We start from the raw sequence: 72089 nt of genomic DNA, 5'->3' as shown, positions 1-72089 counted from the left end.
AAAGCTTCTGCTAGCTTCGGCGAAAAAGTTTAAAAATTCAACAGTATCGGAGGAACCGTCAACGGTATTTGCATACATAACACCGTCCAGACCACCAAGAAAGTTTAATGTAATATTTTGGGACTTACGAAATCCACCAACTTCGATGCACGGCGTGTTCTTTAGGGAATGGCCGTACCGTTTGTTGCAGTCGGACAGATTGACGCCCATTTCATCAAAAAATTTGAGCCTGTACGGATCAATTTGACTGATAAAATTCAAGTAGTCTTGAGAATAGTCTATATTCTCAGGATTAAATTTGTTCTTTACAGTTCGACACATTCGTCTCCACGTCCAAACACCTTCACTCATAGAACCTCGAACAGCTCGCCCAATGGCTGAGATTGAGGTTCCGCCAGGTAAATTTCCGTGTTCTAACAAGTCGTTTTTAATGATCTTGTAAGAAGTGGAAGGCTTTTGCGTTTTAATAGCTTCAACGAGCATCAACTCACCCGCTCCTAATTTAGCAGGGTTGCCCGAGATTCGTTTCCTTGGACTAACAGAATGACTGGCGACAAATTTTTCCCAAATGTCTTTGACAGTTTTCCCATGAACTCTGTACTTCGCACCAATTGTAGTCCACTGCCCGGGAAAATGTCCTGTATCACTACAACCCCCACCTTTCAAAATATCATCAATAATACTGCCTCGTATAGATTCCTCGACACATTTCCCTCTTGTAAAGAACCGTCCCTTCGAGTTAAATGCCATGTCGAAATTGTTCGATGCCGCTTGCAAAAATTCTTATCACGTGGTACATAAATTCTTATCGCGAAGGCGCTAAAAACATGATCACGTGGTACATAATATCTATCCCGCGCGTTCAAATCTCGAGAGATCAATTTACCACTCTAATGGTTTCGATAATAACAAGCTCAATGCATACACAAAATGTGTGTACATCGTTCAATATAGATGTATACATGTACGAAAAGAGCTTTTTCGGGTATTCAAGCGTTATGAGAGATCAATTTATGATAGATCAATTTTACGTATATTCAAAAGCAAGATTCATTTGGAAAATATTACAAATATAAATTAAGTGGGGACATAGAAAAAAATCCTGGGCCTTTAGTGTATGTCGACCCAAACAAAACAATAGCAGCTCCATATAGTCAAGGCAATCAGCTGCTTTTTGGGCAGAATGCAGGGCAGCAATGTGTTGCAATGAGTTTGTGCTCATTGATTTACAGTTACACAATTAAATGGTATCAGTTCTGCGAATGACCTTGTAGAAATAATGAATATTGGAAACAAGTTGTATTCAAGATTGTCACAATTAGTCGGACAGGCATTTTTAATGCAATCAGAATTACCAACAATATTAAATATGTTTGATACTGATTACCAGTTAGGGTACAGTGAAAGCTACTCAGGTACTGTTAAGCAAGAAAGTTCTACAGAGGGGTATCAATACTGTACCTCATTGCAAGAAGCTTTTGAGTGCCTTATATCTGATAACTACACCTATTTCATATTAATGGTGGGGTGTATTGGAGTTGCAATTTATTGTAATCATGGTGATATTGGGTTCAAAATATTTCATTCTCATGCATGAGATTTGTATGGTAGAGGTCATCCTGAAGGTACATGTGTACTTCTTGAAGTGCCGTCTCTTCAATTTTTAATACATTACTTTCAGAGTATATTTAACAATTATATATTTGAGTTGAAAGGTGTACAGATTGAGAGAGTTCAAAATAGCATGCTTCCACCCAATAGCATGCTGACCCACAAAAAGTCAAAATATATATACTCTGCCTTGCTTTATATTTTATAATGACAGAGATGACCCTCCTATTGCATATTCTAAAAGCATAAATGGAACAGATTTACTTAATTGTCACTACTACTAGAAATATTCAGAAGAGATATAACTCTTCAGGACATTACACAATTCAGTTTTTGTCATGTTCATGTAACATTGTTGACAAAGATGAAAGAGAAAGATTAATGAATAAATCTAGACAGAAGCAAAACTATTATGCGATGGAACCAGCAAAGAAAAAAATACTTTTAGAGAAAAGAAAAAATAGACATACAAATATATCACCTCATGATACCTAATTGTCTTATTAATGTATTCGGCATATGTAAAATACGGCGTATAAAATGGGCCTAAAACATTTATATTTTTAGGTCATTGGTAAAGATACTGATGACAAAGAGTTGACTATAAAAATGGGAGATGAAGTCCTTTCGAGCTTGTTAAACATTTCCGAGGTTTTAGCACTGGATGAAGATGCCTTGGCGGAACATTTGCTATTTGTCAATAATGTCACGTTAACGTACGAAAAGAGCAGTTCATTGGCAATAGCTTTTTGTTAATTTCTGCTTTTATAGTTGTGTGTATTTAATTTACAATTTTGTTGTGTGTATTAAAATTTCTATATCATACTTTCATGGGTTTTATTACTCGCGCTACCTGTGGTAGCCGAGTCTAGGTTTCGCGATTGTTAATTTTTTTTTCGTGTCGCAGGCTTAGTCTTCCGCGCGGACAGTCGCGTATTTAGAGTGTATTCAGTGTATCAATATAGCTCAGTTTCAGTTCAGTGTATTTATTGAATACATAGGCCGAGTTAACGCCTACCCGGCGTCTTGTTAAACAATTATTGGATGAGGTTTTTGTGATATGCAAAGTTATCAAGGTCGAGGTAAGCGTTATCAGCCGAGCCGAATCTGCATATCACAAAAACCGAATTCAATAATTGTTTTATTATACATTTGAAGAATAGTAAACATAGTATTAACGAATGAAAAACCTTGTTTAATAGCAACATCCAAAAATACATCAAATTATTAATACATAAATACATTCAAATGAATACCGCTTGTTAACTACCGCAGGCTCACTTGCAGATAACTCAGTTATCTGCTAGCAGATAACTGAGTTATCTGAATTTTGCGTGATTGCGCGATTTATCTGTAAACTATTAGCCAATCAAATTGTTTTTGCTACTATAATGTATAATAAAACGTATTATGATGCATTACAAATGCGAACTCGATTATGATTGCAGGTATTAAAAGCAAACATGGCGGACAGACCAACGCGCGATTCGCGTCCGCCAAAGCGTTTAATATATGAGTTTGGCGTTTCCTCGAGTGCTGAAGTTGTAAAAAAGGTTAAAAAGGATAAAAGTTTGTATTAGGTGGAAGTAACAGAAGTCGATAAGGCATGGAATTTGGTGCGAATTCACAATAAAGGCTACAGTGTAAAGTATGACGAGTGGAGGCCATTCGGTGTTGAGCAAGAATCATATTTCCCTTTAATGCGACAAGAGAGAATGCCATGCAATACTTGACGCAGACTCCCTCGACCAAAAGCCGGAATTATTTAAACAAACTGTATACCGAAGTTAAAAGGAAGCTTTATTCCGGTTGACTTACTTGCTTATACAATACACAAACTGGGACGATTTGTCCGTCGAAATTTCTGCGCCGTTTTCGTTTGTAGCCGCCGCTATCTGCACAGCGATAGCGAGAATAAGGACAAAATACATCCCAAACTTCCAGGCCATTTTGACGAGCCTAAACTCGATATTTTATTGACCAATTTACTATCAGAATGTTGCCAATTTCACGCTCTATTCAAATTTGGCGGAAACTATATAGTCATAGACCTGCGCAGTTCGTGCTCACGTCCAATCCCCGAGTCTACGCAGCGCGCATGATAGTAAACGTTAGTAAAATATTGCGCAATTGATCCAAAACAACTAGAAAATGACGAGCTTTAATTAACTCCTATTGCCGTAAAAATATATTCAAAACACGACCCATAACCTATATTTTAATATTCTAATGGAAACGTATGAATAGTTGGAATGCAGAAACGGCAAGAAGCAAAAAACTACAAAATTTCCTTTGCGGCAAATCTAGAGAAATATGACCCCGCGTAGTACGAGTAGACTTTTTGTTCAGCAATAACGGCAAATACTGACGCAAACTTCGGTTTGATAATTCTCGATATCACACTCCATCTCATCCAATAATTGTTAAATACTCCTCTCCAAGGGTCGCGCGAGCGACATACCAAACTTCGACAAGTGGTATATATAATTAGTTTGTGGTTATCTATAAACTGAGGCTTGATAATTCTTCATATCATGTGAAACCTGAATTCAATAATAGTTTTATTATTTATTTAAAAGAATGAACATTACAACTTTGTTCGCTAAAATTTGTGTCGATTTCACATCCCCGAACGGGATTCATATTGGCCAATTCTGTCCTTAACTACAGTTAAAAGTTAGCTCGTCTTTTATACAACGGACCCCTGATATAGGCTGATACGGCTTGAAGTTTTGAACCATTTCACAGCAATTTCAGATAATCCTATATATTAAGCTTTTTAACTTTAATTTATGATTTACTAAATTAAAGGCTTTAGATATATCAACAAATAAAAGGAAGTAAGCATGATCTGCCAAATGAAAGATTAAACTGATGTCGTAATAATGTGAATCCCGTATAGGGTTAACGTATGGCTTGTCTAAGACCCCGTTGGAGACATGAAGCAGGAAGAATTTAAAAACGGTCACATGTTCCGTTTGTGTTCCGTTGACACGTATCCCAGCGTTTTCGCCCACAGAGAGCGGAAGACGTTTAAAGTTTCACGTGAATTCACAGCCGCGATGAACGTCCAGTGACAATAATAATAGTGTGTTATCAGTTATTTGATCAATTGATATGGCGCCGGCCTTTGCGCCACGTTGCAGAAAACTTATCAACGAATATTTCTTACACGCTTGAAAATATTCACACAACTTTTACCAAGTGGCTTTGTCGCCTGAAATATTCGTGTGTTATCCTTTGAATCAATTTTGACCGCACACACACACAATTTGTGCCTGTGGTGGCTGCGTGGGCGAGTAGACTTCCTTTCCTGAAATGAAATTTCTCAAATCCCGCAAGTCATGACATTTTTGTTATTTACCTGACATAAGATCTTATATTCTTTCAGTGGTATAGCGCACCAAAAATTGTTGAATTTTTCGTATGGTGCGTGATATTTTATAGATTATAACAATTAAAAATTTAAAGTGGAAGTCAAGCTGGTCCGTATGTAAACAAACGGTTTAAATTTTAAACTGATGATGAACTGCTATACATTTGAAAGACGTTGTGTTGTCATTTAAATGAATATGAATTAATGATTTTGATTAGAAAATTCGAGACATGCGAGGACTCTATCTGAGGACCTCACATTGTTATCAAGAGGACCGATGTGCAGACTTGATTTTGACTATAGTTTTTAACGTTTGTTTACATTGTGAACTGTACTGTACCCCACCTAAAACACTACCGAGTTTTGGTTTCGATATCAGGTATTTTTTTGGCTTTGTCTCACCAACCTGACGTCGCTTATTTCTCTCAATTCAGGGTAAGGCCGGCCCTTAGCTTCGCTCAGTGCTTAGCTATATGATTAGCTTTATACGGATTCATACTGCGCGATGAGAGGACTATTTTTGAATGCAGGCGTAGGAAGAATCCTGTTTTATTTTGACCCAACGAGCATCCTGTTTCACACAACTGAAAAATAGTTTGAATAGTTCGCAGACATATGCATTAATTAGATAAATACAAATACTTGAGTTACTACTTGAGCTTGTACGCACCTATCCTTGTCAATGATCCAAAGAGTTGTAAAGTAATATAGGAACCGCATTAACGAGCATTAGGGAGTTCAGATGCACAAGGAACAACGGGTACGGAACTAAGTTAAGTGTTTTCAAAATTTCTGAAAACAAACAGTTGGGTAAAAAAAATTAACATATTCCTAATAGTGGACATACACCAGTGATTTTGACCACGACATAAACCTTATTATTTGGTTGTATCAGCAGAATAAAGAACGTAGAAACAAAATTGACTACGCGCCGTCACTTGTGGAGGATTTTTTATACAAAGGTGTGACAGAAAGGTTTAAAACTTACGAAACACGATATTTCCGCGTGTAGAATAATCTGAGATGAATTGTAAATGACAAGTATCTAATATTTGCAAGCAGTGGACAAAAACGAACTCGACCGCATTCAGTAGTCCGTTGCCAACATGTTAAGTTTGACAGCACGGTCAAAAGTTCAATTAGTGTATATATAGGGCACTCATGAAAGCGACACCCGGAATGTTGCTAAAAGTGGGGATAGAATTCGATTTGCACCTGTTGAATGATTTGAAAGGCATTTCATAAAGATGAAAAGCATCTTACCTTGATTTGTGATTCCGCGAGCCTCGAGTACGGTGGCCTGTTAGACAGACGCGCGTTCCGTGGATGAAAGACAGAAAGTGAAGCACTTCAGTGGAAAACCACAGCTTTTCAGTAGCGGTGCATAAGCTTCCGTGTATACGATTGTTTGGTCCCGGAATTTCTCAAAAAGCGCAATAATGAATAAATTCCTAGTCGCGTCCCTGCTGGTAGGGCGCGGAGCGTCGACCAGACCGGTAAAGCAACATACTTAAACCGGTTAGTATAAATATTTTATTCGGTAACCAGTCGGAAAAACTAAAAAGGCAATTAAAGATAGCTATACAGAGTGTCTCAATACAGCTCACGAAATCAATACAGCTCTAAAGCACAATAGATAAGCACCTCTGGGAATTGAAAATGCCTCTTAATCCTTCATTTAAAATGCTAAAGTCATTTTAGCTGAACTGTGGTGCAAACCTGAAAAATGTTAATATTCTTGCATATTTAAGTGGTTGCGTTTTTTTTGAGACACCCTGTAGTATTTACATATATAAGATTATACAAAAACAAGACAAATGATTGAACATATAAACAAATACGTGGTGACTTACATCTTTGCTACGACTAATAAATGTTCTCCGACTTTGTATGTGAAAAAATATTCTCCGACTTTATATGTGATAAATGTTCTCCCGGTGTGCCCGAAGGCGATGAAGTTTAGCTAACGTTTTACCGGTAAAGAAAAAATTAGTTGTAGCCCGTTGTTTGGGCGATTTTCAAACTGCGGCCCCCACGCTATTAGTATTGTAATGGACGATTTGCGCTTTCGACTAAATTTTGATGGAAGTAACTAGAAGGAAATAAATCACCACAGCTAGAAAGATCTTACTTAAATTAGTGCAAACGCCAAGTTTGGCTGTGAGATTTTGTAAAATACGGAAAATATAGCCATCCGAAGTTGGTATATTTTGTATACTTTTGTATTACGTGCGGAAATGTGTAACTAAATTAGTTACAAACTTCCAGCCGTAATACAAAAGTATACAAAATTCGTCTACTTCGCATGGCTATATTTTTCGTAATTTACAACAACTCCCAGCCAAACTTGGCAGTTTTACTAATTTTAAAAAGCTCTTTTAGAAAATGTCCTTTTTATCGCCGTGCATGGTAAGAAATTAGTCTAAAGCGCAAGTCGCCATTAGCAAGCATAAAATTAGTTAGTCGTCACATCTAGAAAAATCTAGTTCGTCAAATCTAGTTCGCAGATTTTTGTAATCTGCTGCGATCAAGAACGAAAGGAGTAATTATGCCATAATGATGCAATAATTAATTGTAATGATGCAATAGAAAGTATCAATCGTTTTCATGCATCCGCATAGACGAACTATGCGGGTAATTCGTGTTGCATGACAGATGATCCGTCTGTCTGGCCGCGTTTACACACAGACGAACTATCTTTTCCTTGTCCATTACCAGAAATTTGCGACATGATAATTTGCATGTATACTAATTTGCATTTAACTTTCAGTATAATGGCCTTCAACTTTTACTATAAAATACATATAGTAAATAGACAAAACTTAAAAATGCCCTTGCCCTAGACCTTGCCCACTGTTTGCCGACCTCTAGATCGGTATATAGAGCAGCTGTTTAGAAACGTTTTGGTGACAGGATTTTTTAGCTTGGGCATTTCTGCATTCGGCCAAATTTAAAAATATATTGCTCAAAGTTTTGTCCGTGTGCTGTCCACGAACTTATAAAATCGCTCACATTGATTCGAATATTTCGATTCAGGTAGTTGATGAATTGACGTATAATGTACCCAAAAAAATTGTTTAAGATATTCTCTTTCGTATTTGTGTATAAACTTTTCTATACGGCTCGGATTTTTACTGCAATCACTTTAAAAAATATTATCAGTCTTGTCTGGAACTTGAACAATACGAAGGCTATATACACATTTGTTCACAATCATTTGGCCGAACGTAGAAATACCTAAGGAAAGTAATTCGATCATTAAAACGTTGGGAAACGGCTGTTCTATTGATCCAGAGGTCGGCAAACAGTGGGCAAGATCTAGGTCAACGGCATTTTTAGGTTTTGTATATTTACTATATGTATTTTATAGTGAAAGTTGAAGGCCATTATGCTGAAAGTTAAATGCAAATTAGTATACATGCAAATTATCATGTCGCAAATTTCTGGTAATGCCAAGTTCGTCCAGACAGATGATTTGTCTCTACTATAAATCAGGCCACTGTTTGCGATTACAACCAGAAAATCTATTTATCACACACATTAGATATTCATGATATTCATTAGACCATAGAATTTCGGCTAATGACACAGTCTAATTTACGTCACGTGTATCTATCCCGATACTTCGTTTAATTACTTTAAATCGGACGGGCTTTGGACAACAGGGAAATTGAGGGGTAAAAAAAATGCAAAATATATTCAATTGCTATGATTCTAAATAGCGTAAGGGCCTAGCTGACATGGAGCGAGTTATCCCGGCTAGTTCATCAATATGGCTCTGACAATGTTGGACTAATTCAAGATAAGTAGATGATTGACAATGAGATAATTCTTGAACATACAAAAAATTTTGCATATATATTTTCAGTATTTTAACAAAACCACTATACTAGTACACAATGGGACACAATTGAATCTAATTCATCTCAGCCAAAGGCATGGGGCCGGTTGTACGAAGGCTGGATGGCGCGAAAAGTTGTAAAACCGAAGATTTTAGCTAAGAATTAATAAAGAGAATTTCCAATATATGAATACTATGATTTAATAAAAGTTTTTACCGAACAACAGGGATTTTGGAACGTTAAAAATCACTATCCGGTGAATAGCACTATCCAGCTTTCGTACGACTGGCCTCTGGGCGTTCTGAGTGAGTTAAGAATCGCGTTCACATGATTGGCTAATTGAAGGTTAGTTCGTTCGATATTTGATTGCTACATACGCAATTTCTAGCAAACTACAGCATATAAAATTAAGCTGGTTTATCGTCAATTTTAAAAGGCTTGAATCAGTATCATTGATATGGTGATATAACATTGATATAACGGTGATAATTCTTGATTATTTTCATAAAAAACAAGGTAGCTACTGAATACATTAGTTGTCATTTTGTTACACAGGCTGACAGCGCTCTCCACAATATGCGATATCGATTGCTAGTGAACAGGGTTGTATTGAGACTCCACTTTCTTCATTGTCGATGTTAATCAATTTAAAAACGATCATGTTTTCTTTGATTCCACAAACTCTCAATGTATGACCAAGTCGCTCTTTCATTGCCATACTACCGGAGTATTTCTGAGCCGAATGGTGATCAGCATAAATCATGTCAAAAACAAAGGGTACCAGGATAGCAACAATGGTGCTGATTGCTTGGAGACTTCCGGAAAGTCCAGTTTCTTGAACCAGAATCATGACAATGAACATGATCCATGCGTAAATACCAACGATGACGACTCTTCTGAAGAAACAAAACAGGAGATGGTCCAAAGAAAGGACAATTTTGCTAACTTCTTTAAAAAATTCTCTCGAGATAATTGCTTCGCCAGTTGTGTCAAATTTGATAGCGAGTGATTTTTCCGCGGCATTGTTGTTTACATCGTGTGAACTGCTTCCACATTCTTGATAGCCGTTACCATCTGCAAAACGATAATAGTTACTTTAGGAATTATGAAGACCATAGGACCCCTCCCCATACACTGGTAAAATTTTGGTCTCCTCCTGAGAAAATGAAATGAAGCATTGTTATGACGTCAATAATGCAAACAATCTGTATGCATGTAATCTCATCGAAATTTCCATCAATAATGCCAGAAAATCCTGCACAGAATGTTTAGCACAAACCTTGTCTCAAGTCTGGAACATACCAGGTTGTTCTTCTGCCCCCTTCGTTGTTGGGTTCACCAGTACTCTCATCTGGTCGATCATCTTCTCTACGATTGTCCCCGCCGACTGCATTTGAAGTTGCTGTCCGATTGGAACGGGTTTCCGAGGCACCAATATCTCCACTATGATTGACCTCATTTGAAACAGGACTGGTTGTCAACGATGCGTCGTTGTTAAAACTGGTTTCTCCAATGTTTTCGGTGGGGACATTACTGCTATCTTTTTCGTCAGCACCAAGCGACGTAATTTTTTGCTTCCCAACCTCAATGATTAATGTTTTGAGCTGCAGACATTGCGCTTCAACCGAGAACTTCCAGTTTTTCCAAAAAAAGACAATCAGAGTCACAACGGGAGCGATAAAAGGACTAAAGAACTCACCATTCAGAATCACACCAACGATAATGGAAAGAACGAATATGAGCGACGAAACCATTAAGAATACGATGGCGACTAAAGTAAATAATCTTAAAACAATCGTGTAACAATTTTTTAATTTTTCGAAGAGACTTTGTCTATAACAGCGATAAGGAAAGACAAACCCCCCAAAAAAATCAAATATGAAACAAAGTAAATTCTTTGCGACGAGGAATGGAAAAACCAGCGTAAAATAGATAAGGGTCAAAATGCAAACAAGAGAACTTTTAAGAAAATCGATCAAGTTCTGAATAATGGGCGCACAGTTTTGATGCCAAGTAGCGGTGTTTTTGCTGAGCGAACGTATGAAATTAAAAGGAAGAAAGAAAGGTCCTGAAAAACAAGATATGAGTTTTCCTCCAAAACGTGGCTCCAATTCATTGTCCGTCATATCAAACGTCATGTCGAAACAGAAAAGAATAGCCCATATACCGAAGAGAATTTTCAACTCCCAAATCCCCAAAAAATCAGTTAAGAACAATACTACCCACGTAACCCCTACGAAAGCATATCGCCTGAACAAAGACTTGGTTGTTCCCTGACCTTCAAAAAATATCATCGACACGATGGAAATAAGAGACATATGACTGAATGACGTTTCGTAAAAGTCTTTGTATTTGTAGGTTATTATGTACTCCAGTAAGAAAGGTAACGTCATTGAAGAGAATATTACCACTCCAACTATTAAACCTGGGAGAGCCCATCGAAGTACAATAGAAGAATAATCTCCGCAGATTGACAACTTCCCATCACCTAATTTTCCACAACACTTGAACTGAACGGGTCCTTTGTTGTCGTCGTACGGACGACAAAGTTTGTAGTACCTGTCTTTGTCTTTATCTTCCATGTGTAAAAACAGCTTATCCAAAAGAGAGTCAAAAACAAGGTCTAACCCTTCTTTGCCGGAAGTTAAACAACCAGTAGGTTCTTCCGTCACTTCCATAGAGACTTTCTCCATTCCGACTTCTAATGGAAAAGTATAAATCGCCGAAGCGAACATAGATTCAGCGCGAGAGATCAACGAGATTAAGGTCCGACCAATTTCGTTCGCCCACACCCACTTCATTTCTGGAAAAACTCGAGTTCTGTTCGCAGACGAAACGGTCACTGTTATTTTAATCGTGTTTATGGCAGGTTTCCGCATCAAATGTAGCACGTCGGCCAATTTTGTTTCATCAAACTGAACATTCTTGCAAGAAGTTGAGCTGACATTCCTTTTACTCATTTTACCGTTTACCGAATTTCTAGAAGCCACTATCGCCGTTAATAGTTGCAAAAACACGAGACAAACCAAGAGGTTTGATAAAGGCATCTTGAAACAGGATTCGAATCTACACGTGTTAAAATAATGAGTCAGTCAAAACTTCCACATGTCGAAATTTTCTACTCAGAACGAAATTTTTCTTTCATTTTGTGAGCTCCAAAAGGCGGTTTTCCACGAGGCAGAATTTTTCGTTCTAACGAAATGTATCGCTTAGCTTGATTTTATTTTTGATTGTGGCTGGTCAATGGTCGAATTCGCACAATTTATAAGACAATCAGACGAAAAATTTAGTTCAATCGAAAAATTGGGCCTAGTGGAAAACCGTCTTAATATGCAAAATTAATTTGAAAAAAGCAAAGGTTACATGAAACTCGGTTGAGAAATACCTTAACAATCATGGAAGTGATACCATTGTCCATTAATATGAAGGTAATAAGTGTCACGCAATTATTGGATAAGCTTGAGCATGATATGATAAAGAATTGTCAAAGAATATGCTGGTGAAATCTGTCTATAAACCGTAGGCTGATGAAAATAAAACCAACTGAGGTGTTTATAAGTTTACGATAACACGAAAACCGAATGGTAACAAGTAAACAGCGAAATATCTATATGCTATGATTTCAAAAGAGAGAAACAGCGTTGCACGTGATAATAACGTAATATCTCCTCTCCAAGGGGCCGCGGGAGCGACATACCAAACTTTCACAAGTGGTATATAATAATTAGTTTGTGGTTATCTATAAACTGAGGCTAAAAGAAAAAACTGTCTGTAATATAACTCCCAAATTCCTCTAAGAGCTACGCTGCTTTGGTGTGCGGTTAACACCATAAATTGAACTCAACTAAATTCGCTAACCCACGTTGGTAGAATAACACGTGCGCGGATAATAGTTATAAAATGTAGCATTTAATGATGAAGTTTATAATATGGCGCGGTTGAAGATATGCTAACTGATCGTTGGGTAACGTAATGTTTGGTGTAGAGTGATCGCGGAATAGAATGCGCGTCATGCAATTTAAACAAATCACATACTGTATGCAGGCATGCATTAAATATAGAACAAATCAACTAACGTAGTTATGTTTATAAGCTATAATAATACAAGGAAGGAGTCTTACTTTAGTTGGCGCACACACCAAACTGCTGGTAAATACCGTCGATAGAGTTCTAACGTAGATCTAAATATCCAATTGTAGCCGGAATAGAGTGACCTCACTCTGGTCGACAATGATACACAATGAAACACTAAACTGGGTGCAGCTGCGCGTGTAGTCGCAGGAAGTACCAAAACGGAAATAAACGTCATGCGATAACAATAATAACCATAAAGTTAGGGTTTCAAACCTACATTGTCGTACGGACACCAGGAGGAACAAAACGAAAAGGTTTATTGATATAATTGATATAGTATATATAGTATATATAGTTGTCATAACTTTATAAACACGAGTGGCATTTGCATGCAATTGAGTTGGAGAGCACATAAATTAGGAACAAATCCCTCATATTATCCCTCATTCAGTTAGGTTCAGTTGGGTAATATAAAAACTAGGCAAGCCACCACTTTCAGTAAAAAATATTTATCTGACTTTTAATTAATATTTAATCCATCATGCACTCAAAACAAGGATGACAGAGACAATAAAAAGGGCAATAGTTTATTTTGAAGGAAAAGAGCTTCCAAGTGACCCAGTAATAATAAAAACACATATTACCTACACTGTAGTTTATCATTATGGGTTGTAAAATTGCAATTTTGTCATTTTTTTCTAAAATTAGCATGCGCGAGCTGGTATGCGCAGTGCAACTTGCTGTGTCGATTTATGGCAGGCATCTCTCCGACTTTTTTCCTCGCCTTCCATGACATAGCTATATAACCCATGCCTAATAGCCTAATGTAATTTAATACGTAAGAGATGCTTGAGAAGGAGGCTAGACAGGAAGACTCATATTGACTAATTCTGTCCTTAAATAACTACAGTTAAAAGTTAGCTGGTCTTTTATACAACTGCATGGCCCCTGTCCCCTGATATAGGTTGATACGACTTGAAGTTTCGAACCATTTCACAGCACTTTCAGATAATCCTATATAAGCTTTTTAAACATTAATTTATGATTTACTAAATTAAAGGCTTTAGATATATCAACAAATAAAAGGAAGTAAGCATGATCTGCCAAATGAAAGATTAAACTGATGTCGGAAACACGTGAGTCACGTAAGACCCCGTTCGAGACACGATGCAGGAAGTTAGCTACTAACGACGAAATTAGCTCACGACGACGAAATTAGCTCATTTTAATTTGCGATTCCTGCGCGAATACTTGACCGATTTCGATAAAAATTGAACTATTTTAAAGAGAAAATTGTGCTAAGTAGATACATGTTCTTTTTAGATCGACATGTTGCCAATTCGCTATGATATTCACTTTAAAATTCATGCAATTTATTTATTATTCACTATTACACATCAAAGCGGCCTAATCTATAAAATATTGCCCAAAATGCAAACTAAAAGGCCCCTTGGTCTAATTTTAGGTCAGGAATCGATATTTGGGGCCAAATTTGCCTAGGGGGAGGGCGTCGACCATAGAGTTTTGTCTTCTTTTCTAACCGCATGACAGTCCGAGCCCGCAGTAAGCACGCGCTATGCACGCGCTCAGCAACGATTATTTGTTAGAACTTGCATGCGAAACGCTATTTCTCCGATTCTTTTGCACATGCTACCCCCAAAATTACTCGGAATTATAACAGAATGATAAGATGTAAAATTCAGAAATTTAGAAGACAACAGAGCACAAAAAACCCCGAAAAAATACGGAATTTCTAAAGTACATGGTTGCTATGGGTGAGTAATTTGAGCTAACAAAGCACTTTTGACTTATGTTTTTGACTTATAATACAAAAACAGCTTATAACTATCTGCTGGTTTGAATATACTGTTTAAATAATCCTTTCAAGTGCTATCGTTTGTTCGTATTCCAGGGTCTTTAGCCCAAATACTTGCAGAGATATTTAAGTTTTGCTTCAGAGTGACATGGGGTTCAATTAGTGTATATAGGGCACTCATGAAAGCGACACCCGGAATGCTGCTAAAAGTGGGGATAGAATTCGAATTTGCACCTGTTGAATGATTTGAAAGTCATTTCATGAAGATGAAAATTTTCTTACCTTGATTTGTGACTCCGCGACAGCCTCAAGTACGGTGGCCTGTTAGACAGACGCGCGTTCCGTGGATGAAAGACAGAAAGTGACGCACTTCACTGGAAAACCCCAGCTTTTCAGGGTACATAAGCTTCCGGGTATACGATTGTTTGTTCCCAAATTTCTCAAAAAGCGAAATAATGAATCAATTCCTAGAAAGCGGTGCGAGTTCGTAGATTTGTGTAATATGCTGCGATCAAGAACGAAAGGAGTAATTTTGCCATAATGATGCAATAAAAAATATCAATCGTTTTCATGCATTTTCACCACGGGTAGCTAATAAGCCATTTCCTAATCGAGCCGGCAGCGTACTATGTCTAGTCGCGAACCGCAAAGCATCTATGGACTGTTTGGAAGGAACAAATAATTTCAGACTTATATTTCTTGTCCCTCCAAACAGTCCATAGATGCTTTGCGGTTCCCGACTCGACCCAGTGCCCCGCTCGATTGGGAAATGGCTAATTGGTACTGATAACCTTCTGGATTAATCGCAAAGTTAAAACCAACAATTTAAAGATGTTTTGTTTATATTGAATTGTGAACAACATGTAGCACTTGTTTATAGAACTCAAATATCGTTCGCAACACAAATAACCCCAAATGTGAAAATGGGCATGGAGGCTTGAAGCGAATGCCTAAACGCCCGCTCAAATTCAAATTCAAAGCCTATGCCTTGAAATTGAGTACAGATGAGATTTCTCACGTGCCAGCGATGCAGCAAAATGAGAGAATACTTTTTATCAAGTGTTGAAGATGAAACAGTCAAAAAGATAAACATCGCGTGTTTAGTAACTACACGGGAATCATGGGGAATTGGTAAAAAGAATGCATAAGAGCCGTTTATTATGAATTTTTCGTTATTACCCAACCCTGTATTTATATTAACAGACGAATGCATGATGCGTTAAGACGAACCACCCATTGAAATTCGTCTAAATAGACGAACTATGCGGATAATTCGTGTTGACAGATGATCCGTTTGTTTGCCCGCGTTACACACACAGAGAGCGGAAGACGTTTAAAGTTTCACGTGAATTCACAGCCGCGATGAACGTCCGGTGACAATAATAATGTGTTATCAGTTATTTGATATGGCGCCGGCCTTTGCGCCACGTTGCAGAAAACTTATCGACGAATATCGCGCTTGAAAATATTTATCAAATGGCTTTGTCGCCTGAAATATTCGTGTGTTATCTTTTGAATTTTGACCGCGCACACACACAATTTGTGCCTGTGGTGGCTGCGTGGGTGAGTAGACTTCCTTTCCAGCAATAAAATTTCTCAAATGCCACATACCGTTACATTTATGTTGTTTACCTGACATAAGATTTTATATTCTTTCAGGGGTATGCCGAACCAAAAAGTGTTAAATTTTTTGTGTGGCACGTCATATTTTAAAGATTATAACAATAAAAAATTTAAAGTGGAATTCAAGCTAGTCCGTATGTAAACAAACGGTTTACATTTTAAAATAATGAACTTCTAGAAATACATTTGAAAGACGTTGTGTTAGAACTTATAAAACGATATTTCTCCGATTCTTTTGCACATCCTGCCGCAACAATTACTCAGAATTATAACAGAATGATAATATGTAAAATTCAGACATTTTAAAAACAACAGAAAACAAAAAAGTGAGAAAATACGGAATACGAAGTATACGGTTGCTATGGGTGAGTAATTTGAGATCACAAAGCAACCTATAATTCTGACTTACAAATGCAGCTTATCACTATATGCTGGTTTGAATGTACTATTTAAATTGTCTTTTCATCGTTTGGTGGTATTCCGGGGGTCTTTAGCCCAGATACTTGCATAGATATTTAGTTTTCCTTCTTCCCGACAATATATTAATGTTTTTGATTAGAAAATTCGAGACATGCGAAATTTGGGCAAATTTTTTATCTGCATGAGTACCTCACATTGTTATCAAGAGGACCGATGAGCAGACTTGATTTTGACTATAGTTTTTAACGTTTGTTAACATTGTGAACTGTACTGTACCCCACCTAAAACACTACCGAGTTTTGGTTTCGATATCAAGTATATTTTTTGGCAACTGTCTCGCCAACCTGTCCTCGCTTATTTCCCTCAATTCAGGGTAGGGCCGGCCCTCGGCTGAGACAGACAGGTTTAAAACTTACGAAATACGAGATTTGTTAAAAAAAATGCAAATTATATTCAATTGCTATGATTCTAAATAGCATAAGGGCCTGACATGGAGCGAGTTATCCCAGCTAGGCGAGGTAAACCGGATAATTATGTAACCTGATTAATTAATCTTTCATTATACAGGGTGTATAAAAAAAAACGCAACCACTTGATATTCATGAATATCCTCTTTGTTCTACAACACAAAAGACGTTTGGCCCCTGGAATGCGAGAAAGCTTGTAATCATATTCTAGCGGCACAATCGTCGGGAAACAAAGTCGGGTGCGTAAACCAACGTGCTAAAATTTTATTTACAATTTATTTTACAAGGTCGACAGTTAGCATTCAAGTTATCATGCACGACAATAAAAACTCGTTGTTCGGTTGTTAACTGCACCATTATTAGTTTAGCTGATTTGACCATTAGCAGTTGAACTGTACGATTAGAAGCCATTTTAAAATCCCAGGGGCATAAAATCTATTGAGCTTATGAACAATATGAATTTTAGAATATTGCGTTTTTTTTTATACACCCTGTATGTAGTTTTCACTTTTCACCTCGTCTAGCCGGGATAGCTCGCCCCATATAAACAGGCTCTGAGCATCAAGGGGAATTTCGTTTTTGACCAATCAGATAGTTTCTTCACATTTTCAGTAACCAATCAAAATGCAGATTTTGACTACTTCCGGTAAGAAGGCACGTTATTTACCATTTTTCACTAAGGATTACAAATTTAGATATTCTGATTGGCTTTGAATAAAAAATGTAAACAAATATGCCGATTAGATAACTTTCACCGTAGGACGAGAACGAACGAATATGCAGGAATTTTAATTACTTGTGCATAGAATTTTATGCTCGTTATGCACATATGAACGAGATAAGACAAATACGAACGAGAATACCGACAACAGGAGACAATAGAATGGGCCATTGCATGTGTACCGAATAAATCTGAGTAATATATGCATTATTTAACTTTGAATGCCTTTGGCATATTGAATTACTATCTTCATAGTTCTTCTTGTTGTCAAACCACGTACACGCTATTTTTGACGTTACCACGTATCTATGGTTAACCCTACTAACTACACAGAAGCTTATTTACAACTGCCTTATAGAAGTATTTATCGCTGTATAACACATTAACACTATTTATAATTGAATGCCAGGCTGATTTGTCATGCAATTGTTGAAAATTGGCTATGTATACTGATGTCCATGCTTTAACAGCTGTGCTTATTTTCATTTGATCACATAACAAAACATTCACTCTGGGGAATGAGGATTTCACAATTCTTTCGTACCGTTAATGATATTAATGATATTAATGAAGCTATTCGTTCGTTCTCGTGCTACGGTGAAAGTTATCTATTAGTTTAAAACGAAGTTCCACCTTGTTGCTCACTTGTTCTGAGGCCTAAGAATACGTATTTAGAAATAACTTTGAACTACAGAAACATTCAGTCACACTTCAAGCAACAAAATATGATCACACCTACGTTTAACTAAAGCGATTACTTAAACATGAAATATTTGACTTACCAGAGATTGTTAGCATTTAACATGTTTGCTTCACCCCGTTCACGGGCATTTTTTTCTTTAATGTCGCTTGAACGAGCACGCATATACTGACCGCCCAGGAATATGGCTTGCTGTCTTTGTCGTAAGCTGGCGTTTTGAACAAATTTGATAAGCCGGAGGTTTGATGTTTCTATCGTCATTATTCTTCAGATCTTAAGGCAAATCATTGTCGTGACTCACACACGACTGGTTTATTTTCTCGCCCATTTTGCCAATCTTCAAATCGATTTCTACAGTATAACGCGTTGTTTGTAGAATAAGATTCATCATGACCTCAATCGTAGTTTCCACGCTTTGAGGATCTCGAGCTCGAAATTCTTTCTTTTGCTACTAGAAGCCACGCTCCCTTCTGAGCCGAACAAATATAAAACTACAGGGTGTCCCAAAAAAAACGAAAACTATTGAAATCACGCATAACAATGCAATTGTTAGAGTTTGAATGCCTAAGCACTCTGTTGGGACCCACAGGTGTATAAATGTTTACCATACTGATTTTTATGCATGCATATGATGCAGTAAAATTTGCTTGTTCGCAAAAATGATATTTATTAACAATATTTACAATTTACAAATATGGATAACAATATTTAAATGTGCATCTCAAGGACCATGACCTTCGAGATGTCCCCTTTCTTTAGCAACACAAAGCATTTAGCATTTTATAAGTTGCATTAAATCCCCCACGGGCTGAAATTCGTGAACACGGCATTCGAATTTTAACAATGAGTGATTTCAATAGTTTTCGTTTTTTTTGGGACGCCCTGTAGTTTGAACTCTACCTAATCTTATGACTGAACAGCAACTCCTTACTTCGTTACGCATTCATCTGATTGAACAGCTTAATCCCTATTTTCATCGCCTAGCTATATGAATATGTAATAAGTCCTTTTGCCTAGTAGAAAACAGCCTTGAGGCCCTAGGTTAAGGCAATCTTTTCAATTGTGACCGGTGAAGGGAATCCACTACGGTCGAATTCTCACGATTAAAAAGAAAATCGAGCGAAAAATTTCGTTCGAAAAATATCGCGTAGTGGAAAACCTGCTTAAGGTCTTGCCTGTTTTAAACGTCATGCTTCTTATGGGTGTCGATCGCATGAACAACAATAAATAATAAAAAGAGAACCAGTGCTAAAGACTCAAACATTTTTTCGAAAGGGAACATAACACAGTTAAACAGCTAACAAAATAGAAGGCTTTCTTACAACATCACGAATGTTCATTAAAAACCTTGAATGATTGAATTTGTTTAATTCTCGCGTTCTTCGTATATCAGTTTTGGGAGAAAAAATATTCAGGGTCGCTTAAGTTTGCACCCTTGAAATTTGTAAAACAGAATAAATCAAGATTTTTCCTTAAATAAAGGAAATTTAAACGAATTTAAATTCGTTCGATACTTAAGTGCTAGGATGCTTTTAATGATTGTTTGGTATTGGTTTTGATTTCATATTGCCTATATATTTTCGCGTTTGCTTAACTTATATTTTATCAATTAATGGGTAAGTTTTGTTTCAAATTTCATATTCAGATTTTGCGTCATATGTATATGCGCAGAAGTATTGGTATATATATATATATGTATCATATGCGCAGAAGTATTGGTATATATATTTATATATATATATATATATATATATATATATATATATATATATATATATATATATATATATATATGTATCATATGCGCAGAAGTTTTTCCTTTTTTGTGTTAAGGCTAGTTTCCACTCAGAAAAATTCTCCTTTGGATCGGACAGGACAGGAATGTTTCCTTTGTATAAACGCCGCCTGAGAACTCATCGACAAAGGAAATTTTCCTGTCCTGTCTGGTCCAAAGGAGAATTTTCCTGAGTAGAGACTAGCCGTTAGTCGATTTTGGGCCCACGGTAATTGGCCACCGCTGTTGTGGTGACCCTGCCATTTTATTAATTGAGTAGTTATTTGTATATGTAATGTACGTCTTTTTCAGTGGCAAATTTAATAAAATCAAAATCAAAAATGTATTATTTTGATTCGCCACTGAATTCTTGCCAAAGAATGAAGAATCTTTGTCTTTCTTCTATTCTATGAGAGACTCGTATATTGGGTCACATTTGTCATAAGAATAAAATAATACCATGGATCCCCGATTCTTAAATTGTAATAAATGGAGTTAGAATATTGTTTATAATTGACTCAGTTTGTAATTTAGCATCAAATGTGGTATAACTAGTTTGTTACTCTCCTGACGGCTGACGAAGGCCCTCAGGCTCAGGTCGAAACGTCGAGATGTGTTTTGTCTATTTTTATGCAGTTGTTATACGCAGTGGCGAAGCCAGCCTGACGATTTTGTCTCGCTACGTAAATTTCGAGTTATTACAATTATTCATTTCCTTAGAAATTAATTTTTTTCACAGTCAATGAACACCAAAATATTAACATAGTTGGACAAATCGTCAGGCTGATTACGCTGCTGGTCAGTATATAACATTTGATGCTAAGTTGTTTGAAGACGCTGCCACGCTGCTCCCTGGTTATATCAGTTTGTAATTGTTTAAATACCCTTCGAAAAACCAAAACGATGAACTGGCCAATGCTAAAGACTAGAACATGTATTTGGAAAAAATAAGACATAATACAGTTTTTAATACAGGCTACAATTGAACAGCTAACACAATAAAAGGCATTCATAAAGCATCATGAAAAATCTTTGAACAATGATAATTAAAGTAAGGCACACTGTACGAAACTAGACACTAATAAAAACTCATCAGCATCCCTTCGTTCTTTAAACCTCCACAGGCCTATATGAAATAGTGAATAAGGTAAAGGTGATCAATATTTTATTGCACCGAAACTGAAAGCGAAAGTGCATGGCTGCATAGATGGTATTGGCAGGTATTGACTGGGTTACAATGCTAAGATAACTTGTATTTGAAATTTGTTGGGCGTTTACAATAAGCCGAATTTACACCGACGTTTGCTCGAATAGATTGAACAAACTTCTCGATAATTTGCCATGATTTGAATAACACAATATTTTATGCGAAATAAAATTGGCCACCCGTTGTAGGACGTAGCTTTTTTACCACCGAATAATTTCAAGCCATTTTTTGTTTATGTTGTTTTAGATATAGAGCAATCTCTTTTTTGCAAAAATTACCGATTTCTTCTTCTGTTCCTCACTAATAAAAAAACAACTCAGCTCGCCCCAATTTTGAAAATTCCGCTAATACTTGATTATCGCGTAATGTCAAAGGTTGCTCGACCAATCAGAGACCGATATTTTCATTGATATCCAAATTAGGAGAGTGACTTACACTTTGCATTCTCCATGATGGGCCAATCGAATCTTCCCGTCACTTTCACATTGAGCTTGTTTAAAGGTACACGGGTTTGAGTATGTCCTGCCATCTGTACCACATTGAGGATTGTATTCCTCGGTGCAAATCGCTGAACACTTTGGTTCTACAATGGATTGAGAATTGAACATTATATTCATCTGACCACATGAATAATGACGCAACAAATATCTGCGTGCAGAAAGCCATTGCGGGAGACGGGGAAAGACTACTCATTTCCATCCGACGTTAAATTCTCTTGGTTTTTCACAGCAGTATATTTAACGGCAAATTTTTCGTCAAATTCATACGGCGAAAGAGGTGGATTAGAAGATACGGCTGGCTCAATTCCATTATACATATGAAGGTAGTTGTAAATAGGCTACCATGCATGTTTCACAAATTTTTTATACTAAATTTTTCATTTTATAGGAACAGAAAAGACTTAAACTACATAAGATCATCATGATCAGTAAAAAAAACTTCTTCATCGAAGCACAATTATTACAATAACCAATACTTTTACTCAAATTCCATGCAGCCGTAAAAACTATAAACAAAAAACTTTAGTTATTATGAATTCGACTTACTGCAAGGTTCTTTGCCTACAACCGTGATGTTCTGTTTGAATTGACAAGCAGTCTCTTCCAATATGCAGTAATTGGGATATGTATTGCCATCTGATCCACATACTGGAGGAAGTATTATTCTGGGACAAGCAACGAGACACTTCTTTGGTTTAGTTTCTAAGGTGGGAGATTAAGCGATCATAAAAATGAATCTTGGGATATCATATTACATGACATCATACTGTCCATGCAGAGGATTGTTTGGAATACCGTTTGAAATAATTGAATATATAGGAGAGACTAAAATTTGAGGAGTAATGTACATACTGCACTCTCCATGATGATCCAGTCTCACTTCTCCATCACTCTCACACCAGGCGACTTTCAGTTGACACGGGTTACCATATGTTTTACCATCTGTACCACATTGAGGATTGTATTCCAGTGTGCAGTAATTACGACACTTTGGTTCTACAGTAAAGATATTTACAATTCAGCTAACTTTGCGATAGGAAGTTCTCCAGGGATTTTTTTGCTGCCAATGTACGAGCCGTAGTTAGTACAAATAAAGAAAGCTATGTTTGATGCAAAATATCTTAATTCGTATTTCTTTGCTATACTTGCCACTTAGTTGGTAAGTGCATACTGAAAAAATTGAATTAAGTTTACCAAATCCTTTGTAGCCGTAAAAACTATAATAAAAAAACTTTATTGGTGATAAATTTGACTTACCGCAAGGTTCTTTGCCTACAACCGTGATGTTCTGTTTGAATTGACAAGCAGTCTCTTCCAATATGCAGTAATTGGGATACGTATTGCCATCTGATCCACATACTGGAGGAAGCATTATTCTGGGACAAGCAACGAGACACTTCTTTGGTTTAGTTTCTAAGGTGGGAGATTAAGCGATCATAAAAATGAATCTTGGGATATCATATTACATGACATCATACAGTCCATGCAGAGGATTGTTTGGAATACCGTATGGAATAACTGAATATATAGGAGAATCTAGCATTTGAGTTGTAATGTACATACTGCACTCTCCATGATGATCCAGTCTCACTTTTCCATCACTCTCACACAAGGTGGCTTTCAGTTGACACGGGTTACCATATGTTTTACCATCTGTACCACATTGAGGATTGTATTCTTTTGTGCATGCAATTTGGCACCTTGGTTCTACAGTAAAGAGATTTACAATTCGACCCGTAGTTAGTACACATAAAGAAAGCAATAAGTGTTTCATGAAAATTATCTTAATTCCTATTTCTTTGCTATACTTGCCACTTATGTGATAATTACATACGAAAAAAGTGAATTAAGTTTACCAAATCATTTGTAGCCGTTAAACTATAGTAAAAAAACTTTATTGGTGATAAATTTGACTTACCGCAAGGTTCTTTGCCTACAACCGTGATGTTCTGTTTGAATTGACAAGCAGTCTCTTCCAATATGCAGTAATTGGGATATGTATTGCCATCTGATCCACATACTGAAGGAAGCATTATTTTGGGACAAGCAACGAGACACTTCTTTGGTTTAGTTTCTAAGGTGGGAGATTAAGCGATCATAAAAATGAATCTTGGGATATCATATTACATGACATCATACAGTCCATGCAGAGGATTGTTTGGAATACCGTATGGAATAACTGAATATATAGGAGAATCTAGCATTTGAGTTGTAATGTACATACTGCACTCTCCATGATGATCCAGTCTCACTTTTCCATCACTCTCACACAAGGTGGCTTTCAGTTGACACGGGTTACCATATGTTTTACCATCTGTACCACATTGAGGATTGTATTCTTTTGTGCATGCAATTTGGCACCTTGGTTCTACAGTAAAGAGATTTACAATTCGACCCGTAGTTAGTACACATAAAGAAAGCAATAAGTGTTTCATGAAAATTATCTTAATTCCTATTTCTTTGCTATACTTGCCACTTATGTGATAATTACATACGAAAAAAGTGAATTAAGTTTACCAAATCATTTGTAGCCGTTAAACTATAGTAAAAAAACTTTATTGGTGATAAATTTGACTTACCGCAAGGTTCTTTGCCTACAACCGTGATGTTCTGTTTGAATTGACAAGCAGTCTCTTCCAATATGCAGTAATTGGGATATGTATTGCCATCTGATCCACATACTGAAGGAAGCATTATTTTGGGACAAGCAACGAGACACTTCTTTGGTTTAGTTTCTAAGGTGGGAGATTAAGCGATCATAAAAATGAATCTTGGGATATCATATTACATGACATCATACAGTCCATGCAGAGGATTGTTTGGAATACCGTTTGGAATAACTGAATATATAGGAGAAACTAGAATTTGAGTTGTAATGTACATACTGCACTCTCCATGATGATCCAGTCTCACTTCTCCATCACTCTCACACAAGGCGACTTTCAGTAGACACGGGTTACCATATGTTTTACCATCTGTACCACATTGAGGATTGTATTCCAGTGTGCATTTAGTTTGGCACTTTGGTTCTACAGTAAAAAGATTTACAATTCAACAAACTTTGCGAAGATAGGAAGTTCTCAAGGATTTTTTTTGCAGCCAATGTACGAGCCGTAGTTGGTACATATGAAGAAAGCAATGTTTGATGCAAATTATCTTAATTCCTATTTCTTTGCCATACATGCCACTTATGTGATAATTACATACGAAAAAAGTGAATTAAGTTTACCAAATCATTTGTAGCCGTTAAATTATAGTAAAAAAACTTTATTGGTGATAAATTTGACTTACCGCAAGGTTCTTTGCCTACAACCGTGATGTTCTGTTTGAATTGACAAGCAGTCTCTTCCAATATGCAGTAATTGGGATATGTGTTGCCATCTGATCCACAAACTGGAGGGAGTATTATTCTGGGACAACCAACGAGACACTTCTTTGGCTTAATTTCTAAGTTGGGATACGAAGGGATTAAACAAATCTTGGTATATCATATAACATGACATCATACAATCCAGAGTATCTTGCAATATGTTCTTTTAGTGCCGATTGGAGAAGTTAAAGTTAAAGAGTAATGTACATACCACACTTCCCATGATGTGCCAGTTTAACTCCCCCATCACTCTCACACAATGCAAATTTCAATTGACACGGGTTACCATATGTTCTACTATCTGTACCACATTGAGGATTGTATTCCAGTGTGCATGCTAATCGACACTTTGGTTCTACAGTAAATTGATTTATAATTCAGCTTACTTTTTAACAGAATTATTTTATGATATTTTTTTGCCTGTCAAGGTACGATCTGTAGTTACTATTGGTGAAGAAAACAATGTTGCAGAGTGCGAATTCTGGTATGTCTGGCATTATTTGCCACTTATTTATGTAATAATTATCCACTGACAACAGTGTATTAAGTTTATATTAAAATTCATTGGAGCCGAATTTGACTTACTGCAAGGTCTATTGCCTACAGCCGTGATGTTCTGTTTGAAATAACAAGCAGTCTCTTCCATTATACAGTAATTGGGATATGTATTGCCATCTGATCCACACACTGGAGGAAGCAGTATATTGGGAGAAACCACGGCACACGTCTTCTTCTTAGTTTCTAAGATGAGAGATTAATAGGCATGCAATAGACCTTTTTCATAATGAAGTCAAACACCGAAAGTTTGATGTTACACGAAGTTTGATTCGCTCGATAATTTTGTGGAGCCAATTAAATTTCGTGTAACATCAGACTTTCCACGTTTGACGTCATTATAGGAAAGGCCTATTAAACGAATTTTGGGATATTATATTTTAGTGTATAATATAACATTTATATATAGTACGCGCGTGCTGATTGGTCGAGAAGCGTGTTTCTATAACTGTATGGAAACACGGGAATTTTCCCGGAGAACTTGACAGGCGAAGCGATGTAATGAGAATTTGTAATTGAATCGAATTATAATATTGGTTCAAAATCGTTTTATTGAGATATATTATAAAAGAAGTAGAAAACATTTTTTCCTGTGTTTCTATACAGTTATAAAAACACTTGTGGAAACATTAATTCTCGTTCTCCCAAACTCCCACGCGTATGGAAACACGGAAAATGTTTTCTATTTCTTAAATAAATTTCGAGGAAGTAGAATCGCACTGCAAGTTGCAAGAGAAATTGCACCGTACGTGTAACCCTTGGAGCCTTTAGATTCTAAGATGAGAGATTAACATTTAAGTAAAGGAATCTTGCGATATCACGGTATATGACATCATACAATCTAAATGTCTATTTTAATACCGATTGGAGAAATTAAAGTTGAAGAGTAACTGAATATATAGGAGAAACTAGAATTTGAGGAGTAATGTACATACTGCACTCTCCATGATGATCCAGTCTCACTTTTCCATCACTCTCACACAAAGCGAGTTTCAGCTGACACGGGTTACCATATGTTTTACCATCTGTACCACATTGAGGATTGTATTCCAGTGTGCATGCAGTTTGGCACTTTGGTTCTACAGTAAAGATATTTAAAATTCAACAAACTTTGCGATAGGAAGTTCTCCAGGGATTTTTTTGCTGCCAATGTACGAGCCGTAGTTAGTACATATAAAGAAAGCAATGTTTAATTGATGCAAAATATCCTAATTCGTATTTCTTTGTGCTATACTTGCCACTTATGTGATAATTACATACTGAAAAAAATGAATTAAGTTCACCAAATCCTTTGTAGCCGTAAAAACGATAGTAAAATTTTTTTTGATTAAATTCGACTTACTGCAAGGTCCTTTGTCTACAACCGTGATGTTCTGTTTGAATTGACAAGCAGTCTCTTCCAATACGCAGTAATTGGGATATGTATTGCCATCTGATCCACATACTGAAGGAAGTAATATTGCGGGACAAGCAACGAGACACGTTGGCTTCGTCTTTGGTTCTAAGATAGAAGATTAAGCGTTTAAAATCTAGTATACGGCTATCATGTTATATGACATCGTAATTTTTGTCCGATTAGAATAACAGAATATATAAAACAAACTAAAATTCTGTGTAATGTACATACTGCACTCTCCATGATGAGCCAGTCTCACTTTTCCATCACTCTCACACAAAGTGGCTTTCAGTTGACACGGGTTACCATATGTTTTACCATCTGTACCACATTGAGGATTGTATTCCATTGTGCATTTAGTTTGGCACTTTGGTTCTACAGTAAAACGATTTACAATTCAGCAAACTTTGTGATAGGAAGTTTTCCAAGGATTTTTTTCGCTGCCAATGTACGACCCGTAGTTAGTACATATGAAGAAAGCAATGTTTGATGCAAATTATCTATATTCCAAGTAAATAAATTTAAAATTTAGCTGTCAAGGTATGATATGTTGTAAGTACTCATGATGAAAGCAATGTGTTAGGTAATTTTGCAACTTTCCTTACTGTAAAGTAATCAATATATATAAGGCTAGTCAAAGTCAAAATTGGTAAAATAATGTGAACTATATGACGGACGGATGGATATTTCGACGGATCAAGACGCTCATATACGCCTGTATAATAAAAAATATCAAAAAGCTCACTCTCAGTTGATGGTGCCATGTTGGCATGTAAACTATGATTTTGTTTTTACTGATCAATGAGAAAGTTTATTCTTAATGGATGGAAAGATGCAAGTTAAAGAACTGAAGATCAGGCTCTTATTCGAGTGGAATTTGTAAAATTTTTAAATCTCTCGGAGACAGGTTCTCACAACAAGAATGGTACCACATGCATTCGGCATCCTTCGCAAAAGATCGAATTGTCATTGCATTGCAGACTGCAAGTACCACATGGCCATTTGCGCTTAAGTGTGCGTGTAAACTTTCGGACCATTTTCAAAACGATAAATTTGAACTGCCGAATGAAGAACTTAAATGTTGCAATACAGAGTTTCAAGTCAACAAAGAAAGTGGTTATTATCAACGCTTTTAATAAAAACTGAACTGATTGCAATAAAAGCAGTCATATAGCGTTTGAGTACAAAACGACTAAAATCGGGGTACGAAACGACCATCAATTAGAGTACGAAACGACCAGGGATATGGGTACGAAATGACAAGAGTACGAAACGACCTGACACCCGAAATACCGCCATGGAAAAGTTATGAGAAGATTGAGATCTCCCACTCCATGAGGTGCAGTGTTCAAGTATACTTTTAGGATACAGGCCTTAATAGTTTATTTCATTGCACCAATGTCAGGACAGGGCCGTACCTAGAAGCTTAATTGGGGGGGGTGGGTGGTCTCTTTTGTACGCGATTGTTCCTGCGGTAGATAAACATGAATATATGGATATACCCCCCTCGATTAAGTCGTCTTGCTACGGTCATGAATTTAGATATCATTAAGTTTTAGGAGCATAATTATTTAAACTGATCGGGCTATATCCAAAAAATAAAGATCGAGCATAGAACTGGTCACAGAAAACCCCGTATAAAAGCTGTCACTAAAAAGTAAAAACGCAGTTCTTGTACGCAGTCGGAGAAGTTGATTATTTTTCATAATGAAAGTTGGCCAATTTCACCCCTCTTCCTCCCACGTCCTTGGCAATCGTAAAAGCGTTTCCAAGTCACAGGCAGTCTCTTTCAATTTAGAATATACTAGGGCAGAGTCTAGCAGGGAAAATGATAAATTATACTTACTGCAATGTCCTAAGCCATGAGCTCTGATACGTTGTCCAAACTGACAAGCAGTCTCTTTCATTATGCAATAATTAGGATATGTATTCCCATCTGATCCACATACTGGAGGGAGTCGTTTTCTGGGACAAGGAACGGCACACGTCTTCGGCTTGGTTTCTAAGATGAGAGATTGAGCGGTTAAAGGAAGCATCGAATATTGTTTTTTGACAGTCAGGCTGTCATATATATCATACAGTCCAACATGTTTTGCAACATGTAAAACATTCAGTCAAAATAATAAATTTAGCTCCTCACTGCAAGGTCCTCTGTGAACAAACGTGATATCTTGTCCGAGTTTACAAGCAGTTTCTTTCAATATGCAGTAATTGCGATATGTTTTTCCATCTGATCCACATACTGGAGGGAGTCGTTTTCTGGGACAACGAACGGCACACGTCTTTGGCTTAGTTCCTAAGATGGGAGGTTAAGCGGTTAAACGAATGTTTGGATATCATATTGTATGACAGTCATGCAGTCAAGAATGGCTTGCAACATGTCAAAGTGACATTGAAAATTCTGTCAAAATATAATAAATTTAGCTCCTCACCGCAAGGTCCTCTGTGAACGAACGTGATATTTTGTCCCAGTCTACAAGCGGTTTCTTTCAGCATGCAGTAATTGCGATATGTTTTGCCATCTGATCCGCATACTGGAGGGAGTCGTTTTCTGGAACAACGAATGGCACAGGTCTTCGACTTCGTTTCTAAGATGGAAGATTAAGCGGTTAAAGGAAGCTTCAAATATTATTTTTTGACACGGTCAGGCTGTCATATCATGCAGTCCAACATGTTTTGCAACATGTAAAACATTCAGTCAAAATAATCAATTTAGCTCCTCACTGCAAGGTCCTTTGTGAATAAACGTGATATCTTGTCCGAGTTTACAAGCCTTTTCTCGCAATATGCAGTAATTGGGATATGTTTTGCCATCTGATCCACATACTGGAGGGAGTCGTTTTCTAGGACAAGGAAAGGCACACGTCTTCGGCTCAGTTCCTAAGATGGGAGATTAAGCGATTAAATGAATCTTTGGATATCATATTTTATGACAGTCATGCAGTCAAGAATGGCTTACAACATGTCAAAGTGACATTGGATATTCTGTCAAAATATAATAAATTTAGCTCCTCACTGCAAGGTCCTGTGTGAACAAACGTGATATTTTGTCCGAGTCTACAAGCGGTTTCTTTCAATATGCAGTAATTGGGATATGTTTTGCCATCTGATCCACACACTGGAGGCAGTCGTTTTCTGGGACAACGAATGGCACATGACTTATGCTTGGTTTCTAAGATGGGAGATTAAAATGGAATCTTGGGATATCATATTTATGTAAAATCATACACAGAAAAATCTAATTATTTTTTATATTGTTAAATATTTAACAAATTGTAAGGGATATGAAAATGAGCGAAATGATAAAAATATGACAGTGATGGTTCATACAGTATAAACTGTTTACAAGGTGGCAATTAAACTATGCATTATGCAACTGTTTTCTATAGGGACAAGAATGGTCCTGACATTCGTGGCAACTGGTGACATGAATGATTTCTTAAAAGTTATTTGCACTGATGAAGACCCATGTAAACTGAAAGCTCGAAAAGTAACATGTGGCTACATTTGGTAAAATTTATACCCGTTTTTGGTTGACATCTGGCTTCACAAGTCTGACGAATCTTGAAGTTGTTCATGTTTCCTCCACAACCGCCATATATGAACATTTTGCAAGACTTTGACACAGAATCATAGTAATATCTTGGGAAGTGACCCTTGCAGTAACCAGGGTCTCGTTTAAGAGAGCAAATATCTAGAAGAAAGGAAATAGTATTGACCATTGTTGTCGGTCATCAATACATTGATGGTTTATCATTGGGAGCCAATGGGAGCAAGGAATGTCTTGCCCGAAAAAAATTATGAAAATTGTGTGAATTTTGAAAGAAAAGGACACAATTGCCACCTGATGCTTCTGATACGGATGAAACAGTTTGTATATTCCAGTGGTGCCAGTGATGGATCCGGCTTAAGTCAGATTAATTTACAACTGTAACTTGCAAACATGTTGGTGAATTTGATGTACAAATAACCTTTTGAAATGGATAACCAATGGCGTTGTTGTTAAGGTTTTTTGAATTGGAAATTAGGCTGTGTAATTTACTCTGACTTACCGGCCCTGAATCCGCCACTGGTATAGTGGACGATTTTCGGTAGGCAAAACATATTCATAAGTATTGCTTTTGGTTTGTAAAGCCAATTAATGCGGTGTATATATTCGTCATGACTAACTAACCAGTCCAACGATGGTATAATTGCGTCTTATTTATTAACAAGTCACCGCTTACCACATCTTCGCTGACACTCGCTTGAAGTCCTAAAATTGTTGTCGTTGCCTCGCCGTCCACCATAGTGGAAAGGTTCGCACTGTTTAGAGAATCGATTGTAGTAAAACCGTTGTTGTGCAATACTTTCTTTATTGTACTGCCCAAAATACTTCGTTTGAAAACATCTTGGAACTAAATTTTCAATAAATCGATTCGATTTTTAATCATTATTAATGCACTGATGATTCTTCTGAACTTATAGCAGGGATGTGTGTGTGTGTGTGTGTGTGGAGTTGCCTTCGCGCTGGTACCAAAAAGCAGGCTTTTGTTTTGCTGTGTGCAGAAGCAGAACTCTGACCAATCAGATCAACTACTAATTTAAGACATAATGCCTCGTTTCCATTCAGTCGTGAGTGTCGTGAACATGTCAAGGTGGCTGATGTGATGAATATTTCTAGATATGTATGCAGTCAACAATGGCAGATTTGAATACAGAAGTGGACAAATTTAGATTCCGACTATTTCTCGTCGGTGAAAATGACTCGTTCACGACAATTACGACGAAATGGAAACCAGGTTTTATTAAAGAAGTCATCAATGTATGCCTGTGCAAGCGTTGACGAGTTTCAAACACTGGCTATATATACTACAGATAATATGGGTGAGTGGTTTTGATAAATGGTATGACGTGCAGCTAAATTTATTACCAATATTCTTCTTGTTTTGGTTTGGCGTGTTGATATTATATATCATGCAGTATCTTAGTCTATATCACTAACTAGCACGTCCAACAACGTTGTAATCCGGTCTAATTCATCAATAAATCGACGCTTACCACAACTTCGCTCACATTTGTCCAGAGTCGCAAAATTGTTGCTGTTGCCATGGCAACCTCCATAGTAAAATAATTCGCACATTTTAGAGACACGGTTATAGAAATAACGTGGTATATTCGCTCTGCACGGCCCAACTTCTTTCCTTTGAAGACATCTGGGGACTAAAATTTCAATTCATCGATTTTATAAAATGATGCAGGCTAATACAGTTTGTAACTATAAATTAATGTGGTTTAACAACTGCCTAACCACATAAACAAGGACACTTCTCGTCATTTCGATCTTAGCTAAGAGAGTCAGTGTAGAGGTCGATATGATAACTGAATGGTGACGTCGAAAAGTCAGTCTATTTTTATTATAGGCAATTAAGCAACAATTCGTAATTCAACTCGTAAGCAACAATTTCAGCGGTGTTCTTAGTGTCCCACGTTTGATGCGAAGTTGTTAGAAGAGACTGGTTGCATGGTTGAGTTCTTAGTCGGTTGGTCTTTGCATAATAAATAGCTAATTATAAAGGCTCTCAAATAAATGAACTAAGTACAAATCTTATTCAAAAATATGTACTGCAGAAAAAGCTAACCGTGATACGCGCCCACAGAACTCGACAGAAAATAAACTGTGGTTAGTGCAGCAAGAAGACACAGACCTATAGGAATAAAAAATGAATCATGATTACCAACGACAAAGCTAAAAGTTGGTGACGTTTCCTGTATAATGAAGTGCTCACTGCTCAGACATCGAGATATTACATTTATAATATTAAATCAAACACATCAAATTATTCAAACTGAAGATGTGAATGAAGATTTTTACACGCATTTCTATACGAGGCTTAAAGTTGCAACATAGTGCACTGCATACGTATCCATGATATAACAGAAAGGCGTTCAAATATAGAAAGCTGACAAATATACGCACCTGCTTGCATGATTGGCCTTTATTTTAATTCAAAAGCAGCAAGTAATCAGTTTTACCTAAAATTAGATCGTAAAGCTTTTACCACACATTTAATAACGCATTTCAAAGAAAAGAACGATAAATTAGGACACCGAGATTCACACGCAGTATATATTCATAAATTACTTCATGCATGCTCCCAATATTTTATCATTCATCCAGCGCTTTTCAGGAAGGCGGCTGGCCCTCATGATAGGGCAAAGTGAAAACAGTCGTCTCTGTATCAAACAGTTATTCAAATTAAATTCAGCTTTACAAATACACTGTAAGCATATATCCGCATATACTGCATGTACATCCAAACGCCTGTTGGTCGGTATTCGACAATTCGTTTGACTAAATATGATTTCGGAGAGATACTGAATGAGTGACTCACATGCATGAAGCCGTTCAATGATGTTTTCGAGAGCGAGCCATGCAGCCCTAGCAAGAAGGGGGGGGGGGATATTTCTCATGCAAGCGACAGGTGAAAAACAGCCCTACTCGTGGGGCCACTTCTTCTTTTAGGGCTCATGTAAACAGTCCCTAAGATGCCAATTTATTATTAACTGGAGAATTTTATAGCAATGTTTTCATGTCATGCAAAGGTAAAACTCCTACAATACATTCAAGCTCTGGAGTCTACAAATTCTTCCGTCCAGGTTGTAATAATTGTAAGTTGGCATGGTATAACCTATGGTATAACGGATCGTTTCTTACACCAGAATTTCAGAACCCTCAAACAACACAAAATTTAAAATCCAAGCCTCAGTACATATTACTACTTTTGATCAGTTTGAACATATCAAGGCCCTCTTTGAACCATACCCCCTCTGTCTAATAAAGCTAGCTGTATACTAACTGGACATATATTCCACAATACTGAAATAATATAAGGTTTACATGCACAACAATAAATGCTAACAGTTTTAATTTTATTTCCATCCATGCATGCTCCATAATTTTTTGGTCCTCGTCATGATAAAATAGCTATAGGTTATACATCGTAAGCATGCAGCATGCATCTATAGAGAGGATTAGAAAAATGATAAGCGATAAAATGATAGTTAGATATAACTGATGAACTACTTAGATATAATGAATCATTAATTTCATGATTAAGTTCTGGTTTAAATCTTTGGATGGCACAAGGTATAGCACGAAGGTGCCAATGTGTTTGTATAATTGTTGAAGTGTGCATAATTCCAATCGAAATTCGACCCTCTAGAAGGTGCCAGGAATGGTTAGATATTTGTCAATTAATATATAATTATTTATAACATTAGTATAAAAAATCCATAATTACTATATACCGTTACTATATGATATGATTTTCTACGACTCCTGAATGGACAGCAAGATGGCCCAGCAGTTCGGCGCTTGGTGTGCTTTCAAGCTAAAATGAATTACTCCTTATAATCTCGCGGTTATATGTTGGCTGCTGGTGGGGAAAGAATCTGCCTATAAAATCGTTACGTCGGCATATATTAAGGATGCACAGGTGCATGCTATAAGCTGCACTTGTCTTACAGGAAGCCAATGCTTACGGTGAACTAAGAATCTTTTCTACTCATGCCAGTCATAGATATGAATTAACGCCTCTTTATCTTGCCGCGAAGGTTTTTACCCAAAGAGATAACTCTTAGGCCCTGTTCATATGAGCCGGGCTGGCCCGCTTTGCCGGGCTAGCTCGCTTTGCCGGGCTAGCTCGCTTTGCCGGGCTGGTTTATTTTCTTATTCACATGAGGCGGGCTAGCCCGGTAGCGTTACATCATTTGTTGATGCTTCACAAATCGAAAAATGTTGCTTGCATTGATTACAGCGGTTTTGGGCAGATATATTTCTTTAATTTTTGAAATGTATTGTGTTCTTTTGGTTTGCAAATACATATAAAATGGCGAAATGATGCTATGAAGGTATATTTGTAGAGAAAGCGATCGACGATTTTCAGCCCGGTTTACCGGGCTAGCCCGCCTAGTGCGTTCATATGAGCCCGTTTTGCCGAGATCTCGCCTCGCTCAAGCGAGATCTCGCCAAAGCGGGCTGGCCCGCTTTCCATGTGAATCAAATTTCAAAAACATATAGAAACAACTTAGGAAGCGGGATCTCGCCTCTAGCGAGTCAGCCCGGCTCATATGAACAGGGCCTTAGTGTGTTGATTTGAATTAGATGCAAGCACCCAAAGCTCGCTTGCGAGTACGCCTTTGCGATGCACGGAAAACAGCCTAATAACTGCATGTATTCAATCTTATTTCAAATAACCTGTTACTGAGGTTATCCTGGAATCTTGGAAAAACGTATCATTGAACGTTTGAAAAGAAATGCCTAAAAAGTCAGCAACTGATGATTGTCTGGACATCAGAACTTACTGTTACACCGTGTTAAATTTGTGTATAACGACTAACGAGTTTATCCAATAACACAGGAATCGAAGCCTAGTTCACATGCACCAGTCGATTAGAATCAGGGATTCCCTTTGTTTGAGGTCACTAGTGCGAAAAATGCTTTGTCTATCGGAAAGTGACACCATGGATCTCCGATTCTTTGGAGCCAGTGCGAACCAGGTCTGATCAGGTTATTCTAAGGTTTAATCATGACTTATTTGTGCAGTGATAAATAAGATTTGTTCAATGATAAAATCCGACACTCATTATACATATTTTATACCAATGCACACTATATAGTCTATATACGCCCAATATTGTAAGTATATGCGTGTACTGAAAATACACCTGCATTTTTACTTATAAGCATATAGTACAGGATTGATTTGCTGTGGTTTTAAATAAATAAATTTGATCTAGAGTCTGTTTCGAGAATATTCCGAAGCATGGGGGAAACTTCGGAAATATTCAAATTTCAGACCCGCATTGAAACTGTGATTGAAACGAGTAGAAGTGGCCCTTATTACCTTAATAAGGAGCTTCCGGGAATCCGATATCACACACAAACGGCTTGTATTGTAATTCACAAGCAAGGACAATCAAACATTGCTACGCACAGACTGTCGGACGAGAATGCAATTGTGTTTCTTTGAAGACTAAGAACTGATTTCGTGTCTAGTATTTTTCAATAGCCAATATTATCACAATATCATGCAGGAAAATAGATTAATATAAGCGCAAATGCTGTGTTATTGGATTGATCTTTGTTTCATGGTTTTAGCCAAAGTTTCTGACGCTGCAGTATACAATTCACTCAAATATTGTAGGCTATTTCAAGTTCATACAATATACTTGTTTGAATTGTCCATTTTTTGTGCATTTTTGCTCCGTCTGCCAATGTTCAGAGCAGAAATGATACATGATTTATCATATAAGAATCAGTCTGTCCATGCATGCAGTGAGGTCACCTCACCGGTCTTTTCCATACAATTCAATGTGATAATGATAGCTATATTTATTATTCATCCGATTCAAAACTTTCACTTGATATTTGTAAAGAAAAGTATTTCCATTTATTTCGAATTTAGTAATTAGCTATATTAAACTTTCTTTGATTATTTAAGCGGCGTGGACGAGACTTACAAGACTTGTATTAAACGGTCCTTCCAACACAAGACCCTATTAAACGGTCACATGCGAAATCCCAGTGGGTGCATGACCGTTTAATACAGGTTTAATTAACTGAGTATTTACGTTTTTTTATATACCAAGTGTATACTTGAAGGACGCTACCATGAAATTAGAGTTTTGTGCGAGTATGAATCGCATTTATTTTACGTATAATGCAAATCGCATGAATTGATCTCATTTTCCACGAGTTAACTGCATTTCAATGATGCAAATAAGCTTGATAAATATCATTAAATTTTGAGACATTATTGTTAACTTTGTAATGAATTTTGAGACTGTTGTAAATAATTGTTGACTTAGATTTTCTGCAGCGAGTGCTATTTACTGCCTCGTGTGAAACTGGGTACAGGGTACATAAGCTATTGAAGAAGTGATGGCATTTTGTGCACTAGTGAGTAGTGACCTCAGACAAAGAACAAAGAGAAACCCAGATTGGTTGAAAAAGTTGGTTGAACCAGGCTTTATATTTTTTTATATAATTAACGGCAATGTTCAGACGGGAACCGTGCTCTGTGAACAAATAGAACCGGTCGATTTCCATCCATTTTTATTGTGTGAACGACCCAACCGAACGATCAAACTTGGAAAATTTTTCCGGTCCCTGTCACCGTGCCTAAGAAGCTTGTTTCTTGATTTCAAATAAAATCATGGCAATATAACAAATGCCATGTACATAAATTTTGAGTATGGAATTATTACGAAATTGACTTAGTTTTAAAAATGAGTTGTTTTTTTGTGATAACTCACAAGACCCCTAAGCTTTTTCCTCCTGCCGCCCTACTTTCAACCCCCCCCCCTAAGTTAGGTTTGACCAGCTGTCACGCATGCTTGATCAAGCAGATTGAACCATCAAGGAGAGACTTGTAGACGAGACTTCAAGGTGTATACAGCCATGCATAACTAACTAGCTCTTATATTCGCTTCATAGACTGACTGACCCCGCCTAGTTGATGTTGGGAACCGACTTCGGCGACATCATAGGCGCGGTAGCGCAATAGATTGGAGGCGTCCATGCGATTTAGCGCAAGTGCTGTGTTAGTGAATTGTATGTTTGTGAACAACATATCTGCATGGCGACATAGTAATCCATGTTTAAGAATATTACCATGAGCTGAGCTCAACTCGTATTATATGCGCTGATAGCTAAAGCCAGTTACAGTATGTGACGAAGTTCAAAAGACGATGTTTTGCGAACTATTTTCTTGTATGTGTCCTTACAGGAATGCACTTTCACGAAAATCTGCCCCTCTTTGCCTTTGCCGAGTCGTTCCGGCGTCCCTGAAAATTGCTAGAATTTTATATGACCCGATATATGGTAGCATTCAGATTGCACTGGATCAGATCACATTACGCACAGATCAGAATTACATAAGATCACACAGAATCAGATTACATAAGATGAGATAAGATTACGTAACAGTTCAGATTACATAAGAGCTTATTTATACGGTGAATAGCTCAGCCAGATTACTTGGGATCAGATCAGGGGCAGGTTGTTCGAAAGGCGTTTAGCTTAAACGGTGGATACCAAAATTATTCGTATATATGAAATCATACGATTTTTTTCGAGGAAATCTAGGTTTTGTGATGTGAATGTTAATTTGCTTCGTACGCAAAAGAATGATATTCGCTGTCATAAAATTGTTCGTTCATGCATGCGGTGAAGCCGTTATATCGTTTTGCCTTTATTTAATTAAATATCAGTGCATTGTTTCAACCACGTTTTTCATTTTGTCCTACATTCATTATCACCTATTCAACTAAATATTTTGCAATGTTTTTTCCAACAATAATTACATTCAAAAATTCCACCCCTCGTTCGCTCAGCTTGACTGATGAGCCTTGTATGCTGAATATTTAACAATTAGACAACGAAGGCGAGTTGTCTCATTGTTTTAGTATACACCCTGTACCTAGATATATTAATTTCGAGAAAATAATCGATACACCGCAACTACACCGAAAAATAATTTGATTAATTCAATTTTATACGATCGCGCGAGCGAATTTTTCCCAAACGTTCACCATCACGAATAGACAATGGTTGAGTAGCCGATCAGAATGTAGGTTTTGTAATAGACAATAGTCGGGTGTATACTAAAACTGTATAGACATGCAGAAAAGACTTCGGAAGTCATAAAACAATATTTATAGGTTCTTACACTTATATAGCCTTACTTTTAATGGCCCAGAAATGATTACGCCTATTTCATACTATGAATTATTATCACAATCATGGCGAAGTATCATCCATGTTCTTCAGCGCAAGTGCTGTTTTCCGGCATTTTTGATCTAATTTTTGCGGACGGAACTGTCGTAATATAACTCAATATTAGGGGTATTGTCTTAAAATGCGGTTCAGTGACTCTCTCTGATAGCAAACTTCGCGTCTTCCGACTTCAGAGTCTTCTTCAAGAGAGTTCTTTATGATAGATTTTTTGTGATAGTGCATTAAAGTCACATTAACGAACCACAAACTTAAATTTTCAGGAAGCCAGGCTTTTCACAATCTGAGGAAATTTTTAGTTCCTTTCCAATCTCATCCCTGAATGCAAATAACAGGCAAATGAAATAAGTACTTATTTTATTAGATATGACCCTATTGAATTAGTAATAAAATTAATTAAAAGACTAGTTTGTATTGAACAGCAACGTATCGTGGACTGATTGGCATTGCCCAAAATAGTTGTAAGTAAATAAAATAATATCCATTTTTTGAGACAAAAATTCCTTAAAAAAGGAAATTTCCTTGAAAGTGGAAGCCCTGAGCGTTCGGAACAATCATTCGAAATCAACGAAATCATCAAAAGTTGGATCAGTGACGTATACGCAGACGATTTTCCGCGGTGATGTTCCGAAGCCCGAACGTTTCCGATGGCTCAAAATGGCGGCAAAGCCATTAGCAACTTTGACTATTTGTGTTAGACACGTTTTATTAATTAATCTGCCGAGGTTTTTATTAACTTTTAGGTTTGAACTTTTATTTTTGAGAGTAACAACTCTTGAGAGTACAACTACAAGCCGTCAGAATTCTGTCACGACCCGACATCATTAACCTTGTTGCTGTTAAACCATAAATCCCATATTATTGTTAGCCATTATTCGAATGCTGTACGTTAAAAATATCTTTACTACCTAGTACCTATAGTACACCTCGCAAACAGCTTAGCTCAACGAATGTACTAGGGAGTTGAATATTCTGTCATTTCCTGTCACCATGACAAGATATTCAGCTCCGGGTTCGTGGCTCCGGGTTCGCGAACCCGGAGCTGGCTCCGGATTCGAGCGAACCCGGAGCTGGAGTGGCTAGTTTTCAAACAAACCGATGTGGCCGCTTCGCTTTTGATGGAAATCGAAAAATTTAAAAAGGCCATTTTTCTTTGTTATATTATAAAGAACATGGCCTAAAATGAGAGTTTTATTTCATTTACTTTGCTCGCAATAGCTCCGTGAAGTTGGCCATTTTTTTCGCAAAGTTGACTGGTCAGCGGCACGGGCGACCGCCAGGCTTTATAAAAGTTCGATTTACTAGCTTTACGACGAGTTTTTGTAAAAACTAAAAGATGGCCATTCGAGAGAAAGCTTATGAGAATATCCTTATAGTTCTAACCTTCTTCTAGCTTGCGAAACCACGACAGGCAACTTCTGTAAAGTCTAGCTGTCTGATTTAAACCACGCACCCGTGGCATAAATTTAATCCCTTCGCGAAGGCAACTAACCCGGTTTCTGCAAATTTTCGTTTTTCCACATTGGTTTATTGAACTGTAAATGTCATATCATCAATGCTAACAATTATTCGAATACTCTAAGCAAAAAAGATCTCTTCTACCTGTAATATGCTACGGAAACAACACCGTCAAACAAGTGTACACAAAGCGGCTCAAATCGACAAACGGCCATTGCATGTTAAGTACGCTTTTCATCGCCGAGATTTTTTCGCTGATTTCTTCGCTAATTCGACTTTAAATAAAATTCTAAAAGATGGCCATTTGAGATATACATTCATACTCTTCCACCACAAAGATTTGAGGTTCTAGGATTCGTATCCAGTGAGCACAACTCCTGAGAGTACAAGCCGTCAGAATTCTGTCACGACCCGACATCATTAACATTACAACCCGATGGACACAACCGCCGTGTTTAAAGCAAATTCACGCTTTAGCGGACAACGCTGGTAAATCATAAACCCCATTTTATTATTGTTAGCCATCATTCGAATGCTTTACGCTAAAAATATCTTTTCTTCTCTTACTACACGGCGCAAACAGCATCGCTAAACCATGGTCTTAAAAACGGCTCAAGTTCTCAAACGTCAGAAATATGTCAAATAAGCTGAACATCACTCGGATTGTTTCGCAGATTTCGTCGCTGTTTTGACTTGATATGAAATTCTAAAAGATGGCCATTTGAGATTTATATCCATACTACACCATGAAAGTTTTATAGGGCTTCGGGATTCATATTCAGCGCCAACAACTCACGAGAATACAAACTTTGTTGACAACAAGCTCACGGGCAATGATAATTCACATTGTTTTGATCTCAGGGAAAACCCATCAGGAAGATCGGGTGATACTCGGGTAGTAGCGCCTTTACAACCATGTGTTCTTGTGTATATTTACATAGACGTTTTTAACCGCGTTTTTAACCAAATTTTACATATTATGTATATACAGCTATAAGAGCGTTTAAAAATCATGCTAACGTCTGCAACCATTTATTAAACATGGCGATCATATACAGGGTGAGTAAAAAAACCCTGACACCTTTGAAATTCAAATTAGCCGCGAACTTATGGCTGGAGTTTCACAATTCTTATGACAGACCCATGTGTACAATCAACAGGACGTTGTTAATCAATGCGAAAGTGTTTGAACCAATTCGCGTGTGTTAGAAAAACTATTTTATGAAACTGTTCTTTTTTATTTACAGAGCTCAGAATGCATTTTAACTCCCACAGGGTACAAACTTAACCCTTTATATAAGCCTCAATTGGGTGTTTATATATATTCATATACTCCCACTATGGCCATCGTATTCTTTTCCAAGTCTGAGCAATTGTTCTTACGGAAACTCCTTAAATGTTTTTTTAGGACTGAAATTGTTTTTTTAACACTGTAAACATGCATCAAAAATAGCAGCACGTTATCAACGAAACATAATGTATGTATCATGTATATCCTTTATAATATAAAAATTTTGTCACTTTAAATTAGCGCTTTAATTTTGGATCTTTTACAAATAAGCGTTTGCTTAAATGTTCATCATCAATGCTTTTGGCGATGTTTACCAGAGCTTCTGTGCCTGACTTTGCAACTTCATGCCGACATAGTGCCAGTAAGCTGAGGGGTTTTTTTTTGGTGTAGTAATCATCAAGAAGGGAGTAAAATACATTGAGCATCAGATTTATAAAGGAGGAAGGAGATAAATTATGCGTTTTCTTGATGCCTGTCGTTGCTCGGTCACAATGTGTCTGAAAATCTAAAAATGCCTCATCGTGCACTTCGTCACTCGGCATTTCTATCCAATTTTCAGAATATTTTTGTTGCAGGTAGTCAAAAAAATCGTGAAACGATTTTACTCTTGAATGCCCTGACAGTGGATTCTCAGCAGTTTCATGCAATATTTTTGCAGCTAAATCACCACTTGAAAAAAGGAATTCTCTCCACATTTCCGGATATCCGTCATCCCAAATATTTTTCCAACGCAAATAAAACACTCGATTTTCTTCTTCAGCCTTCCTTTTCCAAATCTTGGAAAAAATTACGATTAACTGGCGGATGATCGATGATTATCACACATGGTTATAGGCCTATGTATATGGCTGCTGTCTCTTAATGTCTGATGATGATGATGATGATGATGATGATGATGATGATGATGATGATGATCATCATCATGATCATCATGATGATACCATGCGTTTATAAATGCTACCAATACTCTTACCTGCCTTTCTTCATCAGACAATGCTTTCCATGCTTCTTGAGGTTTTGTTTGACTTGATTGGTTCGATAATTGGTTCGACTTCCACAGAAGATAACTATTCGTTTTTTTCATTTTCGTACGTTCTACCGTCTTCCAAATTCCTTCTTTCACCGAGTAAATCCATCCCAATGATTTGTTATGTTTCTTTAATCCCTTCTCTTTCTTCGGAGCAGTTTTGCGCCTCTTGGAAGGTGAAGGTTCTTTTGCTGTTAAAAATGATATAAATATATATATATATATATATATATATATATATATATATATATATATATATATATATATATGGGCCTTTTTCATTCAGAATTTCTCAGTTTTTCACGTCGTAATGGGTCACCGATAACACTGTTCATTACAGGAAAGTGTCGGTCCATTACGGGAAAGTAATGGACCGCTGAAAGTTCTTCTCAGCCAATATCTCTGAGCTCCATTTCACCCGAAGTGACCCTTGCCATATAATAAATATAGCTAATTACCGAATCCTAATGAATTAACGTTAATTATCCATAATGTTATACCTTCATCTGAAATACCATTAATGTGGGCGGGAAGCGGTCTTGCGATGAGAGGTGTACCCAGCTCGAAAATACTTGATCTATATTTTCTCTAAAAGAGTCCGTGACAATTATGGTCAATGTAACTGTAAAATGAATAGGTTAGGAAAGTAAAAGATCATTGCTACGATACTTAAAAAAACACTGGATGTAAAAAAAAATTATGTTCAACTGAGGCCGGTATATTAACTACAACTCCGTTTGAGCGCACTTAATAATATGGAAAACATAAAGATCAATTTACCTTTAGTTCAGACCGTTTTCGAAAGTTAAACCGTTCTTCTGATCCATCACTAACCCGATTACGTTCAATACGACTACAATCTAAAAAATTAAAGCTGGTGGTTAAACTAAGCTAAATTAAAGATAATATAGCTACGTTTGCACACATGGTAATACGTTAACAATTTACCTTCATTCTTGACATATTGTCGCTTCAGTATTGTGTTTGTCAAAATCAGCTGCGTTATTAATAAAAATGTCTGTTGTTTGTTTTTGGTCTTTTCGCTCCTCAGCCAATGATCTGACAACCTCAAACACGGAACTTTTCTCTAACGTCTTAAAGTTCCTGATGATATCCGAGCTATTGATCGAGAAGCAGTTAATAGCTGACATTTCTAAATTCAACTGTTTGATGGTGTTCGTCCTTTGTTTTGGTGATGAGTTAATCAAAACATGTCCAATCCAATAGCGAATGTCGTCTATATCTGCACTTGTATAAGATATACTTGCATCATTACAAACCAAAGAATATGCGTTCATGCACACATGAACGCCGCAGCTACTAGAATCACCTTGGCGTGGAATAGAATCGGGAGCTGTTAACATCCATTCCTCTCGACAAAAATTGTAGTTATTTACTGCGAACATAGTTTCCAAAAACCCGAGGGTCAACCCTAAAGTGTGTAGGTTTATGCTGAGCATGGAATCGAAAAATACGAGCAAACAGGAGTTTGGATAGCAAGCAACTAACTGCCAATGGTTGCTTGAATGAACTGGAAAAAGAAATAAATCGTAAGCTTTTGGATCTACGGACAATGAGATATGCAGCAATTTACTATTCCATTGTTCATTACGTAAAGCTGTAAAAAGGTGGGATGAATATGCGTGTACTTTTATGTCATCAGCTGCTATTGTCTCCAAGAAACTATTTACAACTTCATCATTGAGCCAATTTGACGGCTTTATAGTGTTTAAATTAAAAGTTGACGATTTTCCAATAAAGATATTTTTCTTGTAGCTCCAAGCTTTTCTTACCAGCGATACATCATGCGCCGAAAGTTTCCATTTACTGTGTACCAGGCTTCCATCATCGTCGTAAATAGAATCCTTATTACCTTTCACCTCTGTTTCATTACGCTGCCGAACTCCTCTAGCGTAAAAGGACATATATACGTTTTCCTTGAAATCTTTTGAATTGACCAGGCTTTTGCTGCAAACTTCTTTAACAATTGTGTCATCATACATAATTGCAGTGTGAGATGAATTAAATACATATGCAATAAAATGCCCACTATGAACAAACGGACCTTTATGAAGAATTGCAGCCTGCAACGTACAATCTATGTCACTTTCATCAAAATTTCGAGCAGTCATCCCTCTTAGATTTATTTTAAGATCACATAAAACTGGCGTATACACTCGTTGTAACTTTCCAGACTGGTTGCATTGAATTCGATTTATAGAAAAAGTTAAAATGTTCGGTATGACGTCTATAAGTTCGACGTGATGCGCTGCAGGTTTGCAACTACAGCTTTTGCAAATTTCATCTTCTTCGGTTGTAAAGCGTCCAGTAGAATGGGTCCAGAGCAGCGATTGCAGGTTGACAGTGTCACTTGTTAAAGGTAGTTGAATTGGATAAGTCCACATGACAACACGCCTCCCGCTAATTTTTTGACAATCGGGTACGAGACATCGATTCAGAGTAAAAAGCTTCCATTGATAGAGAGCGCTCAATTCCTCTGACTCAAATTCAAAAAGTTCCGAATAAACGCCCCCTAAAATCTTCGAAAAGCATTCACGTGCGTCTTTGTGGTCTTTCGTGTCTGGACGCATTCCGATACATTGGGCAACTTCCAGTGGACCGTCGCACAATCGGAGTGGAGGTACTCTTTTATTTAACACGTTACTTAGATTGTCCAAAGTTTTTGCAAGGGAATTTAGGAGCCCAGTAGGATTTGATGTATTTCTCCATTTATTTAATAGTTTTAGCAAAGGAGTCGCGGCTAAGCAATGCAAAACACTGCTTAACCAACAGTTTGACTTCTTGTTAACTATGCCTCTATTTATGCTCGCAGAATCCACCACACTGATTTGCTGGTCATTATCGACTGCTTGAACTTCGTCATCTTCCAAAATAGTAGAAACATAATTATTACTTGCATATTTGTCATATAGCTCCGAAATTTTATTGCTGTCAGATAGCTTTTCAATGCCTGTTGAGTTCAGTATATACCTCAAAAATGGGGTAAAATTTATAAAGATACAATTTGTGCAAAAGTAATTTGTCTCCCCAAGGATGGCCAAGTGTTCATTGAACTGAATGCAGTCTAGATGAAAGAAATCTCTACACAATAAACATTGAATGGCATTAACATTTCTTGACTGGCGACATATACAGCATGTCTGGTTGTGACTCTTTACACTGTTGGAAATTGATATTTTATTTCCTTGTTCGTTGGCAGGTGAAGTTTGATTGACGGCCAATTCATGGGTGACTGTACATGTATCTGAACTAGTTTTGCTCATATATTTTTCTTGGTCTACTACATTTAACTTGTTCCATCTCTGTTTGATTTCACTTTTAATCCCAACAAAATCCAATTTACTTTGCGCTGCAACGTCATTCCAAACACTTCTTTCGTATTTATTAAAAGTAGCATTATCCTTGTTAGGTACCTTTCCTTGCTGTTTAGGTTGATTTGGCAATTCTGGATTGAAATTTAGTTTGTTCTGCGAAGTCGAAAGATATTTACCTTTTTTTCGTACACTTGATTTTGCTGGTGTTGATTTATTCCATTGCTCTTCGGGACATTGCGTGTCACTAACCTCGTCCACATCAGAGTTGTCAGAGGATTCTAAATTCGCAGACTTCTGTTTACAAAGCTGTTCCACTTTATCAAAGTTTTTTTTCGATTTTCGACCAATTCCTTGCAGAATACTGTCGACAAAACACCGCTGAAGTGCTTTATTATCCGCCCAATTTTCGCCAATAAAAGTGTCCACGCGTAGATGAGGTTTTCCCTTAAATGAACAATGCTTTTTAATTTTGAAAAAGTTTTCAACTTCTGCGTTAGTGTTGTTATCCACTTGTGAATTCCTAATCAGCGTGCTAATAGGATTAAAAAACTTAAAGCTATAATCAATGTTGTGCCTTCGTAGATCTCCAAGAAGCAACCCTGACCAGAGTATGCAAGTGGGAAGGTAGTTCTTGAAAATGTAATCAAAATACCTCGGCATGAAGTATTTGTTTAAATCGCCGCTCTTTACTCCATTGGTAACAAAATGTAACAGTTCTGATTCCCATTCTTTCTCCATTGATGTACACGCACTGCCAGAAACTTTCTGTATTAAATCTCCATCATCTACATGTGACAATTCGTCTTCAGAATCAACAATCTCGTTACAAAATTCGTCATTTTCTTCATCATTGCTTGCTGCATACATTTTGAAGTCATGAATATTATCAGAAAACTCATCCAGCTTTGATTTAAGATTGTCGTCAATGTATTGGCTTTTGAAAATGTAATGACCTAATCGAACTATGTTTTTCATTTCCTTTAAGGTGTTTGTTGCTATTAATCTCCCAAAAAATCGCATCGCAATGTGAACTTGGCTGTTTTGTGGAAGATTTTTTTCACTCAGTTCTTTCGCGTGCTTTTTTATGATTTGCATCATGTGTGCGGAGCACACATGATGTATGGCTTTCGAAGCATCCGAGTCATCCGCCTTTCCCTTAACAATTCGATAACCGCGTTCTAAAAATGCGTTATATGATTCTTGGTTGAACTCCTTTAGACACGCCGTTATGATGGCCATGCTGAAATCACTCATTACCAGATTTGGAACAGTAACCTTCGAACCAAATACTTGCTTTTCTTTTTCAATTAATTTCCTCATCATGAGGCCAATTGATTCAGCAGTGTGGCTACTCGAAATTAACTCTGAAACAGGCACGGGTGAATTAAAAGCATAAGGATTTCGTAAGACCATTGCATAGTAAAGCAGACGGGGTTTATTTCGTTCATTAGCAAATAATTTGCCAGTGGCGTCGATGTAAATTATATCTTGTTTCGCTAAATCATGAAAAATTCGAACCGACGCTTCGTTAAACATTACAATATTTAAGTCTGGCGTGACATTACAAAATTGGATGTAACCAAAAAATTTTCTCCATGAATGTCCGAGCCTGATTGCATCAGCTTCATCCTCATTCTTTATTAACACCTCTAGTTCGCACAAGCTATTAGCCAGATTAGCGTCACACTGATGTTTTTTCTTTGATTCCGACTTGATACCTTTCATTGTTGCACGAGTCACACCAGCACCAGTTCTTATACCTGCCGAGAAGATGCCGGCATCGATATCTAATAAGCTGTCACGATGTAGTTTGGAAGGTTCACTACCGGTTTTCCAGGCCTCTGTAATCAGTTTTTGCCGTGGTTTACCGGTCAGTCGTTTCGCTTTAGGTTGTGTAATGTCATGTTCTACATCTCCTGAAAAATTGATTGCTAGCACTCCTTCTTCTCTTGAAGCAATCTTTAAATGGACCTGGACGTCACCGTATTTGCAGACAGCATGACCGCGCCAGTACGGGGAAGACTTTTTACGTGAATTCTGGTGTTTGATGTAGTTCTTTTTAAATACCCAACAACAGTGACTATTAAAATTGTGTAAGATGTCGGAGAAAAATTCAACATAATTACCACTAAAAGCTCTGTGATTATCAGATTTCCGATTTCCAAGAATTTCCACCACTGGTATTTCTCGCCATTGACAAGGAAGTAAACACGATGATGACGGTCTCACCAACGTTGCTCTAAATGTTCCAGATGACGGTACGTTGCTGGCAGACAAGGTTTTCGCTGTCTTACTGGATACACAAGGTATATTCACAAAATCATTATCGTCATCTTCTTCCTCTTCCAAGCGTTGATATGAATTTAACGAAGGACGGTCTTCAGCATTGTCAAGAATGTAAACATAGGGATGACTTGAGGAATTTGTTTGCGCTTGTTGAATTTCTGCAGCTGTTTCTGCGTTTTTTCCTTCTCCACGTTCGTTTTGTGAGATTGATGACGTTAAATTTTGTTCAACTTTGGAAGACGACGAATCCACTTTTATATCCACGTTAGTGACGTTACCAGAGCTGGTGGGTATTTCTGTGGTTATTTCGTGTTGATCATCTGAGAAAAATGCGTTTTCGTTGTAAACTGTAATAACAGCTCGCCCTATAACATGACCAAGAAAATTAGCGATACCGCATTGATCAGCTTTCGCGTCAGGAATGGGAAGACGCTCGTCGTCTTCACACCTCGTAATTTTCTCCCCCTCACATTTATTTGGCCTTGAACTGTCGAGTGAAGCGTTGCTCAAGTCGTTAGACTCTTCACTGCCTAAATCACCCAGTCGACTAGGACCACAAGCATTATTTGCAGCAGGTGTTTTAGCGCGCCCCCTAATGTCCCCGTCGTTTTTCCGCCACAGCAATCGTAATTGTTCTATTTTTCTTTTTTCCACAGTCAAAGTCCTAAAGTAATGCTGCGCAACAGATTTCCAGAACTCTTTCTTTGACGTTGCTGTAGAGATCGACAAACCCGCAATAATTTCTGCTAATCGTTCGATATCCCAATTACCCTCGTTCTTCCTTCCACCTCCCTTCAAACCATCAGCCGGTTGCCTGCGTTTCGACCAAGACTTTCCTGACACAGTTACTGCAAAATCACAGCTTAATTTAAACCCTTCTTCTCTTTTTTTTAACAAAAGAAGCCTTCGAGCGTTTTTTCGCTGTTTAAGATTTCGATCGGGAGAAATGCCAGATGATCGATGACGATGACCTCGGAGAACTCTACCACTTACCTTTCTTGAACGCGGTTTTCTCTCTGTGATTGCTGTTTTCATGCTCATAACCGGCAAGCGTTCCAAGTTTTAATGTTTACAGGAAAGCACTCGTATTATCGTATTAGAATGAATCTGACCAATACAAATAAATCGGATTTTTTCGATGTTTAAAATCAAATTTAGAAATGATTAAACGCAAAAGCACGCGGTTAAAAACGTCTATGTAAATATACACAAGAACACATGGTTGTAAAGGCGCTACTACCCGAGTATCACCCGATCTTCCTGATGGGTTTTCCCTGAGATCAAAACAATGTGAATTATCATTGCCCGTGAGCTTGTTGTCAACAAAGTTTGTATTCTCGTGAGTTGTTGGCGCTGAATATGAATCCCGAAGCCCTATAAAACTTTCATGGTGTAGTATGGATATAAATCTCAAATGGCCATCTTTTAGAATTTCATATCAAGTCAAAACAGCGACGAAATCTGCGAAACAATCCGAGTGATGTTCAGCTTATTTGACATATTTCTGACGTTTGAGAACTTGAGCCGTTTTTAAGACCATGGTTTAGCGATGCTGTTTGCGCCGTGTAGTAAGAGAAGAAAAGATATTTTTAGCGTAAAGCATTCGAATGATGGCTAACAATAATAAAATGGGGTTTATGATTTACCAGCGTTGTCCGCTAAAGCGTGAATTTGCTTTAAACACGGCGGTTGTGTCCATCGGGTTGTAATGTTAATGATGTCGGGGTGACAGAATTCTGACGGCTTGTATCTCAGGAGTTGTGCTCACTGGATACGAATCCTAGAACCTCAAATCTTTGTGGTGAAGAGTATGAATGTATATCTCAAATGGCCATCTTTTAGAATTTTATTTAAAGTCGAATTAGCGAAGAAATCAGCGAAAAAATCTCGGCGATGAAAAGCGTACTTAACATGCAATGGCCGTTTGTCGATTTGAGCCGCTTTGTGTACACTTGTTTGACGGTGTTGTTTCCGTAGCATATTACAGGTAGAAGAGATCTTTTTTGCTTAGAGTATTCGAATAATTGTTAGCATTGATGATATGACATTTACAGTTCAATAAACCAATGTGGAAAAACGAAAATTTGCAGAAACCGGGTTAGTTGCCTTCGCGAAGGGATTAAATTTATGCCACGGGTGCGTGGTTTAAATCAGACAGCTAGACTTTACAGAAGTTGCCTGTCGTGGTTTCGCAAGCTAGAAGAAGGTTAGAACTATAAGGATATTCTCATAAGCTTTCTCTCGAATGGCCATCTTTTAGTTTTTACAAAAACTCGTCGTAAAGCTAGTAAATCGAACTTTTATAAAGCCTGGCGGTCGCCCGTGCCGCTGACCAGTCAACTTTGCGAAAAAAATGGCCAACTTCACGGAGCTATTGCGAGCAAAGTAAATGAAATAAAACTCTCATTTTAGGCCATGTTCTTTATAATATAACAAAGAAAAATGGCCTTTTTAAATTTTTCGATTTCCATCAAAAGCGAAGCGGCCACATCGGTTTGTTTGAAAACTAGCCACTCCAGCTCCGGGTTCGCTCGAATCCGGAGCCAGCTCCGGGTTCGCGAACCCGGAGCCACGAACCCGGAGCTGAATATCTTGTCATTCCTGTCACCCGACTCCTCCCCCGATGGATCGCGGGCTCTGGCCTCGAGATTGGTTTTGGCGCGAAAGCCAAAAAGTGACCAAAAATCCAAAATGGACGAAACAAAACAACAACAGCAAGTGAGTTCCTCAGGCGCCAGTATCAATGAACCAAATATATCTGACGAAAAGTTAGAACAGCTCCCTCTAAAAGAGTTGAACGCATTTTTAAAAGAAGGAAAGTTTTCTAAGGAAGAGGAGAAAGCTTTAAGGCAGCGACGTGCCGATTTAAAGAGAAAGAAATCTAGTATAGAAACCAGATCCATAACGAGGCAGGCAATGAAGCTCTTCAAGGACCAACAGGCATCAGTAGTTTCAGTCGTGGCATCAAAACCGAAAGCCTTGAAGCCCATCTCTTTGGTTCATAGAGAGAAATTTGAAAGCTTGTTTGAATTGTGGTCTAAATCGCCTACATCGATCACGATAATAAACGGTAACGGCGTATGCTTCGAGAAAGAGTTCATAATTGGCAGTGGAAGTTCTGGAACTGATGTATTTATTTGCTTGGGTTCCGATGGGATTGAGCGAGCGATTAAACGCTTGAAAAAAGTGGCGTTTGGAACGCTTTTGGAGAACGAACGAGATATCTTGACTTCACCCAATGCTATTGAATCGCCGCGTATTGTAAATTATTGGTTCTTTGATGATGTGTCCAACTCAGATTTCTGTTATCTGATTATTAATTTATATGAACGGAATCTTGAACAGTTTCTCAAGGACAAGAATGAAGCCGGTGAAGTTATTAAAGAATCTCAATCTAAGAAAATGATTTTTCAAGTGCTGCAAGGGCTCGAAGCATTACACACCAGAGAACCTAGAATCCTCCATAGAGATTTGAAACCCACCAATATTCTTGTGGATGTTAATGGTGATTTGGTGCTGTCTGATTTTGGTATTGGACGAAAGTTTCCTGAACAAGGTATTTACACAAAATAAATTATCCATGATGCATTCCATGCGTAGAAATAATGTTTATTATTTCTATGATTCCATGTTAATACTTGTGTGACAAAGATAAGCATATTTACATTACAATCTTGTAACTCCATGGCATAGATCTTTGGTGTAGGGTACACTAATTGCAACATTGTATATTATTCATTCAAAATGAAAAATTGCAGTGTAGAGTGTAGACAACCTCTCATATTCTTGCTTTGCATCTGACATAATCTGTGATATCTGTCATCCCACCATATAAGGGCAAGGAGTCTGTGGAACTGTACAATACTGTATGTTACCTTGCTGCTACCTTGAAGCCAGTTTGAAGGCCATCATTGATAATTAAGACGCAAATACACAATCCTTTGAAAAAACTTCACAAAATTTGGCATTTATACCTGTCTTATATACAAAATTTGTCTCTGTAAATATTGATAGGAGCAATTATAGAGTACCTGGCTAACCCACTTTTTAATAGTGAATGTCATATAGTCTTCTAGATACATGTGCCTTGTTTTATGTTACTTAATCCATGAATTGGACTTCCAGAGAACAAGAATAAACACTACTCTTAAAGAACGGGGCAGTTCTATAGTCTAAAATTGATTCTCTAACACATCTTTAACATAAAGGACTATTAGCCTGGTATTCTATAGTTGTACCCAAGTTGTCTTCATTAAGTTTTGATTATTGGAGGGAGTGTACAAAATTAAGAGTTAATTATTTACTGTAGCCCTATGACCTCATCATTAATTCCTAAGCAATAGCATAGCCAAAGAGGGAAAATGAGTGGTCTAGCCCCACTCTAGCCCCCCTCCCACTTTTTCTATTTTAGACAATTCTTGTTTTGAATGCCAGGTCAGTTCACACATTTAGGGTGCCAGGCCTGTTCACACTAGTAGTTAATTACATTGATCTGAGATCAGTCTATGTAAAGCAAGCTAAGTGTGAATCATTGTAAAAAATTGGGATCAATCTGATGTGGTTTAGATTGATTTCAGTTAGCTTGCTTCTGAAGGTGGTCTAAAATTAATCTGAGGCTAAAAAGCTTTATAACTCAAATGAGCATAAGAACAGAGGGTTAGATGACTAGGATTAACTACACTGGGGTTTATTTGAATTCTAGAGTTGACAGAAATTTACTAACTAGATTACTATTGTTTACTCGATAACTTGTGTTTTGATTAGTTACTTGGGTTTACAAGGTTGCTAAACTTGTGATGGAAACTAGATCACTTTAGGACACTGTGTTGATTACATGTAGTGCTTGTGTGTTTAACAGATGGACCTACCTGCAGTTATTTAGACTGACTATGCCCTGTTCATAAGGGTTAGTATAAGTGCGAGGGAACTCAAATGTGCAGCTAGTGTTCAAGATTTATCAATTTGTAGGTACACCCAATATATTTGTTACTGCACAGCTGTCTGGACTTTAACACCCGGCCTGCTTGCACTATTGCACTAGCCATTCAGGATTCTAAGCTTGCTTAAAAAGCTCATTTTGTTTTCATATATAGTTAAGTTAAGTGTTGTTAAGTTTTGAACGATTAGCTGTGAATGAATCGCAAATGTTGATTTTATTAAAAATGATCTTCTTTAGCTTGACCAACAGTTATTTTGTAATAAATTTCCCTCTAGCTACTTAAAATCAAAGATCAGGTAGCCATGCACTTATTTAAAAGTTCTGCAAGCATATTTCCTTGAAATGATGCAATTGTAATTCTTTTGGTAAAAAATATACCAGAAAAGCCAGTTATGTAATTTTAAAATAATCGGTTTTCTTATTTACTTCACAGGTGCAACTACCTACCATACTGATTCACATGAAGGTTCAATGGGGTGGATGGCATATGAAAGTGTTGACTGGAAACATTTGCTAGGAAAAGATCCACCATTTCAACCAAGATGGAAAGAGAAATCAGATATCCAAGTGGCAGGTATGGTAGCCTTCTTTATCCTAACGAAAGGAAGGCATCGTGTATTTGGTGAAGGACTGTTTAAGCAACTAGAGAATTTGCATTTGGGCAATCCAGTTGGTTTAACGGGGCTACTCAGCGATCAGCCCGTAGTGAAAGATTTGCTATCTCAGATGTTAGTTCAGGATCTAGATAAGCGACTCTATGTGGAACAGGCTATAAAGCATCCCTATTTCCTTTCTTGCAAAAAAAATATGAAGTTTTTAGAGGCAGTGGGAAATGAGCCTGAAATAAAGAAGGGAGATGTAAGCTGTCATATTGTTAAAAAATTGAGTAGGTCCAATCCTTTGTTACCAAAGGATTGGAAAGCGGCGATTCATATCGATAATCTCAATGCATTTTGTGCCGGAGGTAAACACCCATCAAAGCTGATTGGTAGCGACTATACCCATTGTCTTCGCTTGATACGAAATGTTCTTCAGCATTGGAGTGATAGACCACGCCCTGTGCTGAAAGATACGGGAGTAACTACTTCTGTAGGTGAATATTTCTTCCAGTTATTTCCAACACTCCCGCTGGTTGTTCATCAGCTGATTAGAGATGACCCCGACTGGAAAGCACGCCCAGCCTTGAGGGAGTTTTTCCCTGTGGTAAACCGTCGCATTTCACCTGATTCGGACGATTAAACATGGTATATCATGACATGTAATTTACTTCTCGTTGGTCTTATACAGTCCTGGTGCAGTTAACGCGATCATGTGTTGTATCATTTCGTCTTGTTAGAATGATTATATAAGATTATATAGTTTTTCTTACGGTTAGTTTGTTCACTTGCAGTTTTTACTAGGATTTTTGCTTTGTTTGATACGAGAACGAATGGCTTAAAAGTCTTGAAGAAAGAAGATCTACATTATACCTTTTCTTAGGACTAGTTTGTAAACTTACTGGGATTTTTCTTTTCAGAGATGTGACGGCGAATAGCTTAAAAGTCGTGAAAAAGAATATCTAATTTACTTATACAGTTATACAGTATTATAATTGTATTTTTAACAAGCAATTTTAACAGGTTTTTATTTAGATAAGTTCTTTCTTTGGGTGTTCTGGATGTGTATTTGTAGTGATATATTGTACAGAGTGAATGATCGAAAGATTCGGTTAAACCGAGAGTTGAAGCGCAGAGTTTTGACTTCGAAGAGTTATGTTAAAACAACGTCCAAACTACACCCATTTTCTTTTACGACCAGACCCAACTCTTAACTTTTCAGATGTTTCTTGAACTAACATGAGAGATATTATGTTTGACGTAACCCTCGCTCTCTATCGTTAACATTATGAAGATTTTGGAGAGTCAACATGTTCACGGTTTTGATTATGACGAGAGTTATGTCGAGAGAGAAACCACTGGGTACATCGGTAAGTTTAACATTCAACGAGTTTCCTTTTCAAAACTGACATAAAGCTCTTTATAATCAGAATTGTGAACACGGAGATGGTAAAGAAGTTAACTTACTTTAGAGTGGGTCTTGATTTAGAGTGGAATTATACACACTTCAAATTCAAGCCAGGAACAGTTGATGGAAAAACGAGTCAACTATCGGTCCTGTTCGGTTCAATTCCTGCCGGAGGACCGATAGTTGACTCATTTTTCCATCAACAGTTCCTGGCTTAAATAATTAGAGAGAAAGTCTAACCCGTCTATAAATATGAACAGGAATGGATAAGCTTATACGTGTGATGGGTTGGGTAATGCTAAAAAGGGTATCGTAATTATTACGATAAAATTTTGTTTGTTTTCTCTTAGCCTTGTTCCGTCCTTGACCGTGTTGATATTTCAGAAACTAGTCTGATTTATCCGTCCAAATGCGAATTTAAGACGAGTTTCTCGTCCAGACGGGATCCCCGTCCAACTTACCCGTCTGTTTAGACGGGAAACTTAGACGGGAAAGTTCGGGCGAGAAACCCTTCTGTGACCGGATTCACATCAGACGAGTTTCCCGTCTTCGATGAATTTCTCGTGTAAGACGAGTTTCCCGTCTCTAATATGAATTCTGTATAGCTGCGACATTTCAAGCCATTAATCCATCCCGCCGTGAAGCGATATAAGCATCATCAATTTGCCTTGTTTACATTTCAAAATATGTTTCTTATAATTATATGCATCTTTGGCAAAAGTGGATGCGTTATTATTTCAAGTGCGAATATATAGGTTATTTTCAGCTGCAAGAAGATATGAATTATATAATCGAGTGGCAAAGGCATATTTAGGTTCGGCACATGAATAGTGCGACGTCTGAAACGGGCCTAAGTGAATTGTTGACGTTTCAAACAAAAGGTAGGCTAATGTGAGGCCCGGTTCCATTTAAGAAATAGAAAACATTTTCCGTGTTTCTATTCAGTTATAGAAACACGCGTGGGAGTTTGGGAGAACGAGAAATAATCAGTGGGAAAACGCGCCCGTAGGGCGAGTTTTTCCTCGTTATTTCGAGTTCTCCCAAACTCCCACAAGTGTTTCTATAACTGTATAGAAACACAGGAAAAAATGTTTTCTATTTCTTTTATAATATAACTCAATAAAAAGATTTTGTACAAATATTATAATTCGATTCAATTACAAATTCTCATTACATTACTTCGCTTGTCAAGTTCGGCGGGAAAATTCCCGTGTTTCTATACAGTTATAGAAACACGCTTCTCGACCAATCAGCACGCGCGTACTATAAATGTTATATTATAATTCGTTGTAGTTGTCGTGTCATTTTTACAGATGAGAAATTGTCCAAACTCCGGATAGATCCCGAGTGGCTTTAGTGGCCAGTCACAAGAGCATTGTTTACAATAATCAGCCGAATATGAATTCAGCTGAAAGCCGAATTTCTGATGACTGGTTTTCTACTAGAGATTTTACGCGCCAGTTCAAACTCCGGATGGATCCCGAATGGCTTTAGTGGCCAGTCACAAGAGCATTGGTAACAAAAATCAGCCGAAAATGAATTCAGCTGATAGCCGAATTTTTTATGACTGGTTTTTTTACTAGAGATTTTACGCGCCAAGCCACCTTATCGTTTTAAGCCTGTTTTCCACTAGGCGGAATTTTGCGCGCGAAGCGGAATATCTCTTTCAACGAAAAATTCCGCCAAGCGGATAGTCGCCCTTAGAATTTAGTGGAAAACCGGCTTTAGAGACGGGAAACTCATTTTATCCACCACTCGACACTGTCACTGATAATTGCCGACTGTCAAGCCGTAAAATTTGAGAGTCTGGCTTATGAAACCTGATACGTCTCGATTTCCGTGTCCAGCGTAAAGTGTTATTTCAAGCAAGAAGCGTTTCCATCCAGAGAATTTTGTTTCCAGGAAAATTCAATTGTCCGTAAGTTAATATATATACATACATTCTGCCTGTTCGTCAACAAAAATATCGACATTTTTATTATTTTATTGTAGACTTGTTTGTCGCTATATAATTGCATGTAGTGTACTGGTGAGGCTTGCCATCAGATATAACGTATTTAATGACCATTTTATGTGATTATGTCGTAGGTCGAATGTTAACATCAATCACGCCGCAGAATTCAACTGCATGTCGTGTACTCGTAATTCTATATGACTGAGTTCTATGTATACAGGGTGTATCAAAAAAAAGGTAATCCAACTTTGGTGCGCTATTGTACGTGAATTACTCATTCTATTAACGAATTTTTTTCACATTCCGAAAGGTTAGGCTTTTATCTATCGAATGACATGTTTTTGATAACAAATGGTGAAAACATGAGCAAATAGGAGGCTGCTAAAAAGTGTTAGTCAAAATCGCATATTTTCACCTCTGAGAGTTGGGACTAAAACCATTGAAAATGAAATCTCTTTGGGATTTAAATGAAGAATTTTGCTTTTGAATAAGCGACCCGCATATGCATATTAAGTAGGAATAAATCACATTAGGAGAACATTCTAAGCAATGCGGCATAAAACCAGTGCAAGCTGTGACATGTTGTGATTAATTGTTTTTTTCTTTTGTTATGCACTGCTTTAATTAGGCTCAAAGGTGAAAATATGCATTTTGACTAACACTTTTTATCAGCCTCCTATTTGCTCATTTTTTCACCATTTGGTATTAAAAAACATGTCATCCGATAGTTAAAAGCCTGATCTTTCCGAATGTGAAAAAAATTCGTTCATAGACTGAGTAGTTCACGTACAATAGCGTGTTGAAGTTGGATTACCTTTTTTTTGATACACCCTGTATACTAAGATATTATGCAGACATTGATATGGCTGAAATTCATTCATATATGCATGCGTATATTGATCTCTTTACAATTTCTGTCAAAGCCACAAAGACAAGTTCAGAAGTCGAGATCATGATCGAATCAGATCGATATATATCAGTGTTTTAGTTGGTCAGTTACAGTAAGATGGTTTTTAGCAACAAAGAAAGGCTCTTTTTTGGGCAGGCAGATTACAGAGATCTGGGAAAGCGTTTGGCTGGCGGTTGTATATGTATATTGATATATCTATATGCGAGTTGATATTTGGGAAAAGATAAACGTTCACGTTATATAGAGTTTGCGTGTAGCTATATATATATATATATATATATATATATATATATATATATATATATATATATATATATATATATATATATATATATATATATATATATATATATATATATGAGGGAAAGGGACAAATTTACATTCTTAGGTTTGAATATGCCCGTCAAGGGTAAGTATGTTAAACACGGAGAACATTTTTGCCTATATTATTACCTGTGTTGCAACTCCAAATTTACTATATATATATATATATATATATATATATATATATATATATATATATATATATATATATATATATATATATATATATTATATATCTATATGCGAGTTGATATTTTGGAAAAGATAAACGTTCATGTTATATTGAGTGTTCATGTTATATAGAGTTTTATTTAAGACGAAGAAACACGCTAGCCCCATCAACTCCAGGCTGGTTTCCATCAATTCCATGAGGGGCGTGTTTAAATATTAAAAACAGTTAACAAGACTACAAAACAAGACAATTACAGACAGTTTCACACATAAATAGGTTATATGAAGAGGTAGGATGCGTTTCAGTGTCCAACAACAATAGATTTAAACAAACGAAGCGACTGGGCTGATTTTGCTTCGTTTGGGAGCCGATTCCAAAGCATAGCACCGCTATATTTGAATGACAAGTCGCGTATATCATTCTTTCCTGGCCACTCAGCACTAAAGTGTCTTTGAAACAAAGAAATAAGGTTAGCTACAGTATGGTTGCAAAGGAAACAGGCCTTATTCCAATTTCTTTTATAGCTTAATTACGTATCTTACCAGCAATGACTAACCAGACAAACTTATCTTCCAACGAATCTTCCACTGCGTGAGTATACATGATAATATATTGCTTAGCGATAAATGTCTGTTATTGTTTCAAGTGTCAATGTGTTTACTTTTTTCTAGTGTTGCATGTGATGTTGATGCAAGATATTATCCTCATTTCTTATTGATTCCTGCTGTAAGTTTAAAATGCCAGACTTGTGTTATAAAGCCTCTAACTCACTCGTGCGTGTTAATCCGTAATTGCACTGGAAATCATACTATTACCTATGGAGTACTGCAATTTGAATATTAAAGATCCTGTTAGTCACGAGGTTATGAGTCACCTTGCAACGAACTCATCCGTAGATGAAGGACCATCGACCACATGTATTAGGCAGAAATAAAACAGTTTTTCATATAATGTCTCATACAGAAAATAAGAGAACGTAAAATCTGTTTCAGGCGATAATTCTTACGATTTTGGCATTTTTGCGACGAAGAAAAAGTTACAAGAAAGATTTTTGGGGAGGTCGACCAGGGCTCGTTATGTAAGTTCATTTTTGTAATGATGGTACCAGACCTGTCTCTCGAATAAATAAAAACTCTTAAAAGGACGGTCTGTTTTTGTTGTAGTGAGTGACCATCAGGACTGGTTAGAAAGTGTGAAGTTGAATTTTCTAGCATTTCAACGACTATTAATGACCGAAAGCAAATAAAAATTCGCCTATATATACGCTAAATATGCTAATTATATAATACGACTAATCCCTAAAAGTTAACATGCACCGAAGGTCTTATAGCATCATTAACGAACGAAACTTACGTTACAGTTAATTTCAGCTGACCTTTCATCGTAAAATTCCGAAGTTTCTTCGGAACTTCCGGAATACATTCCATATTTGGAATGTTGAGCCGCGAGCTTCGAAACGAATTCGGAATTTCGTAAATTCTTTTTTTACAATTTGGCAGTAGTGGACGAGTTATCTCCGTGAATGTCAACGTTTAAGGGAAAGTCAGATGAAGAAACTAATTCAAAAGTGTTCTAAACGTTAAAAGCGAACTGGTTTACCTCAAGATTGCAGTAGAAATTGTTGACAAAAGAACAAAATAGATGTCATGTTTCAAAAAGAAATTTAGTTAGACGCAATAAATCGTATTTGCGAAATTCCGAATTCGTTTCGAAGTTCGCAAGTTCGTTGGGAAGTTTGTTGCGAAGTTCATGCGCAGCATTCCAAATATGGCATGAACCAAGGAACCAAATTCGTTCGTAACCGTGAAATCCCGGGCTTGCTTGAACGTTTAGCGTGATATATTCACAAACGAAAATAAGTTTGCAGTTCTGTTTTGCATAACTTCTTTCAACGCAAGTTTAATGCTTAATATATTCTAATCTTAAAACGCCATTACGGTGATCGGTCATTATGTAAATTCAAATGTATTCAAATGTACATTCAAATGCAAATTCATTGACATTATGTAGACCCCAAAATTCTGCCTAAGACTTTTTGACAAACATGCAGCATTTCGCTCTCGGGCATTTTGGTACAAGAGACGAACATCTGCTGGAAGCTGTCGAAACCTCTCGTCCCTAACGACTTTATTTACGACGATATCCCAGAGAGCGCCATTCCTTACATATAGTGATCGTTAATCGAATGTCTCTCGAATTTGCGGATTACTCTGTGCCCTCTACGTGCTCGCGGTGGCATATTGAAGGCAGTTTAAAAATCTTTTATTTTTATAGAAGTTTATCTATTAACCCAGCTTATTAATTCAATTGAATAAATGTTTGTTTGTAAAAGACTGCTCAGGTTCCGTGATTACAAGCCTATAGTGGCTATACTCAGCCAATATAGGCCTGTAATTACCTCGCCTTCGCAATCAAACTTTGTATTAAGATATCAAATCTGCAATTTGTAGCCCAGTAGATTTCCTTGGTATTGATCATGACCGACTTGCCACTGTGTTTGTGTTTGGAGCTGCTACTGAATCAATCATTACGCTGGTCACAAAGATTGGAATTTCATCAGGTTCAAACGGTTGGGAAAAAGGTAAAAATCATCCATACTAACATCTAAAATAACATGAGTGGTACAGTGAAGAACGTTTCGCTGGGTCAAGGCAATTTGATACAGTCGAATTCTCACAATTGAAAAGAAAATCGAGCGACAATTTTTTTGATGGAGAAATACTGCCTAATGAAAAAATGAAAAACATTTCTATTCTCCTAATTTTTAATTTTTCTTTTTTACGAGGTATTTCTAGCAGGTACTTCTAACAGTTCTTCAATTCCAAATGTATCATTTAAGTAATTGTACCCGTTTTTCTCTGTAAATTACATCCAGCGTTCCTTTTCTTCGGCATTGCAATTGAATATGCTGTCATTTATTATCCCTACTTTGCTTGCCTGACGACGTATCACAAAATAATTGGAGCAATGATGGGTCTTCCTTATTGTACAGTCAAGTAAGTGTGCTCACAGTTATTGAGGCTTCCGTGCAACTTAAACAAAAGAAACTGATTGCAATTCCCTATTTGAGGCACTTTAACCTGAAAACAGACCTACACAGCAAAAATTGATTAGTTCGTCGCATCAACAGTGAAAAATATTTTGCTGTGGCTCCATGAACAATTTGCATGTTGACATGATTGCCAACAAGTTGCAACGGTAGGCTACTCATGGTTCAAAAACTATTGCTAGCAATGAACAACATAGTTCACTTAAATTGAACAACTTCCACCAACATGATGATTTTTACGTACGCGTTTACCAGCCCTAAAAGTTTTAGGTCAGCGCTTTTTGAACAACGTTAAGCGGGAACTCGCAATGAAATTAAATTTTTATTGCACATGTATATGCGACAGTATTATGCTCGCCTTATAATGATACTGGTAAAATTGCAAGGGGATATAATGTGTGGGTCAACAAACAGTAACAAAATTATTGAAAACACGAAACTCGGAAAAGAACATTTTCCTCCGTGTATATATAGTCAACCAATTAACTTTAAGCTTTCGTTTGTTTTCATTACAGTTTTTGTGTAACTTTGACACAAACGTTTCAGAAATGTCGGGTAAGTTTGATTTGGCAATTTCGGTCTAGGGATAAACCAGCGCGCTTGAGGAGCGCTAGCATGTAAAAATATCGGCGCATAAAGATTTGCTTATCTTCATTAAGTACGAATGTATAATTTATTAAATCCTTATAGAATTATTCTTCAACCACCATCGCATTACTCGTATTGATGATTTGGCCAATAGTGATAAGCCATTTATTTATCCTGGGCAAGTTCATATTCGTATTTTATCGGGAAATTAAAGAATATGGAATCTTCGGGGTAAAGTTATTTTCCCGCGATGTAAGTAGCTACTTTTTTACTTATACCTCGTTCACACGATACGAGTAAAAAACGGTACGAAATTCTCATGTTTTTGGGTGCGTCCAGGAGCGTTGCGAACGGGCTGGGATGGAGAGGGGGGTTGTAGTCACATTAGTGTATAAAATTGTTCAACATTGGTCGAGGGATGTTCACGAGGCAGCCCCATGGTTGGTGCCGAGTTCAAATTCCGCACGAGCCTCTAGATATTTGGAAACAGCCTATTTTCAGTACGACTAGCCTTGCATATTCGTAATAATAATAATAATAATAATAATAATAATAGACATGCATGAAGATCGTTTCTAGCGTGAAACTCGGAGAAGCAAAAGCATTAAAAACGTATTTATTGAATGTCCGTTTAGGATGAAAGTTCGTCTCCACAAGTGAAATTGCTCAGACCTTGGTTGGAGGAACACGTGAAGAACATTTTTAAACCAAAGTATGATCATGTGTAATACCATTGCGCCAAAAGAAGTTAAGAAGTAGCTATGTGCGCACAAAACGAACATGGTTGTCGGCTAATTATATATTGACGTAGAAAAAATCTTGCATCTAAGTGTGATAGCGCAGGTTATTGGTTAAATCGAGCTTCTGAACAGGTCTCAACAGCTAGGCTTTGCAAACTAATTCCTGTTACTCGGGATTAGCAGATAAATTGGGTGAAAATCGCCGATTTCAAATTTTCATTGAAAAATTGAATAACGCAGGTGTTTAAATCTTCAAACAAAAACCACAACCACAAGAAACCCCGGATTCACTCTTCCAGATGCAGTAAATTTTAGCAACTTTAGTTCTACGAAATTTTCATTAATTAGCAATTTCTGCCTACACCATGACTGAATCATGTTTATGCGGCCAAGGGCTGCTAAAAGCACCTTTGACTTTGTTCCATGATGTTTTCTTTCAGACTGTTTTGTTAGAGCTTCCAAAAATTACCAGGAAATTAGTCTCGCTCTCAAATAAATTAAACCTTACCTTTTATCATTTCTTTCTTGAAGGCGTGTTTTTTTCTTTTTCTCAAAATCTGTTTTTAACTGTGTGACATCAGACTGGAACATTTATTATTCTAATAATTTTCCTGTTTTTCTAGACCTCCTCGTCAATATTCAAGAATGCAATTTTTTCTCAGGAAAGTTTACAATCCCGAAAAAGGTATATGACCTTGTTTGATAATTGGATGATTTATACGATCAAACACTATTGCCCGTATTCAAAGAGCACATTCACACTAATTAGCTTTTCTCACGATGACGAATGTTCCGCCATTTTTGGGGTCCTTTTTTAAATTGTTTGCGCAAGACCTTGTCAGGGCGGTTGTCTTTAATTTTAGGCTTAATCTATTGTTCAAATTGTCTATGGACTCTTAAAAAATTCTTCTTACATTGCTATTATTGTTTAAACGCATTTGAAATTACCCCAAAAATGGCGGATATTCGTCATCGTAAGAAAGGCTAGTTGAGTGTGGCACTGATCAATGCGATAGTCCCCTCTTAACTATTGGAAGGGTTTAGGGTAAAACATTGAAAACCAAGGTCTTAATTATGCGAGTAGAAATACGCAAAAGAATCACTATGAAGTAATTGAGATATTCCACTCAATGGGTTTGAGTGTGAGTGAGCTTTTAGAAATTAAAATGAAATTACGCGTAAGTCCCGGTAGACATACGACAGACGGCGTTAGAACCTCGCTAGAATAACACTCATTTGTAATAAAAATACGATGCACGTATATACATACTCGACAAATGAACGATGAATAGTAAACAACAATAGAAACTCCGTTAAGAGTAAATTTTTGAAAAATATAATATTCGATGTTTCGACTAAACTATAGTCATCATCAGGAAAATAATGATGACGAAATAACATAATTATGTACAAATATATATATATAAGTACTCAGATAGCTATAATATATGCATGTTTAGTTATAGTTTCGTTCGACATTTTTAGATTTTAGGTTTTCGACTGAAACTCTCTCTGTGATGATGATCTGTGGCATTCTACTTTATAATGTAAGTTTTGCTTTTTTTTATATTTATTTGCATTATATATATAATTTTATATAATTAAAAATTATATGTGTAAAAATGTTTAATCCAAATAAATCGGGATATTTCCATCTTCTTTTTGGTGATTTAGATATCAACTTATTTGATTTAGATAACGGAGCAAAAATATTTTATGGCTAATATAGAGAGTAATATTGCTACTAATTCAATTTTCACATATTTGATCCAAATCCCTCAGAAGTGCTAATTAAAGGTAGATTACAGTCGGCAATGTAAACAAACGCTGTGTCTACGTATTGCATCTCTATATCTCTTAAAATACCCTGTCCTCTCAGAATATCTATTACCATTTTAGTTCAGTATATTTCTAAATGAATAACAGATAGAGTTTATGCTCAAAGTATAACAGATAGAGTTTATGCTTCTTATTGGGACGCCCAATACATCTCGCTAGCACATACTTGTCTTTTTCTCTTTAAGCTTTGCACTCTTTGCATCTATATGCCAAGTGCGCTATTAAGAAAAATTGAGAATGAAAAACCTTCGAATCCTTCGGACGAAAAATATCTGGGAAAAGATGTGTTGCGTGGGATTTTTGGTTGGTGTTGCTCGAGATATATATAGTCACTATAATTCTATCATGGTGTATCCAAGAGATAAATTTCGAGTTCTACGATATGAGAATACTGTTTTGAGAGTTGTTTTGAACATTTTTTTTACTAGTTTTATTATTGGTTAGTGGGATCCTCACGACTGTGATATGTGCGCTCTCCCTCATTCTTTTCATGGAAAATCATAAGTATGAAGAAAAACAAGCGTAATCCATAGTGTTTGATATTCAGGGTGCCCCCCCCCCCCTTCAAAAAGCAAAACCAGTAAGCTAATGCCATACTAAGCAAGACCAGTAAGCTAATGCTATAAGCTGAATCCAAGAGTGTATATAGAAGTGAAAATTTACTATACTGAGTTCTATAAACTTGTGCAAATCTTCATGTCAGACAAAACAAATTAAACACAGGGTGGCATATTCAAAATGCAGTTCTTTTCAAGTTTATTTCGCGAAAATATTGTTTTATTTCAACATCGTATAGACGTTTGTAAAAAATTTATTTTCTACAATAGTTCACCGGAAAGAATCTTGTATTCGGAAAAAAACTACTGGTTTTTTGGGACACCTTGTAGTGTTGGATTAGTTTTTGCCTGATCTTCCTTGTAATTTATTTCAGGAATAACATGCTGAGGATGTTCAGAGGGGATAAATCGTTCATCGCTAAGCACATAAGCGTGTCTCAGTTTATGGTTGTAAGTTGAGCAACTAGCCTTTCTCGCGAAGACGAATTTGCCGCCATTTTTTTCAAAACTGTAAGCGCATCTGCGCAAGACCTAGTAACGGCGACTGCCTTTAATTCTAGGCTGAATTTATTCTTCAAATGGTCTGTTGATTCTAAAAAAATTGCTTTTCATGTTGTTACAATTTTTTAAACCCGTTTGAGAAAATTGAAAGTACCCAAAGACGTCATCGTGAGAAAGGCTAATTGCACTCCTAAGTTGCTTAAAAAATAAAGTTCGCTAACATGCAAAGAACTTCCGTTTTTCCCTTTTCCAGGAAAAAGGACTTCGATATCATAGTTTCCAGATTGGATACTTTTTGTGGGGTGAGTTGATTATGCAGGATTGGTATATTATACCATCAATTTGATGGTTTTAGATAAACCCTAAATCGGTACATGTTGGATCAGTTGCACTTGTTATTTCCACCAAAGCAAGGGGTATAAAACACAGCTATGGAGGTGCTATTGTAACACTTGAACATTATAACAGTGTATACATCATGTTTTCTTGAAAAAATTATTTAAATTGCGACACTCTGTTCCCGCCTATACAAAGACGATCTGTATGATTAACTATTTTTGTGTTAAATTTTTCTCTACAGTAAGGGCCATCCTAATGGTCATATTGTATTGATATCGCTTCTTTTTCTTTCCAGGCTTTCTTCTAAATTGGATTTTCGTATGTATCCCATTCGTTCTTTTATATTCCTTGAAATTTTCCTGGGTTCAGGATTGGATCCTCGACTATATCAGCGGCGGCGGGTAGGTGGAATCACCTGTGTTTATGTACTCTTAAGATTTTTTCAATTAAACATTCTTAGCAATGTTATTATACAATGTGTTTAGGCATTTCTTATTTTGCAAATTTAATACTTCCTCTTTATAAATATTGCTGGCATTTTCCTTGTACATTTTATGAACAGAATTGCTCAGATCTTTTGACCTTTATTTTCATACAGTTTTTTGCATCTGAATCAACTAATCAAAATTGAAAATAGTAAATGTTAAATTTGAAGGCGGAAGTCAAATCCGTATCGGGTAGCATAAAACTTAGGGACATGTCACAGCTCTCGGAAGCTTTCGCCGAATTGGATAATGCTTTTCTATGCTTTCTATAAAAGAACGAGGCTATGTTATTGGTTGAAACAGAAATGTATTGTAAAGTTCAGCCAATGAAAATCATTCTTGCGAGGAGCTGCGACACTACCCAAAACTTACCCGTATTTCGCACGTGTTGAATATTTCTGATACTAGCGTTAACTTCATTTAAAAACATAGCGAGACTAAATAATGTTAGATATTCAGACAGTACACCGTTTTTTATTAAGTATTGAAGTTTTAACTGTTAACAAAGCGTTTGTTTACATACGAACTTGAATTCCACTTCAATGGTAAAGTTGTCGCCTTAGGTCTTAACAGTTTTTGTTTGATATTATATTTAGCATACTCTTTGGCTTGGCTTTTTTCTTTCGGCTGTGCTCCATTGCAGCTTCTGTGACAATATTCCGGGATCGTAACTTCTCTAGAAACGTCATTTCCATAAACAACAGGTACGCCTTCATTGCGCTTTCTGAGGGGCTAGACGGTACAGTGGTTGGGTCAGATTCCCATACCACGACGCCGTCATTTTTACCGTGGAAATATCGTATATTTTCATCCTTTCTGCAGGAATATCTATTTGGTGTTTTCGTATTTTTGGTTTTTCGTGGGACTTCCGATGGGTGTCTTCTCTGCCATATTTCGTATCATAAAAACAATGATTGTGGGATTTCTGATGTTGCCCAGAATTGATCATAGCATCATGCCTGATGGTTTTCAACGGTTTGATCCAGGTAACGCAGAGGGACAGAAAGGTGGGAAGAGGGAGAGAGAGGGTTTAAGTGATCTGTTTATATTTTGATTTTTTTAACATCTCACATGCCATAATATTAATATAGCATGATAAACATTGATGGTGAACGCTTATTTTTTTGGGCTTCCTATAACTAGAGAGTGCTCAATACTATAGATAGAGATTAAGATATGCTGAAAGTATTGTTTTACCAAAAATCGTCCACTACAGTCTGTTTCACGAAATGATGCTGCTTGAGTAGTTTTGGTCAAAACGTGGGTGGGCTTTCAAACAATGCATGCATTTCTAAGATTTTTTCGTATAACATGTCAGCTTGAAACATTCTTTTGTGATTAAGGTGGCTCCCTACAATTTTTTAAAATATTGAAAACTTGTGGTTTTGATTTAAAATTTTAGCACAAGATTTCTTGGTAAGGAAAAGAAATTTCCCAGATATATTAACCAACATTCTAACAGTCAGAAATTGCCCATAAGCATGACGTCATTATCGTTGTTATGGTAACAATGGCGATTCAATATGGCCGACATTTTACCTATTAACGCATTTTACTCGAAAACAAGTTCGGTTACCCCAATTTTTTATTTTATGAAAAGTTTTCTTAGAAAAAAATGGAAAATTTGAACCAGTTAAAAAAAATTCTATAGAGCCATAATTAATAGAAATTAAAAAACGGGGTTTTTCATCATAGAAATTTTTTGGCTTTATAGAATTTTTTTAAACTTGCTCAAATTTCCCATTTTTTTGTAAGAAAACTTTTATAAAATGAAAAAGTGGGGTAACCGAACTTGTTTTCGAGTAAAATGCGTGAATAGGTAAAATGACGGCCATATTGAAACGCCATTGTTACCATAACAACGGTAATGACGTGATACTCAAAGACAATTTCGTGTTAGAATGTTGGTTAATATATCTAAAAAATTTCATTTTGTTTAACAAGAAATTTCCTGCCAAATTATATTAATCAATCATCCATTTTTCTTAAAACTGTAGCAAGCCACCTTAAATAAGGAAACTAATTATGATTTTTTGTTTAACAAAAAGGTATCTATCTATATCTTAATTCTTTAAAAGGTTACAATGCGTACATCTGTTATCTTCACGTCCAAGCAGCTTTCAGAAACCCAGTTCTTCGAGTGGTTTGTCAAACACTGATCGATGATCACGAAACACGTAAGTTCTGAAGAAAGGTTAAAACCTATACACCACGGTTAACGGTAGCTTGTAAATAGTTATTAATCATCAACAGAAGCAAAACGGGCTATCCATATAATTATTATTAATTCATTCGGAATTCAGCTGTTTTTAAACTATTCTCGGAATCGTTCACATTAATTGGTATTGGTCCCACTCAGTCAAGTACTCAGAGAATATATACCTATATCAGTATTTAAAAACTATATATATATATATATATATATATATATATATATATATATATATATATATATATATATATATATATACATTATTCATTGTATATGCGAATACTAATATCCATATAACTTATCATCATGATTAATTATGCCAATTAACGATACAACAATTGGTTATTTGAATGACATAGAAAACCTCTATTATAGACTCATGCAATCATTGCCACACTTGTGGTGGTCATAACCACCAACCACTAGCGCTAAATTCAGTTTTCCAATATCAAAGAATGTTTATCTGACTTCCTCATCGTTGTATATATCCTAGAAAGGAAATGTGGACCAAAGTGGACTCGCTCTCCCCAGGCCCGCGCCAAGTGGTTCATCGCACTCACCTTGGCTCGCAATCCACAACTTGCAGCTGAACGAAAACGTGCGAACACAATGTGTGTCAAAGATAGCGACGTCAAAATCGATGTTGGTAATTATGGCCCAGATAATGCAGGATTAATACTAGATAAGTAAACAATGTTAAGTTTGCATGTTTCTTTAGACTTTCTTTTTTATTAGCTAGTTATAGTTGTATTAGATTTTCTTTTTTTATTAGTTAGTTGTATTACGTTTGGAAACGAACCGTGCATGACAAAACATTTTCATCCACACATGCATTTTCGAATGTGAAAAGCACGGTGTTTTGACGATATCAAGCCTTGTTGTCATGTTGTGGTTAATGAAGAAATGTAGTATTAAAATAAAAATATAGTGCACCGGTACAAGGTTCCTCACAAAGCTATTGGATCCCAAACACTGTCCTTGCTGCGATCCTTGCTTGCTAAAGCAGGAATATCTGTAGACTACACGGGACATTCAACGAGATCAACCTCGATATCGGAAGCGCAAACGTGGGCGTGCCGTTGGAGATTATACTAGGTGCAGCTTGATTGGTTTTCGGCAAATGTTTTTAACAAACATCATAAAAAGACTCAAAATACCTTTGCAAATGCTGTGTTAAGTACATAGTTGTTGAAAATTAAAAGTTCATTTTCTGTTTTGCTTTGTTTGTCGGTTTAGTATCAGAGGCCTTGCAGTAAGGCTTTGAAATCTGCACCAGTATTGTGAGTATCAGTCGAAGAAGGTACGAAGGAGGAATTAAATTTCCCCGGAGGGTACTCACCTGACGGGGAGATGTAGTTCTCCGAGGACCTTCGAAGACTGATAGGCAATACTGGTTCCCCAATCGTTATATACCGATAAATTAGCGTGGGTTCCAGACCACTGCTGGCCGCGGTTCTGCACCAGTATTGCTCCTATCAATCTTCGAAGGTCCTCGGAGAACTACATCTCCCCGTCAGGTGACCCTCCGGGGAGATTTAATTTCTATTTTATATATTTAACAATGTAAATAACCAATTCATTCGCACTGAAGATGGCTTATAGTTAAGTCGAAACATGTTTGCTATTAAAAATTAATTTCAAATGCTTAAGTTCATTTCATGTGCCACTGACGCTGATAATAGGGAGATTTAGCATCAAGACGTGAACGTCATAGACGACGTGAAAATGGCGAGTAAATGGCGTGGCATGTCCATATTTGGGCGCAAACGCCACTTATTCGCCATTTTCACATCGTCTTTGATCACGTCCTCATGCTAAATCGCTCCAATTGCCGACTTGAGGCCGTGAAATTTGAGAAACAGGCTTATGTAGTTATGAAACCTGATACGTCTCGATTCCCGTGTCAAGCATAAACTGTTATTTCAAGCAAGAAGCGTTTCCATCCAGAAATTTTCTTTCCCAGGAAAATTCAATTGTCCGTAAGTCGACAATAATATCGACATTGTTATTATTTTATTGTGTACTGCTTGTCGCTATATAACTTATATTCTACTCTACTGTATAGTTTACGTGCACAATTAGGAAAATAAAAAGAAATATAACATATCTGACTAATCCTAAAGCATTAACCATTGCTTCTCAGTATATTTGGAAACAAACTGACAGTGTTTAGCAGAATAGCAGACAAATATAAGCAGAATAGCAGCTGATATATATTAACATTTAATTTACATAATTACATATCGTTGTTTGCTTACGCCATCCTCCCATCAGCCAAGATTCGTAGTCGTCGAGCTTTTTACGAGTATTTTGATAAATTTCGTACTCGAAAGCCCAACGACTGCGAGTTTTTGCCGAATTTTCGTACTCGTAGTCGTACACCTAGTGGTACTCGTAGTCGTACTCGTCACTGCTAAAGCTCCCTATTTGTAGAATTGTTGTTTACTAGCGAGGCTTGCGGCATGAGATAAAGTATTTGATGTCTATTTTATGTGATTTTGTCGTAGCCGTAGGTCGAAACGTCGAATATTAACATTAATCAAGTGTACAGAATTCAACTGCATGTCGTGTACTCGTAATTCTATATACTACGATATTATCATTATTATGGAGACATTGATATGGCTGAAATTCATTCAGATATGCATGCGTGTATTGAAGTCCTTACAATATCTGTCAAAGCCACAAAGACACGTTTTCTGTGAAAGCCACAAAGACAAGTTCAGAAGTCGAGATCATGATCGAATCAGGTCGATATAATTTATCAGGGTTTTAGTCGGTCAGTTAAGATGATGGTTTTTAGCAACAAAGAAAGGCCCCGAAGTTGGGATGAGGCAATTTTTTGGGC

The 72089-nt window shown here is 36.9% G+C and overlaps 4 protein-coding genes across 9 annotated transcripts; 2 read left to right on the top strand and 2 right to left on the bottom strand.

Annotated features, from left to right (window-relative positions):
- Nucleotides 1–9077: 9077 nt before the first annotated feature.
- Nucleotides 9078–11868, bottom strand: LOC114537209. Its single transcript, XM_028558344.1, has 2 exons — nt 10109–11868; nt 9078–9903 (listed from the first exon to the last, which is right to left on the bottom strand). Exons 1-2 carry the CDS (start codon nt 11787–11789, stop codon nt 9377–9379), a joined length of 2208 nt encoding a protein of 735 aa, XP_028414145.1. The 5' UTR covers nt 11790–11868; the 3' UTR covers nt 9078–9376.
- A 9474-nt stretch (nt 11869–21342) lies between these two features.
- LOC114537199 (agrin-like) lies at nt 21343–34836 on the bottom strand. 6 transcript variants are annotated; one of them, XM_028558329.1, is made up of 27 exons: nt 34743–34835; nt 33412–33467; nt 33074–33139; nt 32493–32654; nt 31679–31849; nt 30976–31146; nt 30469–30624; nt 30177–30332; nt 29885–30040; nt 29593–29748; nt 29299–29454; nt 27684–27827; nt 27399–27557; nt 26992–27135; nt 26087–26242; nt 25713–25856; nt 25423–25578; nt 25017–25160; nt 24711–24866; nt 24356–24499; nt 24050–24205; nt 23695–23838; nt 23389–23544; nt 22984–23127; nt 22678–22833; nt 22067–22214; nt 21343–21550 (listed from the first exon to the last, which is right to left on the bottom strand). In XM_028558329.1, exons 2-27 carry the CDS (start codon nt 33419–33421, stop codon nt 21535–21537), a joined length of 3627 nt encoding a protein of 1208 aa, XP_028414130.1. In that variant the 5' UTR covers nt 33422–33467; nt 34743–34835; the 3' UTR covers nt 21343–21534. The 6 variants fall into 6 exon arrangements, with proteins under 6 accessions (XP_028414130.1, XP_028414131.1, XP_028414132.1 ...); XM_028558330.1 differs by lacking the exons at nt 24711–24866; nt 25017–25160; XM_028558331.1 differs by lacking the exons at nt 26992–27135; nt 27399–27557 and having other exon boundaries at nt 34743–34834.
- A 16410-nt stretch (nt 34837–51246) lies between these two features.
- LOC114537190 (serine/threonine-protein kinase/endoribonuclease IRE1-like) lies at nt 51247–55677 on the top strand. Its single transcript, XM_028558318.1, has 2 exons — nt 51247–52184; nt 54001–55677. The coding sequence occupies exons 1-2, from the start codon at nt 51320–51322 to the stop codon at nt 54804–54806; spliced, it is 1671 nt and encodes a 556-aa protein (XP_028414119.1). The 5' UTR covers nt 51247–51319; the 3' UTR covers nt 54807–55677.
- A 3282-nt stretch (nt 55678–58959) lies between these two features.
- Nucleotides 58960–70150, top strand: LOC114537179 (stimulated by retinoic acid gene 6 protein-like). The gene is made up of 19 exons (XM_028558298.1): nt 58960–59522; nt 59603–59657; nt 59924–60009; nt 61382–61512; nt 61807–61927; nt 62496–62535; nt 62671–62820; nt 63204–63280; nt 63932–63993; nt 64794–64855; nt 65333–65450; nt 65576–65651; nt 66079–66154; nt 66459–66507; nt 66840–66945; nt 67626–67733; nt 67852–68015; nt 69108–69206; nt 69735–70150. Exons 1-19 carry the CDS (start codon nt 59479–59481, stop codon nt 69929–69931), a joined length of 1821 nt encoding a protein of 606 aa, XP_028414099.1. The 5' UTR covers nt 58960–59478; the 3' UTR covers nt 69932–70150.
- The last annotated feature ends 1939 nt before the right edge of the window (nt 70151–72089 follow it).

This window comes from Dendronephthya gigantea, unplaced genomic scaffold (genome assembly GCF_004324835.1).
Source record: "Dendronephthya gigantea isolate DGI-Jeju-01 unplaced genomic scaffold, DenGig_1.0 000153F, whole genome shotgun sequence".
Classification (NCBI taxonomy): Eukaryota; Metazoa; Cnidaria; class Anthozoa; order Malacalcyonacea; family Nephtheidae; genus Dendronephthya; species Dendronephthya gigantea.
Note: the sequence above shows the minus strand (reverse complement) of the source record. Positions and strands in the feature narration are given on the sequence as shown.

What these genes read in the sequence shown, in the direction of transcription:
- LOC114537190 (XM_028558318.1), top strand. Translation starts at nt 51,320, where the DNA reads ATGGACGAAACAAAACAACAACAGCAAGTGAGTTCCTCAGGCGCCAGT. An exon ending in ACGAAAGTTTCCTGAACAAG is followed by an intron (nt 52,185 to 54,000) that starts GTATTTACACAA and finishes TTTACTTCACAG; the next exon opens with GTGCAACTACCTACCATACT.
- LOC114537209 (XM_028558344.1), bottom strand. Translation starts at nt 11,789, where the DNA reads ATGAGTAAAAGGAATGTCAGCTCAACTTCTTGCAAGAATGTTCAGTTT. An exon ending in TGTTCCAGACTTGAGACAAG is followed by an intron (nt 9,904 to 10,108) that starts GTTTGTGCTAAA and finishes ATCGTTTTGCAG; the next exon opens with ATGGTAACGGCTATCAAGAA.
- LOC114537199 (XM_028558329.1), bottom strand. An exon ending in GGCACATCATGGGAAGTGTG is followed by an intron (nt 25,579 to 25,712) that starts GTATGTACATTA and finishes ATCCCAACTTAG; the next exon opens with AAATTAAGCCAAAGAAGTGT. An exon ending in GGATCATCATGGAGAGTGCA is followed by an intron (nt 24,867 to 25,016) that starts GTATGTACATTA and finishes CTCCCACCTTAG; the next exon opens with AAACTAAACCAAAGAAGTGT.
- LOC114537179 (XM_028558298.1), top strand. Translation starts at nt 59,479, where the DNA reads ATGACTAACCAGACAAACTTATCTTCCAACGAATCTTCCACTGC. An exon ending in GGTCGACCAGGGCTCGTTAT is followed by an intron (nt 60,010 to 61,381) that starts GTAAGTTCATTT and finishes TGCAATTTGTAG; the next exon opens with CCCAGTAGATTTCCTTGGTA. An exon ending in GTGGCATTCTACTTTATAAT is followed by an intron (nt 64,856 to 65,332) that starts GTAAGTTTTGCT and finishes TTTCTCTTTAAG; the next exon opens with CTTTGCACTCTTTGCATCTA.